The 71344-nt window shown below is 31.9% G+C and overlaps 7 protein-coding genes and 1 non-coding gene across 10 annotated transcripts in view; 5 read left to right on the top strand and 3 right to left on the bottom strand.

Moving 5' to 3' along the window:
• Positions 1–3100: 3100 nt before the first annotated feature.
• LOC118053715 (telomere repeat-binding protein 5) lies at positions 3101–9246 on the top strand. 2 transcript variants are annotated; one of them, XM_035065044.2, is made up of 10 exons: positions 3101–3408; positions 4743–4943; positions 5056–5911; positions 6014–6223; positions 6348–6383; positions 6516–6595; positions 6856–7097; positions 7596–7907; positions 8134–8197; positions 8829–9246. In XM_035065044.2, the coding sequence occupies exons 2-10, from the start codon at positions 4863–4865 to the stop codon at positions 9000–9002; spliced, it is 2055 nt and encodes a 684-aa protein (XP_034920935.1). In that variant the 5' UTR covers positions 3101–3408; positions 4743–4862; the 3' UTR covers positions 9003–9246. The 2 variants fall into 2 exon arrangements, with proteins under 2 accessions (XP_034920935.1, XP_034920936.1); XM_035065045.2 differs by lacking the exon at positions 6348–6383 and having other exon boundaries at positions 3102–3408.
• A 5782-nt stretch (positions 9247–15028) lies between these two features.
• On the top strand, positions 15029–18121 carry LOC118053716 (RHOMBOID-like protein 1). The gene is made up of 6 exons (XM_035065047.2): positions 15029–15627; positions 15719–15882; positions 16399–16562; positions 16671–16930; positions 17265–17391; positions 17850–18121. The coding sequence occupies exons 1-6, from the start codon at positions 15329–15331 to the stop codon at positions 17970–17972; spliced, it is 1137 nt and encodes a 378-aa protein (XP_034920938.1). The 5' UTR covers positions 15029–15328; the 3' UTR covers positions 17973–18121.
• Positions 18122–29676: 11555 nt separating this feature from the next.
• Positions 29677–32019, top strand: LOC118053717 (expansin-A4). Its single transcript, XM_035065048.2, has 3 exons — positions 29677–29943; positions 30161–30479; positions 31261–32019. Exons 1-3 carry the CDS (start codon positions 29784–29786, stop codon positions 31568–31570), a joined length of 789 nt encoding a protein of 262 aa, XP_034920939.1. The 5' UTR covers positions 29677–29783; the 3' UTR covers positions 31571–32019.
• Positions 32020–35924: 3905 nt separating this feature from the next.
• Positions 35925–35997, bottom strand: TRNAK-UUU (transfer RNA lysine (anticodon UUU)). The gene has a single exon. It is a non-coding gene; the product is annotated as a tRNA-Lys (tRNA).
• Positions 35998–40332: 4335 nt separating this feature from the next.
• LOC118053788 (flowering-promoting factor 1) lies at positions 40333–40713 on the top strand. Its single transcript, XM_035065166.1, has one exon. The coding sequence runs from the start codon at positions 40333–40335 to the stop codon at positions 40711–40713; it is 381 nt and encodes a 126-aa protein (XP_034921057.1).
• A 12759-nt stretch (positions 40714–53472) lies between these two features.
• LOC118053718 (serine/threonine-protein kinase PCRK1) lies at positions 53473–57840 on the top strand. Its single transcript, XM_073411333.1, has 4 exons — positions 53473–54201; positions 54341–54612; positions 54955–55077; positions 55615–57840. Exons 1-4 carry the CDS (start codon positions 53808–53810, stop codon positions 56176–56178), a joined length of 1353 nt encoding a protein of 450 aa, XP_073267434.1. The 5' UTR covers positions 53473–53807; the 3' UTR covers positions 56179–57840.
• On the bottom strand, positions 57682–61177 carry LOC118053719 (probable serine/threonine-protein kinase PBL9). 2 transcript variants are annotated; one of them, XM_035065052.2, is made up of 7 exons: positions 60883–61177; positions 60595–60699; positions 59650–59975; positions 59273–59408; positions 59035–59177; positions 58790–58913; positions 57682–58664 (listed from the first exon to the last, which is right to left on the bottom strand). In XM_035065052.2, exons 2-7 carry the CDS (start codon positions 60644–60646, stop codon positions 58228–58230), a joined length of 1218 nt encoding a protein of 405 aa, XP_034920943.1. In that variant the 5' UTR covers positions 60647–60699; positions 60883–61177; the 3' UTR covers positions 57682–58227. The 2 variants fall into 2 exon arrangements, with proteins under 2 accessions (XP_034920943.1, XP_034920942.1); XM_035065051.2 differs by having other exon boundaries at positions 60965–61177.
• Positions 61178–69058: 7881 nt separating this feature from the next.
• LOC118053720 (triosephosphate isomerase, cytosolic) overlaps positions 69059–71344 on the bottom strand; it is a 4937-nt gene continuing 2651 nt past the window's right edge. The window contains exons 7-9 of the mRNA XM_035065053.2: positions 70822–70900; positions 69459–69541; positions 69059–69363 (exon numbers count right to left, since the gene is read on the bottom strand). Of these exons, the coding sequence (XP_034920944.1) occupies positions 69313–69363; positions 69459–69541; positions 70822–70900 (213 nt within the window). The 3' untranslated portion in view covers positions 69059–69312. The remainder of the gene's footprint in view (positions 69364–69458; positions 69542–70821; positions 70901–71344) is intronic.

The following is a 71344-nucleotide window of genomic DNA, read 5'->3' as shown; positions in this document are numbered from 1 at the left end:
TTTTTGGTTATTACTAGTTATTCGAAATTGTTGTTAGTGCAGCACGTGTCTTTGGTGGTGGTTTGGTTTGTCATCATTGAGTTTTTCTTCTTTTTTTTTTTTCCTTTATTTTTCTTTCTCATCTCTAAAATTACAGCTTGATATTCTTAGTTGTTGATATTTCAACTTCATTTCTTATTTTTTTGATTTTTTTTTTGTCTTGGCTCTTTTGTAGAATTTTTATTTGTTTTCAATTTTATCTTTCAATCCTAATTTACCAAATATTATATTCTCCAGCTTGGTCATCATTCTTTAAATTTTTAATTTTTTACCTTAACCTTTTTGTATAAGTTTTAATGAATTTTTAATTTCATCATTCAATTCAAATTGATGGTATTATATTTTGCCAATCTGGTTCTTATTGTTTTGATTTTTAAATTTTTTCTTAGTCATTTTATAAAAGTTATTATTCTTTTTAATTTTATCCTTCAACCAAAACGTTGTTTTGAATTTTTATGTCAATTTTGATCAAATTTTTTTTATCCTTTTACTAAATTAAATTTTCTTTTCAATCTTACACTTCAATTAAATGTAAAATTTTTTTTTTTTGTATTTTAATTTTTATTTTGATTTTTTTAATTACTATTTTTTATTCTTTTGTATAATTGAAATTCTTTTTTGAATTTCAGTCATTTAATATTTGATTGATTGTAAATTAAACTTTATGGTTTATCATATTTGGTGTTTCGAGTCTAATAACTCCAGTCACGAATTTAAAAGTTAAAATGGTTTTTTTTAAAAGTTTAGAATTTTTTTTATTTTTTTAATTAGATTATTTTAATCTCATAATTTAAATTAGGAGCTCAATAGGATATCTTCGACCAGCTTACCTCTGATTACGCTGATAAGAAGTTTATCATAATTGATTTTTTAGTCTTTTATATTTTATTCTATTTCGACATTTTAACATTACTTTTTACAGAAAAAAGTAATCAACCTGCGAAAAAACGCAGACACCAAGTCTAGTTTATCTTATATTTGCTATCGTAAGACTAGATTATCACTAATTCCACGGTTCGGCAGTGGGAGGAAGGTACATGTCTGTAATTATCCTCTCATATCTCACCAACCATATCCACCAAATGTACTCAACTACCCCTTCAAACTAAATAATCGGCACGATAATAGAAATTTTGTAGCGTGGAGCCATTCCTGATCTTCCACGTGTCATGATTATCCTCCCGTCTCTTGTCCTAAACTGACATTAAACACCATCAACTGCGAATTAAACCCAGCCAAACACCTAAACCCCGAACTAAGCACCATAGATCATCTCTCTTGGCAACCCGCCCTTCTCTCATGCACGTGTCGGTTTCCCATCAAAGAATTGACACTTTTTTTTTTTCGATAAAAAATTAATGTCTTTTAGGACCAAAATTTGGACAGAAACACTTTTTAATAAATCTTCCATTTAATGGGGCCTACCACCTCTCTCGGTCCCACCGAAATCCCCACACCCCTTATCCCCGAGCACAACGCCGTTACCTATCGTGGCTCTCAACCTTCCACGCAACCCCTCCATCAACGTTATCTCTTACGGAGATTCCCCCTCTCGCCGTTACTTGTTGATAGTGCCCAGCCCACCACAGCAATATTTTTCAAAATACTTTTATTAATTTAATTTAATCCCTCCTCAGATAATACTGACCAAAAAGTGACCAATAGGGACCTCCTCTTTCGCCACGTACGAAACTAAAGCTTTTCTTTTAGATTCTTATTATCTACGTGGCACCACAAGTTTTTGTTTCTTTCGAAGAAAAAGAAGTGAAAAAGAGCGTAACATGCTTGTCGGGATAACTGCTTGAATACACACAACAACTTACGAAACGTCTACGTTTTCGAATAATGACCCATATGCCCTTGACGGTCCGTTTCAAATTTAGATCTGTGATTCAGGTCCTCTGCCATCTGATTGGATAATGAAGTCAGAAAAAAACAGTGTATGGATCTGTAGACACGTGTGTGAAATGACTGAAGCAAGTTATTCAGACTGTATCTTACGTGTTATCTCCAAACCAAAACGTGCGGCGGTAAGAAAACTTGGGTGAACAAATCAGAACAGTTCTCTCGCGTGTCTAGGAAATAGGAATGTGTTTGGTAATATGGTTTAATTTAATTTTTTACTTTAAAAATTATTAATTTAGTTTTTTTAATTGTTTTTTTTTATGGTTTCAATGTATGATATTATAAATAAAAATTTTAAAAAAATATTGTTTCAATTAATTTTGAATTAAAAACGCATTGCATCGTATTATAAAAAACACTCTTTAGACTTGTAATTCAAATTTTCTAAAAAAAAAAAGGAAGAAACTTTTTGCTATTTTTTCCATTGTTATTAACGATGGATTAAGAAAATGAGAGCCGAGTATAAAACCCGTGCGACTTTCTTGATTATTCTTTCAACTATACCGGAAAAGAATTTGATAAGCTCACAAAATTCCTAATTAAATTGCATAACTAAATTGTTATTTATTCAGCCTGACAAGATTACATCTGATTTGGAGATTTATTTTTGATGGACGAGTTAGATTTCATAGATGAAAGGAAAAAAGATTTAGAATCGACGAGTTTTCTTTCATGGTGCACGATAACGAACGAGAGTCCATGAATGAAGAATCATTAACCTGGAATCTTTCTATAAATTTGAGCAGAGTAAGCGTATTGGATTTCATTTGATGATAAATTGTTTGGATTTAGCCATATTTAGAGGATAATTTTTTTAGTAAGTTTCCCTTAACAAACAATTATTTGTATGATGCAAATAAGAAATTTACGTGGAGGCAGACAACTTTAGCATTTCCTATATATGGAAACAAAATACAAATGGACGAGTCAATTTGTGGCACCACCAGAAAAATTCGAAAAAAAAAACAAAAGGAGAGAGAAGCAACCCAATGTTTTTCTCCATCCTGTGGACGATAGGATGCCAAAGAGGGGTAACCCAATCACGAAGAACAGGTCTTTAGGTAAGTTGCCATTACTGGCTATAGTAAGTCACCTGGAAGCGCTAACCGATAGGTCCGGTGGCCAAGAGTCAATGGTATAAGAACTGGGGTTTAAGAAAAGTGTTGGGTGGTTTTAGGGGGTTTTTCCATCACAGAGAGAGAGAGAGAGATAAAATAAAATTGGGTAGCGTTCAAAAGAACAACGTTTTCTTGGTGAAGGGAAAAACATGGGATAGAAAATTAGAGAAACAGAGAGAAAGAAAGTGCCGTGTAAGGGACAAGACATTTGTGTTTTCTTCTATGATCTTTGCATCTTCTTCTAAATTCCCTCTCAGAATTTCCCTCTCTACGTGAAGGAAAAAAAATAATAAAGGGGTGAACTTCGAACCAGAAAAGGAAGAGAATTTTGGCTTTTTAATAGAAGGTGAGTGACAATTTGATTTCTCTTGTGGGTTTTACTTCGCCAATTGTGTCAAATTTGGTGTTTTTAATGGGGGTTTTGACGATTTGACGAGAGTTTTTTTTTATGACACTGTGCTTTGTTTGGTTTGGTTGATGTAAAATGGGATTTAAAGGCAAATTCGATGCCTGAATTGTGCATACATGAATCGAAGTTTTGAACTTTTTATCTCATTTTCCTTTGTTTAATCTGAAACTTCAAGTGGGTTTCTTTTGTTGTCTCTAATTCGTGTCCCTCTCTTACTTTTTGTTCTTTCATAGAGATTCTTCAAGGATTTACTTTTCAATCCACAATTCTGTTTTCAACGGATTCGATCTGAGATCTCTTGAGTGATTTACTGTTAAAAAGATATTTTTTGCTTCAAAAATACAAAATTTCTCCTTTAAACTTAAGAGGCGATGATAAAATTTAATTTTAACTAGTGTTTTGGTTTCTTAAAGGTTGATCCTTGTTGGAGGGTTTTAGATCCTTGGAATTCATTTGGTCTGAACTGCCCTGAATTTCCTTCTTAAGTGTCTGAATTTCAGTTTTCGGGATTTTGGTACTTGGATCCTTTATATCAGGGTTTTTTTTGCGGTTTTAGTTTTTTCTATGGTGGTTTAATTATACACTTTTCAAGTAAAACTGAAAATTTTGATGTCCCAAATATGACATCAAGTCTCGATTTTATTTTATTTTGTCGTTTTCATTTGTAAATTTGGTTTTAGTTTATCGATCCCTGAGGATTTTTCACGCTTTTCCTTGTAACAATTTTCATCAAATATGTTTTTTTCCCTGGTATATCTGGCTATTTTTGTTATGCACTTGCTGATTTTTGGTTAGATCATGAGGATATGATTAGGTATTTTTTCTAAGTATTGTGCTTGCGTGTGGGGGATTCTGTATGGGTTGAGATGGGTTGCAAGGGATATGGCCTACTGGCCTCAAAATCATGATCAGATGCCGAAATGCTGATGCAAGTTTGCAATTTACAAATTCATAGTGTTTATTCGTACCAGAAGAAACAATTCTGATTATTGGTACCAAGCAAATGAATGCAGTGGTTTTTTTTTTTTTTTTATTAATATCTGGCATGCAGGGTTTTAAGGATTGATCTTTGTTTGATGCTAGCATATGGGTTTTCTTTTTCCTTTCTAAACTCCTTTTATTCTGGTCTTTTTTTCACCTCTTTCTTTTTCAAGTTTATGTTCTTGTGTTGAGCTTTGCGTCATGGATTTTGGCTTTGTACCTAATTATAAGTTTTACATTCTATTCGTTGAATAAGTCATACCTTGATGATTACGTTCATTTGTTGCCAGGGTTTTATTGTTGGGATTATAAAGCTTGAGTAACTGGGAAAATTGTGCATTTTCAAAAATTGGAACCACAAATGCTATTACTCTGTACGTGATGTGTCCTTCTTGGTATGATCTCTGAGTATGGTGTTGCAGAAGAGATTAGATTACGGATTCAATGGCTATCAGGTTCCTCCCATGCCCCGAGCTACTAGATCAGCTAGGGTAATGTATTCTACTCTCTTGGGATGCCAGATGTTCTGATTATAATTTTCTTTCCTTTTATTTTTCCTCAGTTGCCAATACTCATGGTCTTTGTTTGTTGTGTTTTGTTTAGAGGAGGGGTTCCTTTAAGAAGAAACATGAAGGGAATCAGATGTGTGCATTTGACTTATTAGCCATTGTAGCAGGAAAGTTATTGCTTGATAAAGAAAGTGCTCCCAGTTCTAGTGATACATCAGCGGACGAAGATCAGCGTGCAGTTATTAATAGTGCTGTAAAAAATGAATGGCAGGATGAAGAAAAATCTTTGAAAGTAGAAGCTTGCAATCAGGGAAGTGCTGACAAGAACATCTATGTTTCTGATCTATCACACGTTCATCAACAAGGTTGCAGTTCCAAAGAATCTCTGGTCACCCAGAATGACCTCAATTTAGGATTAGCTTCTGCACTAACAAAGCCTGATTGTGCAGAGAGGTCCAATGCTGAGAGGTTTGGGAATGGCCAAAGCAAGTGTGAAATAGGAACTCTTGCCAGCAAAGTAGAGGGAGGTTCCTCTGAGTACATAGAATTTGGTGACTGTAAATTAGAGGCTGAAACTAAAAGAGCAGTGAAAGATGAGCCTCATAAGTCTGGGATGGTGCAAAGTAGCACTGTGGCCAATATATGCAATTTAGAGGACCCCGTGGTCCTGGATGCAAAACCTCCTGCACTAGTCAGTTCAGATAGTAGTGCCAAGGTGCCTCTGTGTGGGAACCATATTCCCAATAGTTCTTATCCCACAAATCAGGATGATGTAAATGTAGTTATTAGAGATGATGACGAAAACTCCTCTGGGTGTACTCACCCTATCACCACAAAAAAGTTCTTTAGGCCAGCACCACGGATTGGGGATCGAAGAATAAGGAAAATTTTGGCTTCTAAATATTGGAAAGTAGCTCCAAGGTTGAAGGATGCTACAGTTTCCAACTCTGGTAAGTGGTTTTACATACCTGCTTATTTATGTTCCTTGTTTGCGTTATGATCCAAGATAAATTGTTGGTTGTTTTTAAATGGAAATTTTCTGATTCATCTAGATAGGGATTTGAAGCCTGTTTTCCGCAAGAGGCAGAACTGTTACAGGCATCAAAGGTCTGAAAGGATATATCCTTTCAAAAAGAGGAAGCACTTTGCCTATAGTTCACCATCAAATTCTGATGGAGGAATGGGTTGTGAGTTTGTTTCTGATTCATCTCAAAAGGGCAGCAATGAAGATGCTTCTGTCTCCTGTTCAAGAATGCGTGGAGGTCTCTTTACTTGATTTTTTGTTTTAATATTTATATTAGATTCTGGGATTTATTACCCTCTGTAAGCATTTGCTAAATAATCCTAATTCTTAAGCTGCCACTGGGACATCATCTTCTTTTGCAGGTCAACACACTTCATTCCTACCTAGGGATTCTCATGGTATGAGAACCATTAATGGAGTGGTTGATTTTTTTAATAAACAATGGAGTGATTGTTATGTACTCTTTTGACTTAATTGTTTTCTGACATTCAAAGAGTTTTTTACGAGAAGGTGTCTTTTCTTTTCCTCAGTGAAGCTCAGGATCAAGTCTATCAGTGTGCCAGAGCTTCTAATTGAGATTCCAGAAAGTTCAACTGTTGGTTCATTGAAGGTATCAATAATTGGTTATGATAATTTTGATTGATGCATTTTCCTTATCCTTCTGGGTTGATTATATAGGCATATGTATTGTCAAGACATTGCAACCCTATTGGCATGTATCTATTTCTATGTTCATGTATGTGTTTATCCATGCTCCATGCTACCTAATCCTTTGATGGGTTATGTGATAGCAATTTGCCATGTGAATGGTAGATCTCTTTCATCAATACTTGGTCTCTAGTGTGTATTCTAATGATAAGAGTTCTGTAGAGGACTGTCATGGAGGCTGTGACTGCTATACTTGGTAGTGGATTACGTGTTGGTGTACTTCTTCAAGGAAAGAAGGTTAGGGAGGACAATAAAACTTTACAGCAGACTGGGATTTCTCGCAATAACAAGTTGGATGCTTTGGGTTTTTGCTTGGAGCCTAATCCTTCACAAATGCCCCCTTCTCTGTGCCCTGGAGATTCTCCCTTTTTTCTTCAATGTGACACACCACAGCCTATACTCAGGTAATTGGAAGTTCTCTGCCTATTTAGAAATCAGCCTTTCAGGTTTTAAGTAGCATTTCTTTTCTTTGGTGGACAAACAAAAAGAAATGGAGACCAAAAAACCTTGGTCAATAAGCACCCAATTTTTTTTAGAATCTAGAATGCGAAAGGGACTTGCTGTCAGTGATGTCCTTCAGACCTAGGGAGTGGACTTCTTTAGTGCTTGCAAATGCTTTAATTGATGGCCTTCCTTGTGATTTTTGGCAGATTTGAGATAAAGTAAGTCGAATTGTAAAGAAATAGAGTCTGATGCTAGATAGAGTTAAAGGAAGATTTTTTTTTTTTTTTTATCTTACATGGTAATTATGAGTATAATTTATGTTTCTAATAGTTCTGAAATTTTGGATTAAGACATTGTAGCAGATTCTTGTGTGATTGAATATGGACTCTTTAGCTTCACTCAAATCTAAAGGATCAACTCAGTTGCTAATCAGCTGATGTTTTAATGCTCTTTACCAGGTATCCTCACACTACCGGTGTGGTACATCAGGGCATTTGTGCTGTTCCTGAGCCTCATGTGAACAATTTAGGGAATTATATTGAGAGTGACCATGACTCAGCACCCTCTCCTACTGACACTTCAATGGACAAAAGCACTAATTCAAAAGCGCTGGTTGCAGTACCAGCAATGAATGTAGAGGCGCTAGCTGTGATTCCGGCACATCGGAAATCCAAACGATCTGAGATGGCGCAGCGCCGAATTCGTCGACCTTTCTCTGTTACTGAAGTTGAAGCATTGGTTCAAGCAGTTGAGAAACTTGGAACGGGAAGGTATGTTTATTCTTTGATGCACAAAGCTAAGGAACATGAATCTTTTTGAGATAGAGCATTGTCTGAATATTGCATTAATGATGTTTCAATTGGCCAGGTACAGTGCTTGATCAAAATGCTATTTCCAGTTCTAGCAACTTAATGTGCTTGCAGTTAGAAGATGATTTTCGCTAATGCATTCCAATTCTGTATAAATGGAATTCTTAATGCTCTTGTTGACCTGCAGATGGCGTGATGTTAAACTGCGAGCCTTTGATAATGCAAAGCATCGGACATACGTGGATTTGAAGGTGGGTTTTTTTAATTTGTCGCCTTGATACAAATTTACTACTGTACAGTTGCCTTGGCCAAGTATTTACTCTTCCTGCATATTGTATGTTCTGTTTCCTTATTCAAACGGGTTTCCTATCAACTCTTTGGCTGCTACTTTATGATGGTTCTTTATTGTTCCCAGAGTGCAATATTTTAAGATATGTTTCAAAGTTCAAAAAGGTCAAGGCTTTATGGCCTGGGTCCACAATGGCACGTAGTTAGTTTAATCTCTTCAACAAACAGTTGCTTGTATAACAGGTAAATGCTTAGTTAGGCTTTTTACCTTTTTCAGGGTTGTGTCTCACAAGGAATCTTTTCAATTCCAATCTTACACGATGTCGCTTTGTACTCTTTTCTTCTAGTTGTCTCTCTCTCCTCTCCTCTCCTCTCCTCGTGAGTAACATGCCCTTTGCAAATTACAGAAACACTAAAGTTTCCCTTTTGTGTTACGCAAGTTTTCACGTTCTAGATGGCTCAATTGGCTCTTCCTGGAAATGAAAAGGGGCAATTTCAGAAGCTCCTTGTGTTGTTTTGGTAGATTGCTTAAAAAGTACCAGCTGCCATGTGCTTGTGGATTTTATTTCTGATGAGTGTCTTTTCATCACACAGGATAAATGGAAAACACTGGTGCACACGGCAAGAATATCTCCTCAGCAAAGGAGGGGAGAGCCTGTCCCCCAGGAGCTCTTAGACAGGGTCCTAGCTGCGCATGCTTACTGGTCCCAGCAGCAAGCCAAGCAACAGTTCAAACACCAGCAGGCAGGGACTTGCCTTCTCATCTGAGAGCTGGAAGCACGTGTTTGAACAAAACATAGACTAGTGGATTAAGTGACGGATTTCATTTTTTTTTATGTATTCTGTGGCCAGTCTGTAAAAAGTTGATAACAAGGGAGAAATAGAAGTGTTGAAGAAATCCATGTGATATTGTTGCGCTCGCCGCCATTCTTTTCCTGCGTGGTGAGGTTTGGCACTTGTAAATGGTCGATTGAATAAGAGCTTCCTAACAGAAATCATTTGGTAACAGAAATGTCTTCTCGTAATCTTTTTATTTTTGGTCCTTTCTGGGTTGAAGAATGGAATGGTGCTGCCTCGTGATCTCCTTCCATCTTGTTTATTCTAATGCTGCTAGAATCTAGCCCTTCACGGTCTTTTCTTGATTTGCTGTGATGGATTCTTGGGTATCATCTTTTTTCCTCCAACAGAATAAATTTTATGCCAGTAACCAAATCAATTGGGATGTTCTTTCTATTTTACTTATTGCGTTGGGTGGATTCACACGTATTGGCTCCTACAATGGCTGCAATATTTTTTGATGGGATCTGCTATCTTTCTCTCTCTCTCTTTTTTTTTTTTTTTTTTTTATGTTTTATCAGCTTGAGTATAATAAAATTTTCCAGAGTTTTACTAGTTTTTTTTATATATATATATATATATATATATATATATATATATATAGCAAAGGAACTCCATTAATAGACTCTTAATGGAATCACATGCACTTGTCACCTAACGTTTCGAGTGGGAATTTTCATAAATTTATGCGCGTTGGAAAATGGTGGCGTTCCATTTGGGTTTTTATGCGCAGTGCTATTCTGACAAAACATCCACGGATTTGGAATCTAGTTACTTATCCAAAACAATAATTATCACAATAATTATCAGTTGGGGTAAGAAAAAAAATTAAAAAATCAAAAAAATAAAATAAATAATTAAAAAAACTAAATCATGAAAAGAAACTAATTAAATTTTTTAAAAAATTAATTAGTTTGGTTCGATTTTATAAATCTAAAATAAAAAAAAAAAACTCAACTGGACCTAAAAAAAAATATGATAAAACCAAACTGAAAAAACCAAATTAAATTAATTTAAAATAATTTTATTCTAAAAAAAAAAACAACCTAAACCGATAATTTATCAGGCTGTATTTTTTAATTTTCCAGAGAATCGCAATTTCAAAAAAGTACAACTTTCTATTCAAATATCATACCTCTCCATCCAATTTTTTTTTTTTGGCGCTATCAGACGCTATTTTTTCAAGAACTAGTTTTTCACGCATTATCCACTTGTATATCCAATCCTGATGTTATTCGGAAATCATGGCATGGATAAATAAATTGAAAATTGTCTTTTTTATTTTTTTAAAAAAATATTTTATATTTATGACAATAATATTCCTTATCTTCTTGTTTACATGTTATCATTTCAAGAATTACGTGTCATCGTCATCCCTTTTCCCAATGTCATGTCGGCCTCACCATCTCTTTCATAAAAAAAGCATTATTTAATTTGTAAATGAGTAGAGTATATATATTTTAGTTGTCTTTCGTTTGTATATATATTTTTCTTATCGAGAACAGATTAGGACTATCCTCGAATGTAAGGCCATCAAGTTCCGAGGGCTTTTTTTTGCCGAAAAATAATTGAAAACGTTAATTTAGAAAGGAAAAAAAAATACGGTCACATTAATTTGCGGCTCAAGTTTTTATATTTCATGGAATATTTGCTTGTGGTTTCAAAAGATGTAGCGTGGTGATAAAAAATTTAAAATTTATATAAAAAGTCTTGAGTTTAAGTCAAAACGTACATCTCTTGTAAGAGCCTAAAATAGTTAAGATTTTACTCATTCATCTGGACCTATAAAATAAGCTTTTTGGAGGATAGAGTTTCCTCATATATATATAAAAAAAAAAAAAAAAAAATTGCTTGTGGATCAAATTTCATTGTAATCGAGCATATTAACAGTTGGGGATTTTCCGGTGAGGAGCCTAATTTCATAAAATACTTGATGCCAGGAAAGATCAATCTCAATAGAGAAACGTTAGAGAAACGGGAGAGCTCCATCAACAGATTTGTTAGCATGTTTTCCTTCTAGAGCCCATCTAACATTAATGCCCAAACCCATTTGCAATCTTGCAAGGCCATCAGAACCCAGCAAACCCCACCAGAACCGCCGCCGCCACCGACAACAACAGCCCCACCACTTGAAGAAATTCAGCCCTAGGGGTGGTGGAAGCCGAGCCAATCCTCTCTTATGGACCAGACCAAGAAAATGGGCTCAGAGTTATCAGAACCAACATCACTAAAAGTAAAAGGTGCTGGGCAGATCAAAGTCAAGCACAGGGAAAGTTCCTGCAAGAACTGGGAGGAGATTGAAAGGATTCACAACAGCAGGAAATGCACCAAAGAATCAGCCATTAGTCAAATCAATGAATCTGTCATCCAAGTGTTTAGATTCATTTTATTTTAATTTCCCCTCTTCCTTCTTCCTCAAAAATCAAGTAGTACATAACTAATAATGTTTTATTCTTCATTTTTAAATAGCAGGGTCCAACTTCAAATATAAAAAGAAATAATGACATTTATTTATCTGTAGAAGCAGGTCAGGAGTTTGGATCGATAGGTATCTTGTTTCATTTTATATTTTAAAAATTTTTTTAAAAAAAATTTAAATTTTTTATTTTATTTTTTTTGTTTTAAATTAATAATTTTTTTTGTATTTTCAGATCATTTTAATATATTGCTATTAAAAATAATTTTTTTAAAATAAAAATATTATTTTAATATATTTCCAAGTAAAATTTTTTTTAAAAATAACCATAAAAATAATTTCTTGCATAAAATAAAAAACAAAAAATCATAGAAAACGCAATAAGGGATGGGTTGCCACGTGTAAGGAGCCCATGAAGTGGGTGGAGGATGAGGCCTGCTAGAGCCGAACATCCATTTTTAGTGGGTTTTTAACTTTTTTTAGGTTTGATTTGCCTTTTTGGAGGATAACTTTTATTTAGAATAATTTTTTGGAGCCCATGGGATTATTTCTGTATAACTTTTATTGGATTATAATAATTTTTGCACACATTTGAACGAAGAAAGCGAGATAGAAGATGTGACTAATAGATAATAACAATCATGATTTTTTTATCTGATCATATATGAAATTTTACTAAAAGATTTTAGAAATTTATTTTATATACAATTAAAATTTTATAATGATTAGATTTTGGAAAGGTTTGGAATAAGACCTAGAAATTAATATGAGATTTATATTAATTTTCAAGTTAATTTATTATTTTTTATTTTATTAAAAATAATAATTATTTTTTAGTCTTATTTAGAATATTTTTACTTATTATTTAACTTGCATTTATATTTTCTTTACTGAATTTGGTTTCAAAATAATACTTGTATGTGAGAAAAACTCATATATTTTTTTTATTTTCCATTGAATTGTCTTTACTTATCAAAAACTTATTGTCTTCATGATTTGTTTTTTATATTTTTGATTTTTGATTTTTTATAATCATTGAATATAGGTTTCATTTTAATAATTTTGATATCTTAAATAATTATTATGTCAAGTTTTTATCTATCAAATTTAATTTTAATTTTTTTTTCTATGTGTATTCTATAATTTTTTACCCTTCAATTCGCATCACTAAATATGCATTATGATGAGTAGATGTTGATTCGTAGTCTAGTGACTAATCAAACAAACTATATGTGTGTTTTGTATTATGATAATTTTTGTAGTTGTGATTTGAAAAAAATTATTTTATAAAAATTAATTTTAGTTAAGGTTGGTCTGATATTTATATATATTTTAATTAAAACTATGGTTGAAATCAAGGATAAAAAAAAAATAGTTTAGACGCCGTTTGGTATTGTGGCGCGGATGAGGTTCGCCCGCAATCACAGTTTTTCTTAATCGGTTAAGTAAGAAACACAATTGTTTTTTTGTAGGACCCACCATTTATTAATGTTGTGCTCCAAGTTTATTAAAAGCTACATTTTGATGCTTCTCCACACAGTGGATAGTTTCACAATTTCACTCTCCATTGTTTCGGCTATTGTTTCGGCCGGACTGAGTCTAATTCAACATTAAATGCATTGAACTGGAGTCCGACTTGGTTAAAAAAAATTATTTTTATTTTTTTTAATCGTGTTTTATTCAAAAAATTAGAAGGAGATTGCTTGATTACGTAACATTTATAGAATTTAATCGCAATCTCAATTTTGTTCTTGCCGGGTCCGACCCAATTAAAAAAAATTCAGTTTTTGTTTTATTCTTAATTGTGTTTTATTTAGAAAATTAGAAGGAGATTGTTTGATGACGTAACATTTGCAGAATTTGATTGCAATCCCAATTTCATTCTTAATGATATTTTTACCTAATGTTGCTGCGCGTTTAAAAAACCATGAAAAATATAGTTATTGTTGGATAGATTTCGCACGTGATGAAATTGCACATAGTTTAATGGAATAATAAAAAAATATTTGATATCAATATTATTTATTTCATGATGTACTAATAATAGTTAAATCTATAATATTTAAATTAAAAACCATCAATATTCATATATATAACCTCAATTTGAAAAGTATTTTTTTTAACCAAACACATTAAACTACTTTTTGTTCAACCTCAATTTAAACCATAGTTTTAACCAATCATATATTTTTCCAAACTAATTTCAACTAAAAGTACTTTTTATAAAACAAGTTTTTTCAAATCACAACCGCAACAGCTACCATAATACCAAACACACCCACAAGTGTTTGGTTAAAAGAATGTTTTTCAAATTGAGGTTATATATATATTGATGATTTTTAATTTAAATATTGTAGATTTAACTACTGCTATTACATTATGAAATAAATAATATTTATATCAAATATTTTTTTTATTGTTCCATTAAATTATCTGCAATTTCATCACGTATAAAATCCATCCGATAAGGATTATATTTTTCTTGGTTTCTTAAGTGTGCAATAACATCAGGTAAAATATCATCAGGAACAAAATTGAGATTGCGATCAAATTCTGCAAATACTATGTTATCAAGCGATTTCCTTCTAATTTTTCAAATAAAACACAATTAAAAATTAAAATTAAAATTAAATTTTTTTTTAACTGAGTCAGACTCTTTTCAATGCATTTAGCTTTAGACCGGATCCGGTCTGACCGAAACAGTGGGCGGAATAGTGGAGAGTGACTCCACTGTTCACGTAAACAGTGGAGTTTCACTTTCCACCGTTTTCACTTAAGTGAATAATAGAGAGTGAAACTTTTCACTGTAGGCTTGTGAAAAGTAGCAAAGAGCTGTTTTCCACAAACATGCAGTTCATTCCAAATTTTATATGAATCCCATATGAATAATAAAATGCGTTTTAGCATAATTAAACATTTAGTTTGTATGGTTTATTTTAAAAATAAAAGCTATTACATAACCAAACAGTCACTTAACATTTTTAAGAACGTGTGTTAGGCAAGGTTTGGCTGCACCTAAAAAACAAAAAACAAACGGTCACTTAATCCATAACATGTCTTTTTTTTTAGGCATTTTGAAAGTAATTTAACTTGTTTGCTAAGATTTAATATGCAAGAAATTCTTGCTTGACCAATATTAATTCCGAAGAATTTAAGCAGCCGGACTTGCCTTAGAATCATACATTGAACATCACTATAGTAGTGTTGCTTTCCTAAATAAATCAAAATCTTATTTTGTGGTTCAAGATTTCCATCCACACGTCTTTTTCTTTTTATATATAATAAAATGTTTATTTTTAAGTTTTAAAAGTATTTTTTTATTTTTTATTTTATTTAGTTATATATTTTTCAAATTATTTTAATGTTCTAATATTTAAAAATAATTTTTTAAAAATAAAAAAATATTATTTTAATATATTTTTAAATAAAAAATACTTTAAATAATAATAATAATAGATTTCCAACCACCGTTATCCAATTGTTCGGACAAGTTTTCAGAAAGAGAAATATTTTGTCTGAATTTGGACGGATCTATTCCTTGTCATTCAATGAAAAAACAAAAACACAGCGAGGCAAATGCAAATCTGTCTGAAAACGTGTGGAATGAGTAACACAAAGATACTAATGAAAGCTGAAGCAAACCAATTATTATTACACACCCAATAAATTAACCAAATTAATTGTTTTCTCCTCTCTCACTGCCAAAAACAAAAAGCCGAATCCAAACCACAGAACCTTACCCACTCGGCCACCCTCGATCCCTCTCCATCTGTACCAACAATGTCAATCTTCTGCTGAAGGAAAACCCCAAATTCAACATTTTTTTTTTTTTTTTAGAAAGATGATGGGGAGAGGGGAAGCAGGGATCGACCGTGTGGAGATAAAGGTGCATCCAAGGCAGGCAAACACCCCGGCAGGCTCATCCCCGAACCCGAGCCAGTTCCAGAGCCAATCTGTTTTCAAGAATTGGGTGCCATGGCTTGTCCCTTTATTTGTGGTGGCTAACGTTGCTGTCTTTATTGCCGTAATGTATGTCAATGATTGCCCCTCCAATTCTAGCTCTTGTGTTGCTCGTTCTTTGGGCAGATTCTCCTTTCAGCCTCTCAAAGAAAATCCCCTTCTTGGCCCCTCCTCTTCCACGTGAGTCCCCTCTAAACATTAATCAGGATGTTTTCTTGGGTTTTTATTAAGATTTCGAATGGATTTGTTTAGTTCTTTCTTTTTTGTGCAGTTTGGAGAAAATGGGAGCTTTAGATGTGAACAGAGTGGTGCATAAACACCAGAGTTGGCGCCTCATTTCTTGCATATGGTTACATGCTGGAGTCTTCCATGTGCTTGCCAACATGCTGAGTCTTCTCTTCATTGGAATTCGTCTTGAGCAAGAATTTGGGTTCTGTATGTATTTTACCTCTGTTGTTAATTTTGTTCGAATCATATGTCTGCTTAAGTCAACAAGTTTCTACGAAGATCACAACTTTCACCACGGGACATGTGTTTGTAAATGTGCTCAAGACAGCATTGAAACGTAATCGGATTGAAATACTTATAAAAACATCTTAATTTTATGATGTTGCCTGGTTTGAGCAGAAGCTTTTAAAAACATCTCTGGAATGCCACTGATAATTCTATGTATTTACAGTGCGAAAAATCCAAAATGAATTCTTTCAATATTTAATTGCCTGATGAATGCAGTCATATGCTAGGAATTTTCTGTAGCAGTTGAATAGATTCTAATTGAAGATGTTCAATAAATGCGTGTAATGAATTTTATGGAGGATGCTAATCTAAAAGAAATAATAAGCAGTGGGGAAGAATCCCTAAGCTCACGAATGGAATTGCTTCATTTTGTTATTTAGTTATACTTTCATGATTCAAAATTATAATTTACCTTTTCAATTTCCATTATTACAGTGCGAGTTGGGTTGGTCTATGTCATATCTGGCTACGGCGGGAGTTTGTTGTCGGCTTTGTTTATTCAGACTGGTATCTCTGTTGGTGCGTCTGGTGCACTTTTTGGTTTGCTAGGAGGCATGCTTTCAGAGCTGATTACCAATTGGACCATATATGCAAATAAGGTACATTTGGCTGCCTTGAATAAAAAAGGGTTTCCTTGTAATATTTCAGTTTTGAGTTCGCTATATATGTAGCCCAATTGTCTTACGCTTGCAGATTTTTGTGTGCAGTTCGCAGCACTGTTGACTCTCCTTTGCATCATTGCAGTAAACCTAGCAGTTGGACTCCTCCCACATGTGGACAACTTTGCTCATATTGGAGGATTTCTTTCCGGGTTTTTTCTGGGTTTTGTATTCTTAATTCGCCCCCAGTTTAAGTGGATTAACCAAAAAACATGTCCTCCAGGATACATTGCACCCCCAGCTCAATCTAAACACCAGACATATCAATATGTACTGTGGGTTATATCTCTGATAGTACTCATCATTGGGTAAGTTACTTTTCGTTGTTTGGATTTTGAAATGTGCTTGTGTATATGTTGGTGGTTGCATCTCTATGATTAAAAGAGGTATTGTATTTTGGTGCATGCGCTCTATTTAGCTGAGTGAGACTGAAATAGTTGACTGGGAAGTTATTTGTTGCCTTTAATCTCCTCAATTATTACCATGCTTGGTCCCCAATTAAGTTACCAACAAAATGTGGAGAGAATGCATCTCTAGCTGTGTTGTTCACCATATGCAATGGGTTCATTTGAGTTTGCTTTTAGATGTAAAGCAAATTTTTATTTAGAAGTTTTCTTATCAAGCATAATGCAATTATTTCAGATTTACTCTTGGTCTGGTAGCACTGTTTCGAGGAGTTAATGTGAATAATAACTGTTCATGGTGTCATTATTTGAGCTGCGTCCCTACTTCGTTATGGAGCTGCAAATTACAGCAAGTTTATTGTCAGGTAACTATACCCCTTCCCACCACACTTCTTCCTTTTCTTGTATTCTCTTCATCAGTTTAGTTTTCTATTCGGATATGTTTCTTGATAGTGATAAGTGTCAAATTAAACTTCGGTGGATAAAGCTGTAGCTAAAAAAGTTTTTTTTTATATAAAAAAAATAGTTTAAAACCCTCCTACTGCTTGTGGCCATTTATAATATTGGAAACCAAACATATATTGGTATGAGAATTTAGGTATGGGCGCATAGCCTTTCAACAGAATAGCATGGAAGGCTCCTGCTTTGTGTTTTCATTAATGGCTTAAAAATTTTCAAACTGACAAAAATCATTTCTAAAGTGGATATTTATCTGACTGTGTATTGGTGTTTGTGTGTGTATCTATGTGGTGCATTGTGGAAAGATTACTGTTGTATCGTGCCTTTTAATTCCTGTGTGTTCATGTTTGTGTTGTTTTTCTAGTCGATGGAACTTGGAAGTCAATTGAAGTTGACGTGCTTGAGCAACGGGAAAAGCAACATGTATGATTTGTCTAATAATGACTCTTCCAAAGTTCAGCTGCTGTGCGCTCAACTTTGCAGTTGATCTGCATATGTACACAAGAGATGAACAAGATTGCTCGAACTATGTTGTTTAACAAATTTGTTAATATACATATGATTCATTTATGCTAATGTTAAAAAAAATCTATCTATGGTCGCCACTAACAGTATCAATCTCATTGATTTTCTATACTTTTGAGTAGTTCAAAAATTCTCTTTTTGATTCCTTGGATGACAAGAGTAGGCCTTGAAATCAGGACCTCATTTCCTCCTCTTCTTTAGAGGGCACCACCAAGTTAAACATCAGTGGTCGCAACCAAAAGAACCCTTTCCTTGTTTGATTTGAATGTCATACAGTTAGTGGCTTTTAACATGCCTCCACCAGTTACTACTGGTGGCGTGGTCGGTGCAGTGTCATGGGATGTGGTTCAGGTTGAGGTTGATTCATAGGTGAATTGAAAGAATTACCTTGTGCAAGTTCCCAACCCAGCTAAACTAAAAGTTTTGCAGCTGCAAACAATCTCCTCTCTCTCTGCTCGTTCCGTTGATTTTGAAGTTTGGCAGAAACCGGCGAGTCCTCTTTGTATATGTATTTATCACTACAATAATATTTAAGTTGCAATTTAAAAATTTGGAGATGATTAGATTCATAAGCTTTTTATTATTTCTTCATTTTTTTAGTTATTTTTTTGGCGATGTTCGATCATATAGTTTGATAAATTTCTTCCTCGTAGAAATTGCTGTCTTGTTGAAGAACAACTCTGTAAGCACTATTATATCATGCATTCATTCTCTTTCCCGAGCTGTTAGGACAGACCCAAGTTTCTTCTTCTTTTCTGGTTTGTGTTGAACTCTTGATTCCTAGTCTGAAATAAGTTGAAAAGCTTTATTTTTCTCATTTGCGACTCATTAAATAACCATTTCATCAAATCCATAACGTTTCTTTCATTTCTTACATCCTTGTTTGTTTTCCATAAGCGATGGATACATCTTATACTGCTCAATAGGTGAACAACTTGTGTGAACTTTCCCATGCTGCCAGCAAAAGATCCAAGGTGAAATGCTCGCACAGCAATTCCTGAGCAGAAACCCATTCATTTACAGGCAGAGAAGGGACTAGGAAGCAGCGTCGCAACGCATAACAACTTACACCCGGGGACATTAACAGGACTAGGAAGCGACATCGAGAATAAGAGAGGCACCGTGCTTTTTCCAGGGACAGGTTGTATATAGAAGCCTTATGAAAGGAAAGCATATGCATCTCCAGTGGCACCTCAAAGGTGACACCCACCTCCACTCCATCTATCGGCCCCCTCTGCTCCGTCGTCCATATGCTTATGAAGGGACCTTGGAAATGAAAGTTTATAGAAGGCATCCGTTTGTTGAGCAATTTCTTGATTTGGAGTTGAGGTGTCGAGTGCAGATTAAACATTGAAGGAACTCACTCCATCAGCGTTATCGACAGGAGATTGACCAGTGAGATCCCTATGTTTTGCAACGCGGCCGTCCTCTGTACCATGATATACCACACGCCACTGGCCTGCTTTATGATTACCGTCGTGCGTGCGGGATCATCACTTGATCCAACTACTGTGCACAGCCAGAGTATTGGCTTCTTGGACATGTATATCAGTATTAGATCCTGGTATCTTCTGACACAAAGTAAGAAGTATTGGAAGCATCCCAAATCTCTATTTCTTTATTCATATGATGAGATTGTGTCAATTGCCGCGGTAGAAACTACAGTCACCCCAACGAACGTTCAAAGCATCTAACAAATTGGGAAATGATGCCTGTAAAACATTTCCATCAGACACTAAAATTGTTCCGATTTGGAAATGTTTGATTAAAACTGGCATCTGCACTCCTCCTTTAATAGCATCACGTCCAATGTTTCTTTTCATTATTCTTTTGTTTTTAGGCGCCAGCATCTCCATGAATGGAAACGGAGTTTGAAATACTCGATGACCATGGGAGCTCTTCTTCTTCTTCTTCTTCTTCTTCTTTTTCAACATACCATGTAATGAAATTCGAAAAACCTCAAAATGAACCCAGACCTTTCCACAACTGTTGCAATGAGTTTCGAAGGATTTATTTTTTTAAAGTCACTCTGGGTCTATGGCTTATGAACTACTCCAAAAACAAGTTTTTTTAAACATCTTGCTGTCAATTTGTGAGATAGGGTAGATATCGTACAAGCAAAGTAGGCGCTCTATTGATATTTATGTGATGTTTTTTTTTATAATTAATATGAATATTTAAGTTGTGCACATCTCCATTAACTTTATAAGTTTAAAAGTTAACAATTATATAAATTTTTAATAATTATATTAATAATCATAGAGTTCGAACCTAAAACTACAAAAAAACAAATCTCTTATCTTCAAGCTCTTATTACTATATCATTTCCTAGATGATTTTATGCTATGTCTTTTATAGCTTATGAAATGAAGAATCAAGTAGACGCCATGTAATATTGGTAGGTTTTTGTTTGACTTTAGCAAGTGCGTGATAAATAGTCTCTTTTCCCCTTTCTTTTTCTTCTTTTGTTTACATGTTGTCTGATTAAGCTAATTTGAAGATTAAATTAAAGCGTTATTAAAAAATTGAATTAAAAAAAAATTAAAGAAATTGAGTTTGGCGCGTGGGAAAGGCCACAATCTTTGGACAGTGCTTGTGGCTTCTTCCAGCTTAATGACGCCCCGCTGCCTTATCTTTTTTTTCTCCTTTTTCTTTGTTTTCTTCTTGGTTAGCAGGCCTCTTTTATCTTTCTTTCCTTTTTCTCTGCTCGAACAGCTCGCAATCTTTCTCTAATGTTTGTTTGTCCGTTGAGCCTCTGGCACAAAAGCTTGACCGGACAACAATTGTCTGATTCGGGCCAGGTTTAAACCTGTCTTTTTTTGTCTGGGCCTGCCCTTTCGTCCCTGTCTCCATGCTAGATGTTTCTTTGGTAAGTTAAAACCAAAAAAGGAAAAGAGTACGAAGATGAGGAAGCAAGTAGTAGTTCTTTTTGGGTTTTCAAATTTGCCTTAGAGAATTGGTTGTATGTATGTCTCTGACGAGCACAACACATTGTCTTACGTCTTGTGATGGGGAATCCATGGAATGCCAGAGTTCTATTTAGGCGATTAATTCTTGAACAGTCATGAATTAGGCCAGCAAATTGTTAAAAATACTGTGTGTATTTTAAGAATTTTAACCCGGACTGAAAAGAATAAATATTTTCTCAGTTTGTCTCAAACAACTCCTTATTCCCTTTGGAAATAAGATTTCTAGTTCCAGAACTTAAAAAAAATGAAGAATAAAGACTACGATACTCCTCGAAGAGTGAAGCAAAGTGGTGGTAAAAAATGATTAAGAAAATGCACCACGAGACAAAAAAACAAATGTCAATAAAAATGTGGGTGGTATTATAATTCTGAATGCACCCACGACGGTGGGTGGTGGAGCCGTGGAGGAATAAGTTTTTGTTAAAAAACCAAGTTTTCCCTATGAAGAGGGCAAATGATGGCGGGTTGGACATAGTGTCTTTTGCATGCATGTGGCTGGTGACTCCTCATCATTGACAGCACCATCTCCTCTGCCTTGAATCCTTTCCTACTCCTCCCCATTTAGATTTTCCTTGTGGAGCTCCGAAGATCTTGCTCTTTTAAACATCATGATGGGTAGTTAAGTTGGTTGTTGCGAACTAATTGTGCTTGTCTTTTTCTTTTCTTTTTGAATTTAAGTGATTGATAAAGTGGACTCAAACTGAAACCTTGCCTTCCTTGTTTTGCCAAAGTGCAAACGAGTCTACAAGCCCGTTAATGGAGGTGACTCCTACAGTTCCTTCGCGTAATGATTGCTTCATTTTCCTTCTGCTCACATAATTCTAACTCGACAACGACAACGACAACAGTCTGCTTATAACTTCACATCTTGTCTTTGAGAACTCCCCAGCAGTTAAATCTTAGATTAATCTTTAGTTAGAGATCTCAGATTATGTGATGGGATCTAGGAATCGAGGAATAGTACACTTCATTGCGTGATTCAAGACATGTTAGGCTTGAACTCAAAGAAATGGAATTACTTTTGGGCTTCGGAAAAGAATAGATCAGTCGTAATGGAGGTGCTGGTGGCCACTTGGGGACAAATTATATATGCTCAGGAATGATGCCATTTTCTGCCTGCTTCAGAAACATAAAAGCTTGACATGGAGATGGAGTGTAGCTGAAACCAATCTCTCCAAGCATGCAGTGTTTCATCAAAACTAGAATGCATGATTAGTTTGTTTGGTCCCTACAATTCAACTAACCGAATGATAAAGACTAAGTAAATTGGGTTGGGCAAGGGTCTCTTCATCATAACATGCATGCTAACGTCAGTACACTTGCTATCCAAGATCTTTATTGTTTCAATTTGTAATTATTGTTTTGGATTCTAATTTTCTTCACATTTAGGAGGGAAAACTGGCATAAAAATGCTTCACATAGACGAAGATGTTGGGAAATCTGTTACAACATGATTAATAGGGCCTACTTAAAAGGGAAAATTGGCAAAATAAAGCTTCATTATATGAAGATGTTGGAAAATTTGTTAAAACATGATTAATGAGTATATTTGAGATCAAATTAAAATAAATTTCACTTAAATTTTTGTTAAAATTTAATCTTTAATATAAAACATTAACATGATTTAAACAAATTATGAGATCTAATTCATGAAGAATTATTTCTCTTAACTCATTGTTTGTTGCAAATTTGAATAATTTTTCACCTCAAAAAATTCAAATTTGTTGGCCACTATTTTCAAATTTATTTATTTTTTATTTATGTTGCTTAATCAAAAGTTGATGATAATAAGAATTAATTCTTAAACTTTTTAACTTTTAAAATCTATTATAAAAAAAAGGGGTGAAGGAAGAGTCCAACACAAGTTTTTTAATTTTTAGATTTTTACATACTCTTCCTTATTTTATTTTAATTTTTTATTTTTTATTTTATATATTAATTTCCTTTCAAATCTAGAGTTTAAATTTATATTGATCCAAATTAACTCCTAGAAGTTTAAAGATCCAGAATTGAAGTTGGAATTGCTATTGTTTTAAAGGGATAAGTTTAAAAAAGAATTATTATCAATTCACGTGCTAGGGACAATTTAAAGGACATAAATTTACTTCATTAAAAAAAAAAATCTGTCATGTTTCCTCAATTAAACATAATTCTATATTTTCTACATTTATTTTTTTACCCTAAAATACTAATCAAAATAATCTTACATCTTTCAATCAATTTATCCAAGATGTTTAATCGTGTGGACCCATAAACTGATCATAACACACTAATAAATAAATAAATAAACAAAACCCCATATCCAAATCTCACCAAATCAAATTCCCTTGTCTAGAATTAAGGAAATGATTGATGATTTAAAATTTGACGAACAGTTCAACATTGTTTTCCCTGGTCTCGAACTGTCTAAGCCACAATAATAATTTGAGCTGTAAAAAGAATCTAGTAATCATGATTCTGCCAAAACTTTGGAGTTGAGCCTGGCAGGCTGCAGATTAGTTTGGTGACCCCATTGGCCATGCCTTCTGGTTTTTGACCACAGAATGCAGAAGACAGCAGTTAGATTTTCAATGATAGATTTCATGTCTTCAATCTTTGAAGAATCAGTGCTCATCGACATTGCTGACACTCTTGTCTACCTCTTTAGCCAAGCTGGCTCTGTAAAGGAAGGAGCCATGTCCCTGTCCATATATTCTAATTAAAGTGCGAGGCTTTGCTCCAGAAAATCAGCTCGTCTGGTTCGCTTTGTAACCCAACAGGTCAACATCTGCATAATTTGTTCCAGTGCTTCACCAATACATCGCTGTGGGATTCTCTCAATCTTGCTAGGTGGATTCACACACTTTTGTACCGTTCAAGTATTCGTGTGTTTTTCTATAAGCATAAAGAAAGCAACATCTGTTCATACTAGAAAAGATCTTCACCATCCAATATGATCCAAATTGAAGGAAATTTCTTTTTTTTTTTTATATACAAATGAGGTCACAGCCCTCCACATTTCAGGATATGTATTCAATTATTTGTATTAGTTGTAGTGCAATATTTTAGAAGATCACATGGGAGTGAAGGTCGACCATGTGTATGTATAGATCATAGCTGAGGATTGTGAGGGCACATCTTCTTGTCAATATCCTCGCCAAGTTTTCTATGCCCAAATGCAATTAACCTTGCTGAGGCCGGGGATATCCTTTTCCTAACCCAGATTTGTGCTCTTTCTCTCTATGTGACACAGCATATGATATCATGTCTTAATTTGTAAAAAAGAAAAGAAAAGTTAAATTTTAAAGCTAAAAATAGTAAAACTTAATTAGTTTTGACCCCTCCTAGAAAAAAACGCATGTTGATGGAGAGGGGAGGGGACACATGATCATAAAGGAGCTTGAGAAATGAGACCACATTTGCAAGCAAGTTCAAGGCAAAAGTGATCGTCTTCAACAATCACGCCTAAACTGGTGGCTTCGTCTATGACAACGTTAACGCTCCCAATTTGATGACAATACTCAGATCTCATGTGAGATCGATGGTTTATGTGTGGAAGAGGGACTAGCAAGATTGGGCACGTTCAAAGTCCTCGTTAAGAAACTGCAAGTCGAAGTCAGAAGAAGGTGTCAATACCAAAAGCATTATTTTAAAAGTATTTTTAAAAATATTTTAAGTTTTTTTTTTATTTTTTTATTTTAATTTTTTTAATATTTTGATATTATAATATTAAAAATATTTTTTAAATAATAAAAAATATTATTTTGATATACTTTTCAAAAATAATCATTATTGTTATAACATAAAACACTATAAATGTAAATGATCCCTCTTGAAGTCAATAGGGTGTTGATCAATTAATCATACTTTGAGTTTACTTTCTAAAAATCACCAGTTCGAGTCCTATAAATCTTAGGACCACTGAAAATTTTCATGGTTATTAACTTTAGGGCCCATGAAATTAGTCGATGTACATGTAAACTGACTCGGACACTTACGTTAATAATAAAAAGCATTTGGACACCTGGAGACTTATTAGAACAAACATATATATATAACCATTTAGGTACAAATTAACGTCGCATGTTTAATCACGTATAGGAGAAGTCGACAATATCATAGTTGGTAGGTATCACAAGAAATTAAATAACCATTTTTATTTTATTTTATTCTAGCTTAATTTGGACCACGATAACATTAAGGCCGCATGTCGTCGTCGCATTCCATAATCTACTTGCTAATTACTTTTTTGTTTTCCTTTCTTCTAATTAAGATTCTTAATTATGTATTTACCTTATTTTATTGGAGTTGATTTTAACTTAGTGAACTAAAGCCACTTGATTTTAGAAATCCCGAATTGGCGAAGCTCATTCACTCTTAGAAATCCCAAATTGACAAGCTTTTCTAATAACAGTTGAAATTGAAAACATTTAGAAGATTTTGGTGCATAATGGAGAGGAGAATATTAAGTTAATGGTAGGTAGCACATATCATGCTAGTAAACTTCCAACTATATATTGATTTTGAAATCAATTTTTTAATAAAAAAATAACTATCAATTTTTAAAAATATTTAACCATCTCCTAACTAGCAACAACGGATTTTTAACCATATAAATGCAAATAAAAGGTTTTGAATTTCATGTTATTAGAAATTAGGGGTAGGTAAAAAAACCAAAAAACCGAGAAAAAATAACCAAAAAAACTGAATTGTGAAAAAAAACCGATTAAACCAATTAAAATTTAAAAAAACCGACCGGTTTGGTTTATAAGCCTCAAACCAAAAAAATCAAACCGAACTCAAACCGAAAAAAATAAAAAAAAAACTGAGTCAAACATGAAAAAATCGAGGCAAACCAAAAAAACCAAGCCAAAATGATTTGAACCAGTTTTTATCCTAAAAACCCGAATCAAAACCGGTCGATTTGAACCAGTTTTATTTTTTTTTAAATTCGGTTTAATTATTTTTTTTATAAAAATCAAACTAATCAAAAAAATAATCATTTCTATTATAAGTTCAAGGGAAGTTTAGTCCGAAAAGAATATATGAAATTGCAAAAGCACAATGAATCAAAAACTTAAAAAAACAAACAAATTAATGAGTTAAATGCAAATAACCCAAAAAGAAAAAGACAATAATAAAGATTATTAATTTGAAAGCATGATATCCAAAAAATGCGTCAACCTAATAACAACCAAATAGCAACATTCCAAGGAGATTCTCCTTTATATTACATGTAATGTGATTTAGGACAAAATATACCACCTTAGACAAAAACCAAATACTCCCATTGTTAATTAAATCATAGTTGTTTGCATAACAACATTAAAAAGATATCAATTATTGTTTACCTTGTTCTTTAAAGTATTGTTTATACTATTTATGTCCTGAATATATTATATTAATGTGTTTTTATGTATTTTTTTTTTTTTTATTTGTTGATATTAAAATTAATATATATATATATATATATATAATATTACCATATAACAATATAAAAAAACAAAAAAAACTAGCTGAGTTTGGTTTCGAGTATATAAACAAGTAAAAGATTGTCAAACGCTGAAGTAACGTACATTGAAGCTAAAAATTATTTCGAATGAAGAGATATGATCATTAAGGACTACACTTATCGCTCTTTTACTCAAAACCTAAGAATTATAAGTTTATATATATATATATATATATATATATATATTAGAGAATATATGAGAAGATGTTCACCCATAAGGAAGGAATTTATTTTAACACCTCGCAACTGCAAGTTTTAAGTCAAAGCATGGTCAAACACATATTTTATCTAATTAAATAATATACTATCTAAATTCAACTAATTTTGTAGGATTTGACTACATAAAAGTGTAGTTGAAGTTAGATATATAGATTGGACTTTCGGTTACAATTAGTTATCCTCTCTTATTTTTTCTAATATCAATCTTTTTTTTTTTGGAGATTAAACTTATAGTGTGTTTGTTTTTGAAGTAGAAAAATATTTTTGAATTTTATCTCAAATTAAAATTTTTTAAAAAATAAAAAATTATCTTAATATATTTTTAAATAAAAAATATTTTAAAAAACAAATTTAATTTAATTAATTAATTAAATCACTAGTCAATAAAGCCATTTTGTTTAGTTTAGGTGTTGACTAGGGTCAGGAGAGATTATGAATCAAGTAAAAATGATTGGAAATCACATGGGTGGGTGATGGTTGCGAAACAGGCACGCTTTAATCGCAGGCAATCATGGACCCAGTGTCAGGCTGGTCCGTGTGGATCAAACCGTACGTGCCCCTCTTACGTGGACCAGCGCAATTGGTCCATGTCCAAAACTTTTTTTAAAAAAATAAAAAAATTGCCAATTGATGGCACATAGGGGTGGTGGACTTGTGGAGCTTTACTAGATTCATAATTCTACATGACACGCTACACGGTAAATTGTTCGGCTCCTTTTTATATTTAAGAAAAGAAAGGAGAAAAACTCATTTAGCTACCATTTGACTAATTAGTAATATTTTATTAGTTATTTTTTATATTTAATTAAATAAATTAATATAACTAGAAGAGAAAATTCTTAAATGAAAATACTTTTATTATTTTTGATGGGTCTTGAATTTTTATTTTCTTTTATATTTATCTCTTTCTTCAAACTATGTTAAGAAATTAACTAATAGAAAAATACAAATTATTTTTATAGCACGTAAATTTTTCTCATTAAATTGGAGACCCCCTTACTCTCTCTATAAAAAAAGCTTTCGGGAAGCGCGAAGAGCAGCCACTAATATCATGGCGAAGGTTATACCTTAGAAAGTCAGCGACAAGAAAAAATTAGTATAAAAGAAAGTTTGATTACCCACATGTAATATTCTCATAAATTATTAATTTTATGGGAATTCAAAAATAAAAACCTTAAACTATCTATAAACTATATATTTAGATAGTGTTTGAAATTGTGATAACTGTTATTTTTTAAAGTGTTTTTTATTTAGAAGTGCATTCAAATAATTTTTAAATTTTTTTGACATCAGCATATTAAAATAATTTAAAATAAAAAAAATAAAAAATAAAAAATAATTTTTTTGAAAAATAATTTTTAGCCACAAAATTATTAATTGATTGATCTTAAAGTCAACTTTAACTCCACCTAATTTTTTTCCTTCTTTCCGCCAAATTTCAAATTATCGGAGATAATCTCCGCAGCTAATAATTAAAGGTAGTTTAGTGGGCACGTAAAATAGGCTTAAAGTTGATGAAATGACACAACTTAAAACAAGAGCATTGATGTAGATAGTGCGTTCTTAATATGACGTGTAATGTATTTTTAAAATTATTTTTTATTTTAAAATGTATTAAAATAATATTTTTATTTTCAATATAAATACTTGGCAATCATCGTAAAATATTTAAAAAAAATATATAAATCATTATTCCTGGAACTGGGATTAAATTATCCTTCATGTTCGCCTTTCTATATCTCTCTGTCTCTCACTGGACATGGAAATAAGAGATGAACACTGTGTTGCAGCTAGGTTTGAGCTTTTCTTAATGGGGTCCAGTAGCCTGGATCCATCGCCGACCCCATTAAATCTCTTACAGGCCTCCACTGGAAATCACAACCGCTGGTCACGCCTCAACTTCTGCTTGACGCAATGCTCTCTAACATGTGGTGTTTGATACCGTGTGAATAGTTGTTGTTTTTTTTATTTAAAATATATTAAAATAATATTTTTATTTTTAATATTAATAAATTCGAATAATTTAAAATAAAAAACTAATTTTTAAAAAATCATTTAAAAAAAAAACATGATGTGACCTTGCAAACAAGCAGTGCCTCCATTACTTTTATATAATGTACTGAATTTGTACCTTTTTAAGCTAATAATACTACTACTACTTTTTCCACGTACTATCCTTTTGATTTCTTCACTGATGTCACGTTAAGTCATTGGGATGACAATTTAGGAATGGATTAATTTTTTTATATGATGAATAATAAATAAAATATAAATATTGTTAAATTTATATACATTTTAAAATTATATATATATATATATATAATATTTATATTTTTTAAAATTCAATATAATATATACAATATTGACACACACACACATATATTATTTTAATATTTTATTGAATATTAAATAATAATCAAATAATAAATACTCAAAATTTGATAAATAATAAATAGAATATGCATATATAAAAAAAACCTCGGTCTGTGGATTCCAGTGACATCCCTATTAACTCAGCATAGAATATAGTAGCCATCAAGGGTATTTACGTATTATCGTGCACAAATAGAAGGACTAACATATATATTATCATCGAATGTAAATAATACAATGCTCACCAGCAAACCCCATTTTATTTTATTATTCATTGTTTTTTCCTGATTTTATACCGGTAAATAAAAAGAAATCACTAGTACTAGTTTTTTTTTTAAAAAAAGTTTAGCATTAAGAGCTTGTAAAATATAATTTCCAGTCAATTCGGTGATAGGCTTCCAAATTTAAGGACATATGCGTATAAGGTTTATAATTGGATAGAGTATTAGATACGTGCCAGAAAGAGGGATTGGAGGAGTTAATTTTGTTCTTTTCTTCCTCTCTTTTTTCACACACGAAGAAGTAGATTAATGATGGGTTTGTTGGAAAATTCCAAGTGGTGCCCTTTTAGCTTGCCTTGCCTCCTCTTTAAGTAGTGAAGCTCCCATGCTCTGAGCCCTTCACACCCTTCCATTATCTCTCTCCCTCTCCCTCTGTCTCCCCCTTTGTCTCTCTTTCTGACTAAAGTAGAAGGGTGTTTCTGTAGTAGTGAAGAGGGAAAATGGCAATGAGTAGTCTGCTTTGCTTTACAACTAGTCTACTGATAATGATGTCATTGATGTGGAAGGGTGAAGCTAGAATCCCTGGTGTTTACAGCGGGGGTGCTTGGCAAACTGCTCATGCTACCTTCTATGGTGGTGCTGACGCCTCTGGCACCATGGGTATGTATCTGTATCTGTATCTTACGACCCACATTAATTAAACCTGATCAATTGAGCTAGGTCTTAATCTCAATTGATTAGCTTTTAACAGTTTGTTTTGGACTTGAAATCTCATAATGTGGGATGCATCGGTCTGAAAATGAAGCTGCTACTTGCACGTACAATTTTAGCCACCAGTAGATGTTAATAAGAGTAATTAATCTGTATTTGTGTGCAGGAGGAGCTTGTGGATATGGAAATCTATATAGCCAAGGGTATGGAGTGAGCACTGCAGCTCTAAGCACCGCGCTGTTCAACAACGGGTTAAGTTGCGGTGCTTGCTTTGAAATAAAGTGCGCAGATGACCCACAATGGTGCCACTCAGGCAGTCCATCTATTTTAATTACCGCAACCAACTTTTGCCCACCAAATTATGCACTTCCTAGTGACAATGGAGGCTGGTGCAACCCTCCTCGCCCCCACTTCGACCTCGCCATGCCCATGTTCCTTAAGATCGCAGAGTATCATGCCGGTATCGTCCCTGTTGCCTACCGCCGGTCAGTGACTTTCTAAACTCTGTTTTTCTCTGTTCTTGCCCTGTTTACATATGGCTCTAGATTCGAACTCTTTCAGTTAACACTCGGAAAACAACACTACCACTTTCCTTTCTAACTTTACACTACATAGAGTTTTGGTTTTTTTTTTCTTGATGAACATCCGAACTTGGATACATTGGACTCTGTAAATATATACTAATTTCACCACTCCTTTTAGTCGTCGTCCCCTTTGCAACATCGTTTCTTCTCCATATATATGGATAAACAGGACTCCTAGCAAGAAAAACTTCCATGCCAAGATGTAATTTGGCCCAATAAACCCTAATGGTTCTACAGCAATAAAAATGTATTCAAAATGTTGGTAAAGGGAGATCCAGAATATGTGCGGAACCCACCCTTTTTTGGGTGGGACGTTACCGCTTTTGTCAACAAAGTTCTTATCTTTAAAGTCTTATTGTGACCCAAACAGGATAGGCTCAGGCTGGTGGTGTAATCACACAAATCCTGTTGGGTTTGTTAGACCTCAACAACTTGTGCTGTGTCTTTTTGCTTATTTTAGCCATGGGACAGTTTATGGTCACTTTCTGCGGTTTGTCTTGACACTCACAGATCATCTTTAATGTAAAAGTACCAATCCACCCTTGCCCATCACAGTTTGTGTTTACATGCTAAAATCACGCCCCGGGATACACGCCTATGCTTGAACTTTTTTATAATTTTATTGTTTTTATTTTTTGCAATTACGAAAATGTCCCGACGGTGCTGATGTCGTGCAATGCAGGGTGCCATGCCGGAAGAGAGGAGGCATAAGGTTCACAATAAACGGGTTCCGTTACTTCAACTTGGTATTGATCAGCAACGTGGCGGGTGCAGGGGATATCGTGCAGGTGAGCGTGAAAGGTTCGAAGACTGGTTGGATGAGCATGAGCCGTAACTGGGGTCAAAACTGGCAGTCAAACGCCGTTCTGGTTGGTCAGTCACTCTCTTTCAGGGTCAGGGCCAGTGACAGACGCTCTTCCACCTCATGGAACATTGTCCCTGCCCACTGGCAGTTTGGTCAGACTTTTACCGGCAAGAATTTCAGGGTCTAATTCTTTCTTACTTTATATTTAACTACCACCGTCTATCTCCACGGTCAAGAACCTAAGAATTCAAGTTTCCCGCCATAATTTCTTATTTCCGTTTTTACCCTTATCGGCTCTTTTTTTTTACCCGGTGGGTTGTTGTTGTTGGGGATGTGAAAGTAAAAGGTGAGGCTATAATTAGTAGGGACTTCAAAAATGGAAAGTGAAAATTGGGGGACTGTTTGTTTTTCTTTCTTTTTTTTACTATCTGATTGGTGTGTTTCTCGACTTTCAAGTTGCGGTGAGGCGGAGGCGGAGGCGGCTGCGCAAACGATGGTTAGCCCGCTGGTACTAATACTACATATATACGTATAGTAAGCAATGTATGATGATGGTATACGTTTTGAGAAGTGTATTGTAGTAATTTATAGTTGCTGATCAATTGCAAGGATATTTGGTTTGTTTTTCCATGTTAACCGTTCCTGTGTTCCTTGGTTTTTTTTTTTATTTATTGGCCCAAGTAAAAATTAAACAAATTACATTTCAAATAAAGTGAATAAGAATAAAGTATGAATGGGGCTTTGCGATGAGGCAATTTACAAAAGGAATAAAGGATGCATACGAAGGAACCATCATCTAAATGTTTGTTTTATATGTACATCTATTAGTACACAAGTGGTACCCCAGCATTAACATGGTCATTTAAAAAGAAATGAATATATATATATATATATATATATATAGAAACTATTTTATTTTTTTATTGAATAATAAATAATAGTTAAATAATTAATATTTATTTAAATATCCGAAACTCAACATATTATTTATAAATATTTAAATTTCTCACCAAGTAGGTAAGTTGTAAATATTAAAAAATCCAACATGTGAATACCCATCATCATTTCTAACTACAATTGATTATTGATTAAGAAACCACATGAATAATTGCAAAAGTTGAGGATTTCTATCCAAGGGGCGAATAACTTTAACCTTGATGAATAAAATATGATTTTACATAATAAAAGGAATGTGCTTTTATATTATTATACTATACTTTGAAAGGTAAGGTATGGGAAAAACAATATGAATATAATGTGAATATAGATTTATTGTACTATGGACTACAATTTAGATATAGAATATTTATATTGTGGACGATACTGTAGTATTATGAGAGCGTTATTTTATTGTTTTTTAATAAAAAATTGATGCTGAGTGTATTGTTTTTTTTGTTTCCTGTATCAAAAGCTGTTAGATTTTATTTGGCAATCAAACCCAATATTATTAGGTATAATTAGGTTTGGTTAAGTAGCCAGATCCAATGTTATTGGATGTGGCTTAGGCTTGAAAGCTAGACCAAAATCGTTTCTAAAAAAATATTGAGTCTGGCTTAGAAACTGAATCTAAATTGCTTGAACGCAAATATAAATGTTTATTTGCTAGTGGTATAGGTCCCAAAACTTTAAAATTTTTAAAAATAGTGATTGCAAGCCAAGCCTGTATAAAGAAGAGATAATGATTAATGAAGAACAGTGAAAAAAAATTATTGGGTCTGGCTCAACATCTTTAAAATACTATTATTATAATTTTAAAATATAAAATGGTCTATAACTTCCTATTCTTAAACTTACATTGATATGTTTTTTTTCTTTACAAGAGTAATTTTTAAGTTCAAAAAAACTAAAAAGTTAAAAACGATCATAATAAAATCAATGACATATAGGCATATCATTTCAATAAAATTCAATGATATAAATGTCTATGTGTACATAAAGATTTTGAACTTGAGTTACATAAAACATTACCATCTTCATCATGTGTAATTAAAAAATAATAACAGAAAAGCTTATCATTTAAATTTAAAAAACTCGAGCTAAACCATGTTATTACATAATCGCAGAGAACACGGGTAGGACAAATTAAGGCTTCCCAGATTTAAGAGAAAGTTCATAAATGTCTTTAATTTATTTATTTTTTAACCCTTTGCTGAGGAAATTGCGTTATGTCCTGTTGATGTCCATTCGAAGGACACAAGGGAAAAAGACAAGGAACGAAAGGGGGAACATTAGAAAGCACCAGTTCATTATTAAAAGATAATATAAATTAAAATTTTAAATTTTACTCAATAATTTAAACTATTGTTTTACTATGCTTCTAAGACTGAATTTCTGTAGGAACTGAGCTCGGCTATTTTGGAAGGGACGAGCTCATATCCAAGGGAATCTAGGTCTGATCATCACCTTCACCTTCACCAGGATCATAATCATCTTCCTCTGCAGGAACATAATCAATTAGCCCGCTAGTTACAGATAGCAGCAAACAGAAACATTTCAAAAATGTGAAATTGTACCCATTTAGCAGGAGAGGACAGAATCCCATTTCCTTCGAGGAACAAGTTCTTGACCAGCAAGTGCAGCAACATGTAAAGTCACATCACGGAAGGCTGAATACGCGTTTGCATTAAGCGAACCGCACTCGCACATGGCGTGGGGTTGGGTCTGTGAATGCTGTGTGTTACATGTGAGTAGAATCTTGTTGCTCTCTTGCGTCTTTTGTCCATTTTACGACGCAAAAGATAGACCTCCGGATCCCTACAGCCTGAAAAAAGGAAAAACAAACACCACTTTGGATGCCTTGCCTTGCACAAATTTCCTCCTCTTTTTGCACAGTTCGGCTGTGGGGCTCAAACGATCCCTCGTGATATGCGCTCATTATGTGCCTTCATGTGGTCACTTTCGTGCTAGAGTACTGATTCAAGAACAAGCCTATAGCAGCTAGAGTTTGTCCATGAATAAGTAACATGCTTCTTTATATATATATATATATATATAAACCTTGATTCTTGAACGGCGAATCACCTTGGACGAGCCACCTAGCCTTACTCCAAGAATGATATATTAACCTAGTGGTGGAAGAGGCTTGTTTCTTTTCACCTCATCAAGATTCAAACCTCACTGTGCACGTCTGTCACCCTCATGGTGCCTTACATGCTCACTGGATTTGCAGGATATTCAGTTGGCCGTGGGATTAGTCGTGGTGCGCGCAAGCTGGCCCGGACAACCACGTAAATAAAAAAAAAATAATGATATTTTGTCTTTGATTCCCTATCAGCAATGCTGTCAACCCATGTATAATCAGAAATCTGACAAAATAGATAACACTGCAGCAAAGACAGTTTTCTACCTTGAGCCTTTCTTCAGCAGAGCTTGGTCCGAGCCCACTGAGCCAATCTTCCTAAGGCATCCAAGAAATAAGAAATGGAGACTTGCTCTATCACGTTGCTTCTGTCCATCCTTGCACTACCCAAGCCTTATACTGGGACGAAGCCCGCCATTAATGTAATTGGTATGCAACTTCGACCCATGTCAAAATCAAGAAAAATAACATGAGCTACTACTGTATAATAAAATTACTTGTTACTCGATTAATTTTAGTGACAAACCAAAAGTTCAAATCTTTTTTTTTTTTTTTCAATTACGAGCACAATACTAAACAATCACTTCAAGTTGGGAATGCCTAACTTGGATATCTTGAATACATGCAAAACAAGTTATTTATTTGGCTTAAAAAATTCTTTGATACTTGATGTCAGTGATTGAGGAAATGAGCCTTTAAAATTGTATTGTGTTTGTTTATAGAATATAGTTTAGAGAGATAGATTTTTTTTCTCTTTCTAAAAAAGTTGATTCATTATCTTGGGTTTAAGGTTGTTTATAAAATCTTAAACTCACGAGGACGTGTTGATACAAATATAAAGTGAAAAATAAATTTGCCATTTATAATTTTGAATTACTTAAAAACACGGGTCTATAATGATAATTTGGTCATTATAAAATTTATCTAAGTTTAGTAAATTGTATATTATTGATCATAAAATCAATACTCAAGCAATATGTGATCATGAGATATACTTTAATTTAATGCATTTATGCTTTGTCATCATAATTTATAATAAGTAGATTAATTGACTTCAAGATATACCTTAAATTAATAAGTAGATTGATCTGAGGGTAATGATTGACTTCAAGATGTGTATACTCATCTAAAATTGAGTCTAGATAGGATTCCAATAAGTTTTTTTTATGAAGTTGTTGGCTTATTGGGTTTATAAATATTTATAATAAATCTATTCGTAAATTTTAATTTAATTTGATTGTAGAACCACAATTATTATTGGAATTCATCATTTGAAATTAATATATTTTATATCTAAAACATTGGGATTTAATTATTCAATCATTTAATAGTTGAGTTTTAATATTTGTCGACTTTTCTAAACGAAAATGGAAGAGTAACATTGAAAACTCTTAGTTAACGGCAAAATTGATATTTGCGATAAGGAAGAATTAAAAAATTAATCAACAAGGAAAGTCATAGTCGCCGTCTGTGGGAATCGAACCCACGACCACATGGTTAAAAGCCATGCGCTCTACCAGCTGAGCTAAGACGGCTTTTGCTTTGTTAGTGAATTGCATACTTAATATTTACATACATCCACGTACCCATTGGCAAATGCCGTCCATGCCAGTAGGGCCTGAGCTCATCCTCTTGTTTTTTTTTTCTCCCCTCTCAATCCTCAATAATCCACAGTTCATATTATAACGAGTGCATATAAGAGACCCGTTAAAAATTATTGAAATATATTTATTCTACTTCATCTATAGTTGAATTGTCATAAAAAATAAAAATTAAATATTTGAATGGGAATAAATGGTATTATTAAAAATATCAAATAGCTTGATAGTATTTTAAATTGTCAACAATAATTTTTATAGCCAAAAAGAAAAGTAAAAGTTGATTGGAGCACTAAATCTTAATAATTTTCCTAAGAAAACTCGTGTATAAAATAACTCCTTTTGTTTTCTTAAGTATCTCCAGAGAAAATGAAAAATAAGATTTTTTATTTAAACAATTTTTTTTCAAATTAGATAAATAGAAAACACGAATTTTCAATTCTCCAACTTATAATCATTCTCAATATATATATATATATATATATATATTCAGCTTCTCTCATTATTATTTTTTCATTTTTTTATATAGAAAACACGTGTTTTTATCTTTTTTTAGGTAAAAAAAAATATCTTTTATTGTTTATATAAATTTTTAAACTCATATTATATGTAGTTTTTATTAATACAAGAGCTTCTTTCCGTTTTTTAGGATTTTAAGAGATGTACAAGTCACATCAATCTTTTTTAAAATACATTTCCATTTTTTTTTTATTCTTCTGTTGATCATAAAAAAATAATTACAATATTATGAATCGTATCACTTGTTCATATATATAATAAAATATATTAAAATTAATTAGTATGATGTTATAAGAAAAAATCAATAAAATTTAAATAAGCTTTCATATATAAGTACAAAATTTATAAAATCTTGAATATTTTTTATTTGAACACAATATTATGAATCATATCACTCGCTCATATATATAATAAAATATATTAAAATTAATTAGTATGATGTTATAAGAAAAAATCAATAAAATTTAAATAAGCTTCCATATATAAGTACAAAATTTATAAAATCTTGACATTCTTGACAGATTTATTTCCTAGTTTGAAATTCTTTTTCAAAAAATATAATAGACATTAGCGTAATGAGATTCTTTAAACCTTTACTTTTTAAAATTCTCATGAAAAAAGATAATAAAATAATCACGTCATAATACATGAGTTATATTTACTAAGAAAAAAGGAAAACAAATCCTCAAATATCCAAAGAAAAAAAATAAAATAAGTTATTATATTTTGCAGGGAGTGTATCTAGAGTAGACACAACTGCATGTTCGTAATTTCCATAAAATTGAATTAAGTGGAAGAAAATAGAACTACATTGTGACTTTTGTTAAATTATAAGCAAGCTATCTAGAAATTATGCATAACGGTTAATGAGAAATGATTAAACTAACATCGTGAATGAGAGAAGTACTTGTCACAAGGGTAAAGTTTCAGCCAAAATTAATTGTTGGCAAGCTAGCACCCACTAATTAATACAATCTTTTTTTATTAATTCATTCGTGTTTATCATAACTAAGTGTTTTTCATGTCAACAAAGGTTCTCTAGACTCCCAAACATTGTAAATAAAATATAAAACCGAAATGTTCAATGAGAATAATTTCTCGCTATAAAATATAAGAATGAGAATAATTCTTAAAGATAATTGCTTAATAACAATTGCGCATAAAGCACATGGAGAAGCACATGGAGACCATTAGTAACGACAGGTGAAATGAAATAGATGACAATGTTATTGTTAATATACATTTAACACTAGTTGATGAATTATTATTATAGTAGAGGAAAAAACTGCGAGAAAGATATGAAATGTTCCAACAAAATTATATGAGTTCAAGTTTTTATATAATAAGTTTTTCTTGAAAAGAAAATTTTATACTCTTCGAATGGCAAAAACCACATCAACATAATAAAAATTTTATTTTCACAACTCACTATGTTGGGTCAGCGAATAAAGGAAAATAAATGTTCGGAGCTTCTACTTTAAAGTTTGCTTAATTCATATGATTAGCAACTTATTATAATCTTGAACAAATTATTATTTTCACAACTTACTATCTAGTCTTCAATGATGTTGTGGTTGTTATATTGGAAGAAAAAAAATAGGCTAAAAAACAAGGAATATAGAGTTAATAGTTCACACTAAGCAAATGTGTTATTGGTGTTATGAGGAAGATTAATCGAGCATGGTTCTAGTGGGAGTCAAAGACTAGAAAAGTTTAAATCAAGAAATAAAAATACTATATAATGTACAATATAATAGAAAATAGCAATTTAAAAAGGATTGTTGGTATAAAAAGGTTGTAGAGAACACCCTGAAGTTGTCAAAACCTCAAGGATGTATAGCATGAACTTCAAATTATAGAGATATTTTTTATATATAACAAAACATCAATAGTCTTTAATGATAGAAAAGAGCTTGTTAATATTTGTTTACTGAATTCATAACATGACACATGATTTCACATAAGAATTAGTTTGATCATATATATTAACCCATCTTTGAAGACTTAGTGTTAATGGTTATAATCATGCCTTAAAAATAGCTGGCATCAACATCATCAAATTAAAGATGTATGATGGTTGAATTCATACTATTTAAGAAATACAACATGTGAAAAGTTTTAAGAAGATTTTCAAACTTTTATCTTTGAGACAACTAGATAGTCTTGCTTTAAGATTTACTCTCCTATACAATAGCCTCCGTCCATATAAATGGATAGAAAATATAAGAAAAAAAATTAAATTACTTAAACAACCTTATCATATTGGGGTGTGTGTGTATTTTGTTACCTAATTGTTTGTATATTTTTAAGCAATTATTGAGATTTTGATTAGTCGATAGCTCTAAGCTAAAAAAAAATTCCTTAGATTTATAATAGGCACATCATGATCTACATTATCTAATTGAAGAACTCCTGAAAAACTTGCATTAATGATTATGATTAAAAAAAAATAAAGTGCATGATGAATAAGTTTTATTAAAAGCCTTGTAAGAATTATATTCTTTTCAATGTTGGTTGATGAATGCTGAACTTAAATATCACAAACACTTGCAAAACAATGCTAGGAGACCCTTTAATGCTTAAGCTGGTACTGGTGATGGAGGAAATAAACCTTTAAGGTTGTATTGTGTTTGTTTATAAAATAAAGATTTGAGAGAAATAAGATGTTATTTTCTTTTAAAGAGGTTGATTCCTTACCTTGGGTTTAAGGTTGTTTATAGAGCCTTGGTGTGTCTATACAAGAATATATTAGTCAATGTGTTTGTCACCTATAATTTTGGACTACTTAGAGACACAAGTCCTTAGAGACACAGGTCTATAGTGACAATTTATCCACTATAAAATCTATCCAAGTTTTATAGGATCTTAAAAGAGTCTTGTTTTGGAAGTCCAAGATTGAGTCTAGATGGGATCCTAAAAAGTTTTCTATTTAAAGTTGTTATTTAAAGTTGTTGTCTTATTGGGTATTATAAACACCTTAGATCCAATGAAGAGATTGGTGTTCTAAACTTGTTCTCTCTCAAATTTAGTTAAATATATAATGTGTCACATGACATGTCTATATATATAAAAGGGTGTAATCCATAATTAAATCTTGGATGTTTGGTTGAGTTTCATGATCCATTATAATTTTAATAGTGTTTTTTTTTTTTTTTATCCTACTCAAATTTTATAACTCTCAAATTATATAATAGGGATATAGATCACGTAACCATCAACCATCAATAAAGACGTCAATATTAAATAACTCGATTGAATAAATTTTATATATATATATAAAAAAAAAAACTTGAGAAACACTTTTATTAGATTTTTGCTTTGAATTTTGCAATATAATAACAGGAACTCAATAATATTATTCATTGATTCTGGATTGTGGAGTACTGGTGTAAAACTAGGCTAAATACGGCCGGTCAATCTGATAGCATCAGAGATTCGTACTAAAAATCTTTGATCAATTCCTAGTGCACTGAAAGAGGGCCTTGTAGTAATTGTACAGTACCATTCATTTCCCGCTTCCTAGGTCTGCATCTCTCTCTCTCTCCCTCTCTGTCTTTCAAGGATTCTAACTAATCTAAGCTTGGATTATCGTGGTCGTCTTAGAAAGAAACTAAATCACATTAGTCACATGCTCTCCTCCCACCTTCTTAGTATATGTTTATACATCACACACAGAACATGCACCCATCTTGCAATCTTGCTCTACGTCTCTAGCCATCTCCCTCCCTCCCCCCCTCCCTCTCTCAGCTCGCCATGTCCGGTGTTTGGATATTTGACAAGAACGGAGTGGCTCGCCTGATAACAAATCCTACAAGAGAGTCTTTCGAGCAGAAAGAGCCACCCCATCCAGGCACAGCCACGGCTCCTGGGGCTAGACCCAGGGTCCTTGTCTATCTCCCAGCAAACCATGCGATCCGTTCCTACACCGAACTCGAGCAGCGACTAGCAGAACTTGGCTGGACTCGCTACTATAACTCCAACCAGACCAACCTTCTGCAATTTCACAAGTCCGACGACTCGGCCCATCTCATTTCTCTTCCTCGAGATTTCGATAGCTTCAAACCTCTCCACATGTATGATATTGTCGTGAAGAATCGATCTTTCTTTGAAGTTCGAGATCCTGCAGCGAGTTAAGGTATCGGTATTGTCTTTCACCATAACAGTTTTTCAAATACAACAGAAAGGGTTATATAACTACTGTTTTAGTCTAGCGGCTGGTACGTAGCCATAACATGTAAATTAGGACTTTAATTTAGTATAAATAGCGATTTAATTTCATGGTTCCCTCTTTTTCCTCAGCAAAATGCTTGTTGTTTAGGGGATGGGAATTTCGAGAGAGTGCGCATGTTGTCTGGTTAATGTAATTTGTTCTGGTCTGCGTTAGTGTTCTTGAAACTCCCTCTTCCCTCTCTTTAATTCTTCTTCTTCCTGGTCATTCTGCTTCTTGTGTTATAGTTATAATTTTATTTTCTTATTTAATTTGTTGTGAATATATATTGTTAGCTGAAGACTGTATATTACATCTATAATTAAGATTGTGTAAAACACCTGCATCAAGCTTGAACGGCTCAAGGAGAGGATTCCTCGATTGCAATCCAACCATCAAAGGCAAGAAATTACAAACTCATATGTCTGTCATAGATACTCCTCAAGGAATTCTATCTAATAAAAAAGAAAAAGGTGAATTACTAGTTGCTTTTTTATTTATTTTTGTGAAGCTGAGGACCTAGAGGTCTACGAGTAGAAGGTGAAGTTTAATGCAGAGGCTGTTACATAATGTTCAATCAATGGAACAGATCCCGTGTTTGTACGTACACGGCTCTAAAGTCTGTACCCATAGCCATAGGTTCCAGGAGAGGATCGATCATGCATGATCTTCCTAACTTTGAACACTCACGTGCCCCTGAAATTTACAGTACGTTACTACGTACGTTGTGGGTGGGGACGACATTCTCCGTACGTAGTTCTGCGTTTTCACTCTTTCTTGTTACACCATGGTGGTTATGGACCTTGGGGTCATTGATTCGACCTCATAGATTAATAATACATTACACTAAAAATAAAGTATAGATTGAATTGAAATATCATAATTTAAAAAGATTTAATTAAAATGTTATAAACAAATCAAAGCTATATTTCATAACCAAACCTTTTCAGCTGCTCTCTTCGTAGTAGTATAGAAACTAATAAATGTTAAAAAATCATTGCCACTTTCATCTCTTCTTCTTCAACAAATCAAGGTGACCACTTTATCTCATTCTTAATTTTATGGATTTGGTTGTTATTTTGTGATTATTCTAGGGTTTAAGTTATTATTGTTCGGATTTATTTTGTTAGATTGAGTTTAGTTGAATTTAGATCGATTAGATATAAATTGATGCTATAACTTACATTAATTAGTTATAAATTAGATCAATTAGAGTTTTATAATGAATTTTATGACTATATGGAATAATATGAGAATTTTATCCAATTGAAGTAATAAGCAATGTTATCAAAAATACGTTTTGACGTGTAAAATCATATGACTTTACGAGTCAAAACATATAAAATATGTAAAATCAGGTTAAAAACTCAAAAATCAGTATAATCGATCAAACCCAGTCAAACTCGCTCAAAATCAGTCAGACTCGTAAAATCGAACCGATTTCACTGTGAAAATCAAATAAGTTGCTGAGTACATTTTAATTTATTGACTTTTTTTTCTTATTATTTTTTAGACTATCACATCCTCTAGAACAAAGAAAGGTGACTTGCTTGCTGTTGATGTCAATACTGGACTGGAAATAAAAATTAGTTTTATGATCTTTTTATATGAGAGAATTGAAGTGAGTTTTTAGAATTGACAATGAAGGATGCCAGTGTTTGGAACCCCCAACCTGTCTTGTTCCTCTTCCTGAAGGATATAAACACCCAATTGATTGGCCTGCAAGCAGGGAAAAGATATGTTCTATAAGTTTTTGCAAGTTCATTGAATGCCTATCATTTTCTTGTAGTGTTGGATTAATACTATGTGTTGTTGCAGATATGGTACCATAATGTTCCCCACACCAAGCTTGCATCAATTTAAGGGGCTTAAAAACTGGGTGAAAGTTACTAGTGAATTCCTCACTTCCATAGTGGTGAAACCCAGTTTAAGCATGGCGCTCTTCATTACATTGACTTTATAAATGAGGTGAACCGGGTTATATGTTATTTTAATGCCTTCTTTTGTGTGTGTTTTAATGTATGGTTGCTACTTTGCTACTCTCCTCCCTTTGGGTTGCAAGCATTCTGGAGTTGCTAATGTGATTATGCATACCTGACTGTGTGTTATCATTGCAAATATTGTTGTCTTTAGTTTTCTGAAAGTAAACTTAATTAAGATTGTGGTTGAGTAAAATTTAGATTGCAGTTAAGTGGTAAGCTGTTTTAAGATCTTTACCTCATGAATAATTTTGACCCCTCTATTGGTGGTTATTATAATCAATTATTAGTTAATGAAAAGTTGCTTAAATTATGTATGAATTTATATTTGAACAATGTATTTTAAAGTATTTGAACTATGCATGAATTTGTATTTGAACCGTACATTTTAAGGTGCTTGATTTTTTTATGAAAAAGAATTTTCTTACAATTTTACAATCCATTTTTACGATCCAAGTTTATTTTTTATTTTCCGTGCCATGTCAAAAATGTGTTTTTGATAACCTTGGTAATAAGGCATGAAGCAGAGCAATTAGGTATCAATCAAAGTAATTGATGTTATAAACCAGAGTAATTAGGTTTAAAATATATTAATCAAGGTTTTAAGTAGAATTGAAGCAAGTAGGTATCAAGTGAAGAAATTGATGTTATAAATTACATCAATTAGGTTTATATTAAATCAAATTATGATTTTAAGTAGAATTGTAGGACTACTAGGGATAATACAAGATATTTATCCAATTAAAACAATTAGGTATCAATCCAAGCAATTATTGATATAAATTTCATTAATTAGGTTTAAATTAGATCAATTATGCTTTTATGTTGAATTTGATGACTAATCAGGATATCTAAGGAACTTTATCCAATTGAAGCAATTAATGCATATGAATGCACTAGAAAACAAGTGGTACATGTATAGAAAGTAATAAAATTTTAGATTTGTTCAAGATTTCAGAGTTGACTAGTCCTCCAATATGTGTCAATGCATCCGTTAGAGAAAACCATTACTAGCTTGATTTAAAATTTATTGCATCAAAGGTTTCTATAATTGTGATAGTTAAATAAGATTAAACATTGTTGTCATCCAAACAATAATAAGTATGCAATATGGCAATATCTTATATTATAAGGTTCTCAAACACCTTTTTAATTCATAAGAAGAGTCATTTAAAATTCTACATAGAATTCCAATATAGTTGTTTAGTGGGATCATAATGGATATTTTGATGATCTTATAATAATATTTGAAGCTTTAATTGAAGGTTAAAGGTATTGTAGGCAACTGATAAATGTTGATGATATCTACCTATACAAAATCTTATCAGAAAGTTGTTGATTGTAGTTAGTTTTGAAGTGAATAATGGGATATTTCCTTTAGATTTTGTTCTAGTTGAAGAAAAAACCAGTTACAACTAGATATGGTTCTTAGATTATATTAAACAATACATTAAATGTGGTCATACTAGTATATGTATTAGTTTTGAAGTTGTTAAAAGTTGTTGATTGTAGTTAGTTTTGAAGTCATACTAGTATATTATTAGATGAATCTATGTTAATAAAAAAATGGTCCGAGCTAGTTGGATTTCAACGATATTATTTAGATCATTTTGTTAGCAATTCCAACATCAGTTTCAAAGATTTGACTTTGAAAATCATTTTGGGTATGATTTATTATGAAACATCAAAGTGGAATTTGATGCATGGTATGGTCAAATAATTGAGAAGAACCCATGAATTTTAAATTGTCTATAATGCGAACTAAAGAAAAAATACACATTTTCATATAACGAGGGCCATTGTTATGGCAATATGACAATAAATATATCAAAAAAAAATTAATAACATCTTAAAATATGGACGAGCATTTCTTGTTACCACTCTAGTCTAATTAACCTTTTATAGGTCAGATAAGAATTGTGTCCATCAAGTAGCCCATGCACAAGATTTCATTTCCTTTCATTTATTATAGCCTCCGCAAATACTTTGTGAAACAATAACAAATTCAAATAAATTGAGAAACCATTTAGAAAAAGAAAAAATCAACACTAAAATGAGATATTTTCACACCACTTAAACCTAGTGTTTGATAATAGATTCAACAAACTGTTGAAATACAGGAAGGATGAAAAATGTTGCATCCATCATGTTTACATCTTATTGCATATTTCACAACATATCGTATTGACCGTGCCTAATTTATAACATCAACAATTTTGAAATGTACTAAAACTCATATACTCTTGTATTCCATCCCTTAGCCAATGAACTATTATGGATTGAATATACTAGACTTAAAACCCTCATCATGAAGAACTAGTCTTGGTTAAAGGAGATATACTAGATTACATGATAAGACATATGCAACAGAGGGGCATAACTAAAATAAATGTAGCATATGCGATAAGCGAAGGTATAATAGAAAAACTTGTCAAGTTAAAAAATATATTATATTAGAATTTATTATTTAAATATTAGCAACTAATTAAGAGAAATTTACATCTTACAAATTCGCATTAAGATGATGTCATAAATAAAATGTGGTACTTCAAGTTCACAATAAGTCCACCAAAATGATAGATGCCATACTTGACATGCTGATGAGAGCAATTTTATAGTTGGTCTTATTTATAGGTTCGTTTCACATTTTTAGGATTGTTATAGATCAAAGGACATATGGATAAGATATATAAGTATTTTTTTATTATTATATTCAATCGTGTTCACAATATCATAATCATACTAACATTTATATTACTTAATTGATTTTTATGTTGAAGATAAGATCTACTATCAACACCATAAAATGATAGAATAGTGTAATGACAATTTTGTCCCTCCACAAAAAAAAACTTAATATTATCTATCAAGGCTATTAAATTATTTTCACTAGATCTATTTTTCATTATCAAATTGATTGAGAATAAATAAGTTTCTTTTCTCATTTCAATTACATAGTGAAACGACTAAAACATCATTAGAAGCAAAAATAAAACTAGACTCAATGAACATTTCTGTATTTGCATAATATTTTTTTTGTTATTATAATTTTAAGTGAGGAGAAATTTGATATTTGACTAAATATAAAAAATAATAAACAATAAAAAAGCATAGTGAACATACCAAAATACCCTTAAAAGAAAAAAAAATCTAAAATTAGAGCCAGGAGCTTTTTCATATTTTTACAATTTTTTTTTTTGTTATTATTAAGTCAGCTCATGGAAAACTTGGTGTTTGACTAAATAAATATATATAAAAAGAATAGGTGCATCTATGGTACCAAGAGGCACCCGCGCTTTTCGGGCGGCTTGTGTGATTCCTTTCGACATCTAAAAATGACATTGTATCATGTTGTTGAAAGTGTCACTTTATCATTTTTCTTGTGGAGTAGTGCATGTTGGCGTTGGTGGTCCGGTTTGTTTTCAATGGGCCTTTGTTTTCTCTCTCATCCCCAAAAACTTATAGCTAGACCCTCTGTATTATTGGTATTTTAATTTTAGTTCTTAATTTTTAGATTTTTAATTTTTTTTGGCCCTTATGTTGAAGTTTTTTTTTTTCATCATTCAATCTAAACTAATAGTATTATTTTTTTCAATTTGATCCTCATTATTTTGTTTTTTATTTTTATGTCTTGGCCCTTTTGAAAAGGTTATTATTCTTTTCAATTTCACATTTCAATCATAATTTTGTTTGTAATTTTTATGTTAGTTTTGATCCTAATTCTTTTAATTTGTTTTATCCTTTTCCTAAATTGATTTTTCTTTTCAATTTCAATCAAATATAAAATTTATTTGGTTTTAAAATTTTGATTCTCATTCTTTTAATTATTATTTTTTAAAATCTTTTTTTATAATTAAAATTATTTCCTCCCATTTTATCCTTCAATATTTGATTGATTGAGAATTGAACTTTATGGTTTTTCAATTATAGTGCTTTGGTTTGAAAAATCAACACCTTTTTTTTAAAAAAAAAAATTCTCTTTATTCTTTTACCGAGTTATTCCAATCTCATGATTTGGATCACGAGTTTGAATTAATATCATATGCTGGCTAAGCCCTAATTACCGAGGTTATAGATTTGTCATGCTAACTCAGATTAACCAGGACAAATTGATCCATCTACCTTTCAGATTATTGTTTTATAGGTTTCTTTCTTTTTAAAAACATGCTTGCGGTAGTTTGACATTATTTTCTACTAAAAACAATAATTTGACCCCATAGCAAAGTGCAAGCACTGAGTCTAGTTTTAAACTAAAAAGTCAATTAGAAAATTTATTCTTATTCTTCTAATATTCCTATTCTTCTAATAAATCCAACTTACATTTTATTTTTTTATGAGAATTTATACTTATGAATATAATCAAGTACTAACGACTAGCATTAAAAAGAACAACAATAATATTGCCTTTTTGCTCAAGTAAAGTTTGAGCAATGAATTGCATAGGTTAACTCATCTTAATTTAAAATAACATTGTTTTGAGTTTTTTTTTTAAGAAACATTAACTTGAGTTTTATTTGGGTCAATTGAATCATGGGTTAATTCATTGGATCAATTGAGTCACACCAAGTCAATTTTTATCCAATTTCATTTGAAACTTTGCTTGGATTAAAATCATGTTTGTTTTTGCGTTTGTAATTGTGTTTGGCTTGAAAATGCATCAAATTGATCCTTTTGTTTAGTATTTTCCAATGATTTTGATGTACTGATATCAAAAATAAAAATAAAATAAAACTTTATTTTGATGTATTTTAAAGCAAAAAACACTTTAAAAAAAATATCATGCATAATAATATTAAACATACATTAAGTCTAGATTAATAAATTACTAGATTGACCTATCAAGCTAGAAGTTAGAAGTTGGACAAAGTTTTAAAAGGAATTTTTTAAAAAAATAAGCAAAATAAATTAAATATTTTGGCAGAATAATATTTTTTGAAACGTGATATTTGTTAAATATTGTTATTCCTAAGCATGACAACTATGGAATCGATTGTTGGATACTAGACCAGAATAATGTCGCAAAAAAACCATAATTTTTTAATCAATTGTTGGATCGCATTCAATTTTTTATAGAAATTTTTGGAGACCGTTTTCCTAGAAGTAACCATGAAATCATTACTTCGACCTTTCAATTTTTAGATTTTAAAAGTCTTGTCCTAAAACAAAACTTTTGATAATTTTGTGATTTTCATTATGAACCGATTGACTAATTTTACAAACCAGTTGATCAATTAATCATGAGTTTAGATAATGTCATGGCTCCTAACTGTGACATCCAAAAATATATTATTTCATAAAAACTTTTTGCTTCCTATTTATTTACATTTTACATGCTAATTCCCCAACTTATCTGTTTAATAACACATGAAGGCAATTCTTGTTTTTGCAGTTAGATATGATGCTTTTTAAAAATCTTTGATTTTTTAAATTTAAATTATTTATTTTTTTATGTTGTTAGTTGGTTTTGATAGGTAGATATAAAAAAAAAAATATTTTAATTTATTTTAAAAAACCTTTATTTCAAAGACGCTGGAAGAGAAAGAGATGGCAGCGGCAGTGTACGAAAGAGAGAGAATATGCTTGGGTGGGATGGGTCCGAATCACAATTAACAAACAGTGTGACTAGACACAACAAGCGGGCGGATAAAGAGAGGGAGTCAGATCTCTGCAACGTCGTCGTACAGATGATGAGAGCCTCCGTGGTCAATCTTGACCTCTCCGTCTCCTTTTCCAACACTGACAGGCTAACATCACCATCCTCCCCTCCTACTTGCTTTCTTATCGTTTTATTCACCTACCTTTAATTCTAATATAATCTTCAGAATTTAGATGGTATTTAACTCTTATAAAATTTATTTATTTATTTATTTTTATCTCAAATAATATCCTCCGACCATCTATTTAATTGATCAAATAAAAAAAATAAACCATCCACTTAATTTTGGGTTTAAAGTTCTTGACTTGGTCACCATTTACTTGACATTTATGCCCTTCGATGAATGAACTGTTAAATTGATGTTTTCATAATTTAGCTAATTATTCCATGATCACGATAGTTACAAACAATTAAATATAATTTCAATAAATAAATTACCTAAAAGAAAAAAAAAATTAGCTGTAAAAAACCATCTTTGTGTGATTAACAAACTAATAAGCAGTTATATTTGTAGTATTATCTTATTATTACATAAACTTGAAGGGACTTTAATTATAATATCTTGAAGTAACTTTATGAACAATATGGGGACAAACCATACGGGCCCTATACTTTTGACATTTTCCTATCCTGGCCACTTTACATTTATTTTAATTTATATGATCTTCTCCGCTAAAAAAATCCTTCTAATATGGTCCTTTGTCAAGTTTCCATCCAATTTTAAAATTATTCCTTGCCGTGTGATCTGATGTGTTAGATAAAGTAGACTTTTGACAAAAAATACATTGACCAAAACTAATTCAATTTGTTATGTTTTAAGATAATTAAAAGAATCATTAATAGTTTATAATAAAATCTTAAAAATTATCAAAAGAAAAGGGAAATTTTCCTTTTTCCTCTGTATTTGCGTAAAAAAACATGAAAAAGAAACTACGCTTAGAATCAATCCAGCAATGAAAAGGAAATGCTAGAAATCATTGATCGTAAATTCGTAGTTATTACCCCCAATTCCCTCGTTTCATAGTTATTACCAAATTCAACAAATCTATTCAATAAAAAGAATGCAAGAAATCATAAATTGAAAATCTTCAGATATGCAAGGTTTATGTGGTTGAATAATAAGTTTATTGTTTAGTTTTTGCAATATGATTTATTTTTCTTAACCGAAAAGAGTGATAGCCTAACGTGGAAAGTCAAATACTTGTAAAAGATTTTTTTTATATAAATATTGGGACTCTCAAAAGTTTAAGTGATCATCTTTATAGAGAAAGTGTGTGTGCAATGATATTTTAAGAAGAAAGCCTCTGCAAAAATATATATGAAAAGAATGAAGAAATTGTGAACCTTTTATCTGAAAAATTCATGGAATACTTATAGCCTATAAATCTTATTTTTTTATGAAAAAATTGAAGAGTTGTTCCACTTTTAAAAAATAATTTTATTCTTTTATGGATGATTCATAGAATACGAAGCTCGGGTCATATAATTAAGCCTATTTGGCGCCCAAAATAGGCCAAGACACATTGACTGGGCTCATGGATGCTAGACTTGAACGTGGCTTCTAAGCCCATAGATAGCTAGGCCGAGGCAGGTTGCCTGGGCCTAAAGTTTCTTGTTTGTATGATAAAAAGGTGATTTTAAAAACTTTCTTGGTATTATTCTAATGCACTATACATGTGATTTTAGCATAAAAGGTCTTATAGCATCTATTATACCCTCTACCAATATTATTGCGATCTTCAAAAATGTTTTGGTTGGCTTTTAGACCTAGAACAAATTACGCACCTTCATATCCTATATACTAAAAAGGCCATGTTCCTTATGAGAGGGTAAGTTGATTTTTTCTTGTTTAACCATTTAATAATCAATAAAGCAAGACTAGGTTATATTGGAATCGACTTTTTCATGCATTGAGGTGTACATAGTCATCATGCAAAGGAAGTCCGGGATATATTGGGATCGACTTCTTCTTGTATTGAGGTTTACATGGTCATCATACAAATAAAGTCTTTCTCTTTCGATATTCAATGTAGAATGGTGATCTTCTTCTTCTTATTGCTTTTCTTTTCTTCATAAAATAGGTCAATACATCGTTGTAATTACTTCATTAGTCAATCGGGCCAATGATATATATAAGACTAAGGCTATGTTTGTCTAAGCTTTTTATATATATATATATATTGGATAAACGTTGCTAAACCAAGACAAATGCATCTATGTAACAATTCTTTTTTTATAAGGAGTGACACATAACGTTGTCATGTGTAGCTTCTACGACACAATTAATATTCTTGTAAGTTTGTATACAAACAAAGATAAAAATATAAAGTCTGAGAGCTATAACTCAATTAATCAGATTCTAAATTTGCTTCTTAGAAATCATAAGTTCGAGTTTTATAAATTTCAGGATCATTGAAAATTTATATTATTGTTAATTTTAGGATCCATAAAATTAGTCGAGTTATATGCAAACTAGTTCGGATATCAATATTAATAAAAAATAAAATATGAAACACAAGAGGATCAGATCAGCATACAGCAGCTTTTTAGATGGGAAGAAATTGGTCTAATAGGCAGTCATCTCCACTAAATGTTATGGTGCATGCGTTTCCTGAGACAAACCAATACGCAGACTTGCTTGTTAAGGGGGAAAAGTACTTCTTCATGCTTGCTTGCACACAAGTTTTGTTTTTCCAATTAATAACGATAATTGTTGCTTGTGTTGTTTTTCTTACCTGTAATAATTCACACTTTACAGTCACCATTATGTTTTTTTTATTATTATTATTTATACACTTTGATTTAGATCACTGCAGATTATTATGTCAATTTATGTTAATTATTTTTTAATAATAAATAATACTTTTTTATTTTTAAAAAAAATAATAGAGTTATTCAAGCAGTTCATACTTGAATTTGACTTAGTCAACTTAAATAATAGATCAACCCATTAAATTATATATATATATATATATATATATATATATATATATATATATATATATATAATTTACAACAACAACCACTGGCTCTTGAAATTGTCCTCCCAGTTAAGATTGTACGACTGCGCAAAATGGACTCGGTCTATATACAGGGATGATGCATTTTAGCCATCGAAAATCAAATAGAAAACATTATTATTATTATTATTATTATTATTATTGATTGGACAGTAAAGAAATTCCCATTCCAATTTGTACATCAATTAAGATTAAACTATGCATTCTTTATATTGACTAGTATTGTAAGAGAAATTTAAAAGATTTTCCTGAATACTGACCCTAAAATCTCTAAATATAAATTTAGCGTTTATTAATATATAAATTGATCTGAAGATATTTATTGAAAGAAATAAATATGGACCGTAAGATGGACCCTTTGGTAACCAATAATAGAGGTAGGTTATAAAATTAGTACTTTTTACTCATCTAAGCGAGGAATTAATATGCTGACCCGTTCAGGTGCTCAAAAAAGGTTACACCATTAATACAAAACTGCCCTAAGCTTCAAGGTTTTTTTTATCTAAAATTGTAAAACCTAACTCAAGATGGACATAAAAAAAAACTCGTTTTATTTATAGTTTTAACATCCAATGGTAGAGTCGACCTAGTATAAAGCCAGGAAGAATCGACCTCCAAATTTTTTTAATAAAAAATCAAAAGATGTTATTTTAATTAATTTTTTTTTAAAAAAATTAATGAGTTATAAGAAAATCTATAAAAATCTGTTTGGAAGTATGGATAATGTTGTTTTTAAAGTTCTTTTCATTTAAAAATGTATCAAAATAATATTTTTTATTATTTTTTTTTAAATAATATTTTATATTAATACGTTAAAATGTTTTAAAAACACTCAAAAAAATATTAATGTGAAGTAAAGAAAAAAATAAAAAAAAATTAATTCTTTTTGACAATACTTTTAAAATATAAAAATTTTAAAAATAAATAAGAAGTTAAGTCTAAAAAATTACAAACAGGTGCTCGACATTTGAATTTGGGAATAGAATTAATTTTATTACCTCTAATTGTGACACCGATTTCCATTAAAGTTAACACCCATCAATCAAATTTTATCAATAGTCATACTTAATAAAATCTTAACCAGTCATTTTTCCACACTTGAGCTCATAATTTTGACGTTGGAATTGGAGAGAGAGACCCATCTTGTTTCGAACTCAAAATATCAAAGATTTAACGTCTATTTAACATGAATTTTGACTTTAATTTATAATTTAAAAATTATTTTTATAAATATCTTGTGATAAAAATAAGTTAAAATTGTTAGGGTATGAATAAAAAGTTATCTCTTAAAATAAAAAAAATGTTGATTTGATATGCATGTTTTGTGTTTTGTAGAAACAACATCATCAAAATAAAATATGAATAACAATTCTAAAAACAATTTAAAGTGTTTCAATAAAAATGAATTTAATAAATTTAGAAATATATTTGATAAAAACCAACTTATTTTTTTTTAAAAATTAAATATGGTATAAATCATAACTTATAAATTAAAAGTTAAAAATCTTAACTTTTGATCAAAATTTATAACATAAAGAAAAACATTTTCTATAGAAAATACTTGTAACTATTTTTAATTAAAAAGGAGTAATTTAAATCAATTTATAAAATCCATAAAAAAATATAACTTTAATTGTCTATTTTAAAAGTATAGTAAATTCAAGATGGACCACTCCCATCAAAATCAATAAAAAAATAACTATTTAGTAGATGATTTAGTAATAAAAACTTGAATCAGGTTTGTTTTTCTATGATTTTAAGTTTGAATTTTGTGGTTATTAATATAATAGTTATTAGATGTTTATATGATTATTAACTTTAAAACTTATAAAATTAGTTGAAAAATATGCAAATTGATATGGATATTCAAATTAATAAAAAACATCAGGACTTTAGCATCACTTCTTTTATTTATTTTGTTTAAAAATTATTACTATTGATAATACAATATAATATAATATAAAAAACAAAGCATGATCCTTAAAATTTAAAAACAAAAACAAAAACAAAACAGCGGTTAGACCCCTCAACTAATAAAAGAGAAGAGAAGACACCAAACCTCAAAAATGGTTGGCCATATACAGAAATAGAAGAAGAAGACAGAACAACGACGACTCAGCAACCACTGATCTCTCTCTGTCTTCCTCCTGCGCTCTTTCTCGTGATCCACTTCCTCACTTTTTCCTAAGAATTTAAATGGGTCCGTCCCCATCTATCTCTCCTTCCATTCTAAAGCCTTGCCAAATTACTATTTTAGTCACTCCTCCTCTCACCCTCTCCTTTTGACCCCTTCCATCTCCCTCATTTCCTTAAAAACTTGTGTTTTTCTTCTTCTTCTTTTTTTTTTGTTTTTTGGATTCGGAATAATGAAGTGTTTTCATTTCTCGAACGGGGAAAGAAGGGAAGATGAAGACGCCCCGGTTTCGAAGGTATCCAGAGTATCCTGGGCCAGGTCCTTGAGCGTGGCGTCCAGCAGTCTTGATACAAGGCGGTCCGAGCTTGACTCAGACAGCTACTGCTACTCCTCTAGGGACTTGTCTGACTCGGTTGGGCTCTTCGAGTTACTGAGTCAGAGAAGAGCTAATGATTTGCGAGTCTTCGGTTTCTCCGAACTCAAATCTGCTACTAGGGGGTTCAGTAGAGGTTTGCTTATTGGGGAGGGAGGCTTTGGCTGCGTTTATAGAGGCGTCGTTAAAGTTCCAGCTGATCATGAATCAGGTTCCAAGATGGATGTTGCTATAAAACAGTTGAATCGTCACGGTTTCCAGGCATGCCTTCCTTGTTATAATTGAGTAATTAACAGTGTTTAATTTAGAGCTTCTAATAGTTCAATAAAAATGGGGTTTCTTTTTGCTAAATGATTAATGAAATTTGTGTGTTTTGGATAATTTTCTTCTAGTATTACAGGGGCATAGGGAATGGATTAATGAAGTGAATTTCTTGGGTGTGGTTAAGCATCCAAATCTTGTTAAATTAGTGGGGTATTGTGCTGAAGATGATGAAAGAGGGATTCAAAGGCTTTTGGTTTATGAGCTTATGCATAATAAAAGCTTAGAAGACCATTTATTAGCGAGGGTATTACCCATAACTCTTCCGTGGATGACAAGATTAAAAATTGCCCAAGATGCAGCTCGCGGGTTGGCTTACCTTCATGAAGAAATGGACTTTCAGGTATTATATATATAATGTTGTGTTGCTTTGGTTATAGAATCTTAGACCTTTCAAAGCCTTTTTCTTTTTCTTTTTTCTCTGTTTGCCATGCTCAAATTGCTGTCTATCCGTGAATTGAGTTTTTTTTGTTTTCACCTGTTGGTGTTTTTAGAAATTTACAATAGTGGGAATTCATGCTTTCTATAGATTTTCGTTATTTATGAAGTTTGGATGTGATACTTGCTAATTGACAATTCTAGAAATTTTCCCTCGAGTTCTGGCAAGTGTCTGCTGTGGTTTGTAATGTATTGCATTGTTTTCTCAGCTGTTTGTGTGCTTATGGTTTGCCATGCATTGGAACAGCTAATATTCCGAGATTTTAAAGCGTCTAATGTTCTACTAGACGAGGACTTCAATGCAAAGCTCTCGGACTTCGGACTAGCTAGACAGGGACCTCCTGAAGGACTCGGTCATGTTTCAACATCAGTAAGTAGTTCCTTCCTCTTCCCTGTTATCTTTTTGTAAAAAAGAAAAGAAAAAGAAAAAAACCTTGTTGAGTATTTAAGATGAATCAGTTCAAACAAGAAAGATAAATAAATAAGAGATTTTCAGATAGAAAGACATTGATTTTATGTAGATTTTGTTGATGAAACTTGATGATATGAGAATAATATCAAGAGCATCCCGGTCTTTCACTCTCTTTTCATGCCTGTTCTTGTTTGAAAGGTTTTGATCAAACATGGAGAAATACATTTGTAAATAGAAATATGCACAAGTCCCAGTGAGACAAACCATTGTACCTAGTTAATATCATACAAGTGGAAATTTTGTAATGTTGTTGGTGGTTATATCTTCAAGCAGATTTATACCTGCTCAAGTGCCATTGATACACTAGTTTATAGAATTTGAGTTGACCTCTACAAAAGCAGCGTGCCTCTTCTTCTTTTTTAACTAATCCTATAATTTTACTGTTAAGCAGAACTAATTACTCTCTAATTATGCATTATAATTACATTGTTAAAGGTTGTGGGCACAGTGGGTTATGCAGCCCCAGAGTATGTTCAGACTGGCAGGCTTACTGCTAAGAGTGATGTATGGAGCTTTGGGGTGGTTATGTATGAGCTTATAACAGGAAGGCGAGCAGTTGAGAGAAACCTACCTCGGGGTGAGCAAAAGCTCTTGGAATGGGTAAAACCATTTGTATCTGATTCAAAGAAGTTCCACCTTATTGTAGATCCCCGACTGGAAGGACAGTGTTGCATCAAATCAGCTCAGAAACTAGCAGCCTTGGCAAACAGATGTCTAGCAAAGCAGCCCAAGTCCCGCCCTAAAATGAGTGAGGCGGTAGAGATATTGGGAAACATAATCAGTGAGACTTCATCTCAAGATGAAGGGATCCCTGAACCTGTCTCTGAAATTGAAGAGGTTAAGGAAGAGGCCACTGGGGAGACAGGGGCCGGGTCTACCAAACCGGGAAACAGTTACCGGAAAAAAGTTTTCGACATCAGAGAAATGGTCAACTTGAGAAATAGAACCACTGGGAAATTAGATTGGAGAAACTGGACGCCACGATTGGTTAGAACTTAGAACTTCGGGATAAGATTTCGGTTTCTACCAGTAAATAGAAATGCACATCCTAGCTCCCTAGGAGAATATGGCAAATGAATGGGGGGTAAATAATAATGTGAATATTCACATGCAATCCAAACAATAGGAAGGGCAATGATCATCTTTTTATTTTTGCAAGATGGCTGTAAATATAGTTTTGTCGTGCCTTCAAAGCTGCGTGACATGCATGTGATATTGCAAGGCACAAATTCACATCTCCTCTGAAAGCTGTAGTTTTTCCCAAAGATGGACGGTGATATCTGATGCAATATGAGGTTTCTATTTTGAGTATTTTCCATTTCCTTGGCTTTCCTTGTCTTCGCGTGTGAGAACTGATCTGGGATCCTCTGGCAGAGCTACTCTTGCGTATTTTCTAGAGAAGCTCTAAATGTGACTGCACTCTGTTAAATACTATCTGGCTGAGTGGCCGGTTTCATTCCTCCCGCACCATCAAGCCCGCTTCTCCCCAGTCCCCAACCTGGTCCGCTACCATGTATAAAAAAACTTTTTCAAAATTGCAGATCATTGTTGCTTGTCTCTTCATTGTCGCGTCATGCATGACATTTTCATTTTATCTCCCCTGATAAGCACACATTTATATTATTTCCCGATAACTTGATCAAATGCTATAGCTTGAACCCACTCCCAACTACATTAGACAACTCCCTGATCTGGTGAGCATGTCTGGTCTGATCGTAGGAATTGACAAAAGACATGCAGCATGGTTTCCTCCATGAGCACATATAGCTGCCAATCATTTAGCTTGGTGTTTACTAGAGAAATAAATACTTAAACGTCAGATTTTCCGCTTCAGGAATGGGCAATTGCACAGTAGCACAGGTAACCTGGAAGGGGGACACAGAGCTACATTGATCTCACAGCATTTTGCGTAATATCGGGCGCAATCTAGCCATCCGTTGGTGCGCTTTGTTAGGGTGTCAAGAACATGGGTCCCGTGATCACATTAAAACAGATTTTCCACAACCTTAAGACTCAGTGCTGCTCATGCACCATCTGATATTGCCATGTTGGACTAACTGTTGCACAGCTCAAAAATCTAAAGCTTCATGGACTTTAACCACATAACAATAGTATCCACGTGTGCCCCCTCGTTTTTTCCCCCAACTTTCCCAGTGAAGTCTAAGGTGTGGTTGACAACTCGACATTATTATCTTCGACTTTCCATTCTCTCCTTTTTTCTTCACTTCTCCAAAGTATATTCTATAATGCTTGCCAAAATTCAGTTTTTTTTCCAAATTTTAGCCATACTTTGCACAGCTTGAGTGCATTAACTATGTGATTTGGTTATATGGCTACCGAATTCGATAATAATGTTATTATATGATCCGAGTGCTATATTACAGAATTAAATAATACGATTGAGTTTATTTTTCGCAGAACCAAGGGAAAATCTCGCACTGAATTCTGCAAAAAGCCGGAAAAAAAAGCAACGCTTTCCCTTTTCTGTAAAGGCATTGTACAAGTCACGAGAAATACAACGGTGCATTCATAGCTTTTGTACTGGCACATAATCACAGCTTTGATGAAGTGATCCACCGAACATTAAACATATCTTAGCTTCTCTGTTTTCTTTAAAAAAAAAAATACAAACGACCGACTGCAACACATCTAAAGGTATTGTTGACAGATCCATATGGAAAGGGGAAAAAGGAATACTAACATTAAATACATCAAGTACAACAAGCCAGGCTGGGATAAGGAAACGGGAGCTAACTATATATGGTCCCAAAGCTCTCGCCTCTCTCTGATTCTCAACTCCGAAGCCATTTCCAAGTGCTGCAATCTAAAAGACAAGCATCATCGAAAGCACTCCTCTTTCCAGGGCCGACCTGGAAATTTGTCAGCGGGACTTTGAATACATTAGCCAAAACAAGAAACTATACAATCAGTGGATGAATATACGTGAACTGGTGCCAAGGTCCCCACTCCCCATGTGAGTTGCAAAACTGCCAGCACTGTATTAAGAAATGAAAAGATGCAGCTGTAGTCAAGTTCCATGATTCTATTTCACGCATAAAGCGGGGATGCAGAGGGCCGAGGATATGCAGCAGTACTCCCTCCACCAGTTGCATCATTGGCACTTCGTCTACGTATTCGGGGCTTGTTGCCCACATGGCCAATGGCAGTACCAGTTTCTTTGGAATCCTGGAGCTGCTCCAATGCTGTCACAACCTCATCCATAGTTGGTCGAATCTTGGTTTCTATGGATAGGCAACGAAGCGCAAGGGTAGAGACCTTATAGGCAACATCCATTGAATACTGACCTTCAAGACGATTATCTAGGATGCGAAAGATCTTGCGTTTGTTTGCTAGATAGGGTTTAGCCCATTCGACAAGATTGTGCTCTCCAGATGGGCGATTTTTATCAACTGCTCTCCTGCCAGATAACATTTCTAGCAAAACAACTCCAAAGCTATAGACATCACTCTTGGAAGTTAGATGCCCTAGTTAGGAAAGAACAGTGGCCATCAGAAATGAGTAAAAAACAATGGCCTAAAATGACAGAAAAGTATTAGACAGGACAATTATAATTAAGCTCTGGGAAAATGCATCTGAATTTGATTAATACCTGTAGCTAGATATTCTGGAGCAGCATAACCGTAGGTCCCCATAACCCTGGTAGATACATGACTCTTGTCACCAGTCGGCCCATCTTTGGCCAGCCCAAAATCAGAAAGTTTTGCATTGTATTTCTGAAATAATAATGCAAAAGAAATTCTTAGAAGCACTGATAGAACGTGAAAAGATTTTCTGAAATCGTCAAATAAAACCATATCATGGAGTATGAAAATCTGCTTCACCCATCACCCATACCGAATCAAGCAGAATGTTAGAAGTCTTGAAGTCCCTATATATTACTTTCGTTTCAGCACTATGAAGAAATGCAAGCCCCTTTGCAGCACCGAGAGCGACCTTCATTCGGAGGTTCCAAGAAAGTGGTTGGAAATAAGAACCTCCTGGGACAGCAACAGTTTAAAGGTGTAAATTTCAAATTATTGGTAACATGCATTTTGGCTTAAAAATTTCAAGAGATAAAACAAGAATAACTCACTTCTAAATAAATGATTTTCCAAACTGCCTCGAGGCATAAATTCATACACCAAGAGTCGGTGTTCATCCTCTAAGCAATAGCCAATCAGCTTCACAAGGTGAGGATTATAGAGCTGCCCCAGATAATTTACTTCCGCCTACAGTAAAAGCACGGGATAAGTGAGCCTCTAAACCCGAAACTAGAATAAACTTGGCTTAATTATGTGCCCTAAATAGGAAAGAAAGTCAGCAATAGGAAATAACTAGCTGAAATTTGGAGTTACCAGCATAATGGATTTTATTGATATCCAACTCTACAGTCATAATTTTAATTGTTTCTGACTCCAGAAAATATCTCCGCTTAATACGGAAGTGAAAGGAAGGAGAAAATGAACTCACCAGCCATTCCTTGTGACCTTGGAAACCATCTTGGTTAAGCCTTTTCACAGCAATAACCATTCCAGTTCCAGGCTTGGCAGCAGCAAATGTTTGCTCATCAATCCATCCCTTGAAAACTGAACCAAAACCACCTTCTCCTAGGACACTATCAGGACGGAAATTCCTGGTGGCCATCTTGAGATCAGAAAAACTGAAGCTCTTCAGATTAGAGGATTGCAAGATCTCACCCTCACTCCGAGGAGTGGGTGGCACTGAAAGAGATGAGACCTTGCTACTCGTACTGCTCAGATCAGTCCCATCTGTGCTAACATTCTTTGAACTCAACCCTGCGTCTCAAGTAAAAATATAAACTCTACATAAATTGATTGCCGCCACCATATCACTAAGCAATTTCCAGTGCTACTTTTAGTAAAACAACAAGTGACATTACTTATGTAAGATAAAGCCTTGATTGAGCTGATCATTTTGCCTATACTGAAGCGAACCTGAAAAGCCTTTAAGATTCGATCTCCATTTATTTTCATGTTACTTGCCAGCAACCCAAAAAGACCCCATTGACTAATCGGGAACATAAAACTTGTCCAATTTCACAGAATTAAAGTTCTCAACAAAACTATACCAACCCAAAAATAGTGAAAACCTAGTTATCCAAAAAAATAAAAAATCAACTCCACTTCCAAGCGAACATACCACATTTGGATTCAAAACCCACACTTCATTTTAGCTCAAACCAACTCACCTTTCAGAAAATAATCAATTATATTCAGAACCTGATCAGGTAATGAATGGAAAACCAACAATAACCAAATCAGGTGGAAAAAAAAAGGGTGCACAAAAATATTCAGGGAAATCAAACTTAAAAAAGAAACAGCCATAACCACTGAAGCAAGGTACATATATGTTCGTGGGGTTCAATAGAAAAACAGTAAGAATTAGAGAGAATACCTGCGCTGCATGGGCTCTCAGCTTTAATTTGGGCACTCAAGCAAATCCCCATCAAAATTAAATCAAGAACCAAGCTAGCTACCCTTGTGAAACTTCTCTGCCTTCCTACAGATCAATCAAATCAAAGACTTGAGATTTAGAAACATTGAAAGGAACGATGTTTCAAAAGTACAGCAAAAGGAGTAGATCTAGGTGTGAAAACAAAACACACAAAAAATACTCCTTTTTTTCCAACAAAAGACCCTTTTTTTTGCGAAAAAGAAAGAAAAATCAGAGAAAGAAAGGCACCAATCAAAGAGCAACTTTTGTTTCTAAATAAGAAGCTAAACGCAAGCCCATAAACCAGAACATAGAGAGCAAAACAGCCCACCTCTTGTTCTCTCAACTCAACAACTTGTTTTAGTGGAGAAAAGAGGGAGAGGGAGAGGGAGAGGGAGAGGGTGAGTTGACCAGGTCGGAGCTAAGCTCTTTAGTGTTTGATTGGTAGGAGGCAATAAGAAAGGATAGATGAATACAGGGATATCATAAATGGCGGGCTGGTCCCGCTTTTAAGCACAACGTTATGTTAAGTTTGTGTTGCCATCTTCTTCACGCATTCATGGGGAAAAATTACAGGTTCGTTATATATAAAAGTTTTAAAAAATCAATAATACTGTAATTATATAATTATAGTAAGATATTTAAAATATTCCATTTCTATTCATTTAAATTCCTAACTATCAAAAAAAACTATAATAATATTTATATTAAAAAATTAAAAATAAAAATAAACTAGAAAAACTATGGTAAAAAAAACTAAAATAGTATAATAATACAGAATTTAAAAACATAAAATTAACTAGAAAATACTTTTTTTTCTAAAAATACTTACCAAAATACATTTTATTCTTCTTTTTTATTTATTTATTTCTCTAACTCCAGGAGTGCGATTCTCTTGAAGATCTGTTTGGAAGTGTAATAGCTATTATTTTTTAAAAATGTTTTTTTTGGAAATATATCAAAATAATATTTTTTATTTTTTAAAATTATTTTTAAGATTCGTATATTAAAATAATTTAAAAATATAAAAAATTATTAATTTAAAATAAAAAATATAAAAAAAATATTTTTTCTAAAAATATTTTTTAAAACAAAACAAAAACTTATAAGATAAGAAGAGGCTTTAAAGGGAGGCTGCTCCCTACCAATACCATTAAAGGAGCAACTCTCAGCCATCGGATTCTGTTTCTCTGACTGAATCCTACAGTCCACAGACAGCTAAGCTTGTGTTGCTTAGTGTAGCTGGCTTGGCTTGGCTTTGTATACATGCAGCGGCTTCGGAATTCAGCAGCAGCCGCTCACTGTATCAGTCAGCGGCACTTTCACTGGCTACTCGCCTCTTTCTTCCTTTGGATTTTTTATTTTATTTTATTAGTAATGGAATGGAACCGTACAATATCTAGTCAATATTTAACAAGTGCAGGATATCAGAGGAGATCATGGATTAATCAGCATATAATCAAGCCAACAATTAAAATTAATTCTCTGTTAAGTTGCATCTTAATTTATGTAACCCCTATAGTCAATTATTAATGCAACTCTCTTTTCTACATAAACTCTTGTCGTTCCAGCAATCATTAGCTATATTTTTTTAAATAGTGTTTAATTATTATTTTAAAACCGAGAAGATATGAATAGAAATAATTTTGATAAAAAAATAAATCTTTTTTTAAAAAAAATTATTTTAAAATAATATAAATTCACTCTAAATTAAAACAAGTATTTATATTTATTTATTTTTAAAGATATAGTTTCATAATATGATTTATATTATTTTTATAACACATTTCTCCAAGTAAAAACCCTTTTGAACTTGAAACTTGTACGAGTTTACATTACCTTATACTTAATTTTTTATTAAATAAATAGGAATGATGATTTGAATTCGTAACTATTTAGTTATTAAGATTTTAATAGCATGTCAAAGAATCATATTAATTTAATAACTTAAACTGTTAGATAAAAATTAAAAATATAATTTATAATATTTTCCAATAATAATCACAATGATTCATTTTGCATTGTGTTGTGCATATTCTATAATATTAATAAAATATATTAGCACATTTATTCATAAATTTTATACGATTTGGCTTTTAGAGGGAAGAAAAGGAAAAGAAAATTTAGAGGTTCTGGTTTATGAAAGAAGGCACGATGATGGTTCCTTGGTCACGTGCAAGGCACCCCGTGACGATATGGGTGAAATGCAAGTTGCGCACCAAGACAAGCGTCCACAGCGCAAGTTGGTTCCTTTGCTTCTTTCTTTTATGTCCGCCATGTGATGTTAATGCTGCACAGTTTTGCATGGACCATATCTAACATTGATGATATTTTATTGTTTTTGTGTTATACAATTGGATTTTTTTAATTTTTGATTAAATTTAATTATTTTTTGATATTTTTAAATCATACATTAATGTTAAAAATAATTTTTATAAAATAAAAAAAATATTATTTTAAACAGTAATTATTACTGTAACACTAAATGAGGTCTACGAGTAGCTCCTTACTTTTTCTTTTTTATTTTTCTTTCCTTTTTAAAATCACTGTATCCAACATTTTAAGCAATGACATGGATACAGATATTTTGACATTTTAAATTTTTTTTTTAAAAAAAAAAAAGAAATAAAGAAAGAAAAATTCGGAAAGTAGTTGAATCTGGTATGGGTATCTTATGGTGATCACTCGGTGTTGGGTGTAGATTCCAGATCAGATAAACATAGAAATTTCCGAGTTATGTACACTACATTTTTCTTCTTCTTATTGAAAATAACAAAAAACTAAAGAGGAAAGAGTTTTTAGTCTATTCCTCCTCTCTCGTATAACACTGTTAAATGGAATTGTTTTTTTTTTTTCCTTTTCTTTTTTTCAATCTATTTTTTTTTTTAATTTTAACTACCTCCTCCAATATTAGATTAATATTTTTCAAATTACTTTATAAAATTATTATATACTCATGATCCATATCACGAGTTTAATAAGTTAATTTGTTTAATTCAAATTTTTTTTTTAATTGATTTTTTTATCTTATCCTTTAACATTGAGTTAATTGATAATTATTATATTCTCACAGGTTTGAAAAATTAACATTGGTTGATTCGAGTTTTTTTTTGTGTGTTTTTTAAATTTTTTTTTCAATTTTCATCTTTTAACATCAAGTTGATTAATAATTGAGTTTCATAACTTGTTTTAACATGTTTTTTGTTGGGTTATTATGGTCTCATGACTTGGATCGCAAGTTTGGAAAATTAACCTAAGTTGATTCAAGTTATTTTCTTTGATCCTTTCGTAATTATTTCTTTCCGATTTCATCTATCAATAATGAGTTCATGAAAAATTGAGTTTCGTAATTTATTTTGATTTATCTTTTATGAATTTATCATCATGAATTGGTATATAAATTGACTGAAATCAATCTAATATATTGTTGTTTTAATATTTATTAAAAAAATATCATCTTAAATATTTATTTTAAATTAAAATATATTTTTATTAGTTATTTAATTTATCTTTGATCATGTCAACTTGATTGAATCACATTAAATTAAATTTGTTTTCTAATAAAGAAATATTTTTTATTTTAAAAAAATATATTGGATAAAACTCGTGACAAATGATGGCGAAAGATCTAGTACAATCTATATCAAGGAATAATCTCACGTACACGGCGCTCCTTATCACTTTAATTAATATGTTGACCACGTAATTTTAGCTAGCCGAGAGTCACATTTCCGTCGTTCTTTCAGAACCACAGGAAGGGGTGTTGTATATAATAAAATAAAGTTAGTAGATTCACACGTGTTGCGGACGGTTTTTAAATACAATCCTTCAAAAAAGATTTAATATCATATAAAAGTATATCAAATAAAAAAAAAAAAAATTTATGAGATGGTCCTTACATTTTTTTTATAGTGAGATTACTTACAATAATTATTCATATCTGTAATTATATTTAAAAAATTGTCATTGGTGATTGCTTAAACGTTATTAACTTATAATATGGTCTTAGATTGTAAAAAATTGTTGTTGCATCCATTATAAATGGTAATATTTTTTTTTTTTTTTTGAATAGTAAAAAATATATAATTTCTTAAATATTTTTATTTATAGGTGAAAAGCTCTTAGAATGAAATTTAAATAAATTACATATTATACATTTTGTGGAGAAGTTACAGTTTATTTTATTCAATGAATTGTGTTTTATTACAAAAAATAAAATTAATTTATCTTTATTAAAAAATAAACACATGTTTGCTGAGAAAATCATGAAAGAATTTATTAAAAAAAAAACACATATATATTGATTGAAAATGTACCTGTTTTTTTAATTTATAAGAGAAAGTTCTCAAACTTGCATAAATCTTATAATTTAAATATTATATGAATTGTACAAAACCTTAAAAAGGCAAGCTGAGAATGGTAAAGAAGTGCTTCTTTCTGTTTTTGTTTTTTTTTTTTATTATTATTATTATTATTATTATTTGGATGTTTGGTTAGTTTACACGAATTAATCTTAAGGACTTTAAAGTTAATAATTATATAAATATCCAATAATTTTAAAATTTATAAAATTCAAATTGATAATTTCTAAAAAATAAATTTAAAAACTAACCTCTTAAATTAATTTAACCGGGAACCCCCCCCTTTATGACGCAATTATAAACTTACGCTCTACCTCACACGTGCTGTGCTGAGATGAAATAGTGCACGCAAGAACTATACAGAGCCATTTATGGTTTAGAGGACGTATTTCCAAGGTTGTGATTAAGACCATCTTTCATGAAAATTTCCACCTTTTGAAGATGGCAATGGGTATACATATTTTGCCTTTATATACTAGTCATGCGCCAGCTTCTTCACGAGTCAACTTAATTTTATTTTTGGTCAATGCTAAAAAAATATATATATATATATATATATATTGTCAATGCATTCAATACCATTAAAAAAACTTATGTTGACTATATATATATATATATATATATATATATATATATCTGAAAATACAAAAAAAAAAAAAAAAACATTTTAGAGACCTAGATGAAGTGATTATTGAGCTTAAATTAACAAAAATCAATTAAAAATAAAAAACTAAATTAAAAAAATCTTTTTGGATCTTGATTTATTTTTTCTAGCAAGATGAATACTATAAAATACACCCATATAACTCTTATAGTATGAAAAAACGGTTCACATCAAAATATAATTTTTTTGTTGTTATAATTGTACTAACTAATAACTTTTTTTTTCCCTGTAATTTGACGACTTCCTCCCATCTTTTTCAAACTTATATTAAAATAAACAAAATGAATTTTTGAAATATGTTAAGAAGTTATTAGGAATCGCGGTTCAAACAATATTTCTAGGAAAATGAATTTTTTTCTTACTAAAATTAATGTTTTTTATTATTTTAATATGATGGTGTTTAAAATAATTTTTTAAAAATAATAATAAAATATTATTTTAATATATTTTTAAATAAATATTTTTTAAAAAATAATCGATATTATATCTTTAAAAACCCCAATTTATATAATCGTTATTGTAATTTCAAAAAACCTGAGACTTGAGCGTCTATTTCAAGCCTAAAAGCATCCTGCAGTAACAATCACTTCATAAATGTATTGTGACCACGTGAATTGTCAAGGCATGGCATTGTCTTTTTAAAAAATCTTTTCGAGTCTCTATATATTTTCTCTAACAAGATGAATATTATAATATACCCCAATGTAACTCCTATAGTTTGAAGAAACATGTTGACATCAAGATATATTTTCTTGTTGTTATAATTGTACTAACGGATAACTTTCTTTTTTTTTTTTTTTTCCTGTAATCGAACAATTTCCTCCCATTTCTTTCAAACTTATACTAAAAATCAATAAAATAAAGTTTTGAAACATATCAAAAGATTGTTCGGAATTATGTTACAAATAACATTCCTAAAAAATAATTTTTTTTGCTCAAAATTAATATCTTTGATGTTTTTTAATTGTTTTAATACATTAATGTCAAGAATATTTTTTTTAAAAATAAAAAATATTTTTAAAAATAGCTATTATTGTATTCTGAAATGCCCCCTTAGATTTTATTTGCATGGGATTTGTTTTTATATTAGGGAGTTTTCATGCATTGAAATCAACTCTGAATACAACAAAAATACGAGATTCTGAATTTTTTTGTTTTAAAAATATAAATATAAATAAATTATCATATAAAAATAAATTATCTATAATGTCACAATTTTTTAATTGGAAAAACTTTGGGGGTGAATCTTTTAATAATTTATCTGGAACCAAATGCTGGTGAGTGGTGACGTGCCTAAGGAGGGACTTTGTGGGTGTAATCCAAAACTTCACTTTTGCAAACAAAAATTAGTGACGTGTGAGTTGATGTATGGCTTGCGTTGCGTACGTTAAGTATACGGTCAACGACAGGCCCTGGACCATGGTCAGTGTTGTAGCCTCCATGACCACTAAAATAAAAAATAAAAATAAAAATAAAGAAAGAAAGAATGAATGACGTGTAGAAGCTTCCCATGAAATAATTTTATAAACAAGTAGGCTACTAACTACTTTTAAAACAGGTTGCTAAGGTAATTAAGACAGCAACAATATATATAATAATACAAAGCTTAGTTGTCATTATCCAATTTATTTGACTTTTCAGCCGAAAAGTCTTGCTAAATAACAGGACTCATTTCCAAACCATGACTTAGATTATAGACCTAATGATGCTTAATAATCATGTTTTTGTAATTCATTTTTATAAAAATAAAAATTTGCAAGAAAAACAATGAGATTTTTGAAAAAAAAAAACATAAAAAAGTGTTTGGCTCTAAGGCTAAAAGGATAGGGCTGGCGCGTCTCACGAACAGAAACAAGGCCACCACTTGGCTAGTTTTCTAATTTTTCTCAAAGTGAGGAGAAAATGTCATCTATGTTTTTTTTTATTTTTTTTTAAAATAAAACAAATAATACACCATTTACTAGCATAGATTTCTGCCACCGCAATGACAAAAAATCCAAGTTGGGTTTTTTAAACTAAAAAAACATTTTAAATCTATTTTTATTTAAAAACACTTCACAAGCATTTTTAAAACATCACCAAATCAATTTCTCAACTCAAAATTCCAAACAACATTTGTAAGTTCTGAACTAAATAAAATTAGCTAAAATGCAATTTCAAATAACAAATAATTTTTTTTTTTCGAGACTTGTAATAAGAATATCATGATCATATATTTTTTTAATTTTCTTCAGCAATAATCAATACGTTTGGTCCTTGTATTTTATACCATACAAATAACTTAGTTTGATATTGTAAAATTAAAATACGGAAAAACTATTAAAAAGTAATAAACAAAGAACAATTGAAATTGTGCCAATAGATATGAACGATTTTCAAAGCATCTGGATATATTTATTTATTGGTCTGAATACATATGAAAAGTATCCAATACATATCTAGAACACCGGATTAAAGTATCTACACTTCATGATTATTTAGAGATTGGAATTAATAATAATAATAATAATAATGTGGACTAAAACTTCAAAAGATGGAGAAGCTTCTTCTCTCCCAGGATTTCAAACCCTAAAGACATATGTGGAATCTAGGGCTTGAGTCTAGAGACAGGTGATCATAAGAAAGAGACAAGATATGTGGAATTTATTGGTTTGATTATTTTATCCACAGACAGAACGAGTAAGAGATTAGTCAAAAGAGTGGCAGTTCTGTGACTGGGCTTCGAAACGATATGGACGGGCACTATAAATACTTTTAGGATTTTTTTTTAACCCTTCTATTTCTCCATTTAATTTACATTTAATTTATTAAAAACTAAATTTCATATTGATCAAATATATTAACATTTTAATATTTATAAAAAAATAATATCATCTTAAATATTTATCATGTTAAATTATATTTTTACTGGCTATCAAGATTAATTTTAAATCCATTAAATTAATTAGATCATATCAGATGAATTCCCATATAATTTTAAATTAATTTTCCACTAAAAAAAAAACATTAACATTTATATTTTTTTCATGTTTATGATGCAGCCCGTTCATTGTGCAGACCAATAGTCTAGAAGCTTGCTAAAACCCAAAGCCAACAACGTGGGAGTTCGATTAGCATTACAGCATTCAAACTGATGCCCAACGACTATAATAGCTAACATCTCGAGTTCTAACATTGGACTGATATTACCTTTACAACTGGACTGATGATCTCACCTCCAGGATAACCAGGACAACGTATAAAAGTAAGTTTCTATGATTTCAAATCCTATATGTTGCCCCGGAATATATATTTATAGTCAAGATGCAAATAATCAATGCCACGCAAATCAGCAGGTATGCTTTTTGCGTAACATGGCTGTAGGATAAAGATTTACTGCGGAATAAAAAACTGCAATGAATAACTCAAGATAATACTAGAACCATAACCAAAAAAATCCAAGAAAAACAAGAATCAGAATCAAAACCACATAACGCTGCAAATCCTCAGCAGTACAGACCGCGATCTGGCAACAGATTTGATTTATTATGTTTTGGAACCATAATGGCAAAGGTATCTATCTGTTCCAGAGTGGTCAGAGCACAGAAATGCTAGTTGCACTAAGGGCATCGCAGGAGAAAAACCAAGCAGGACAGTTCTACCAATTTATCTTCTTCACGGTTGACTCTTCACTGTTGCAGATTTGATGATATCAATGAACTCCGGCTGGCAAAAATGAAAAGATGGGTAAAGAGCCGAACAACAGAGCATTAAAATAAGAAAGAATGGTGATGCTATAAGAAAACAAGCGAGCAAGTCACCTTGAGAGAAGCTCCACCAACTAAAAATCCATCGACATCTGGTTGTCCTGCCAACTCTTTGCAGTTTGCTCCATTTACAGAACCTACAAACATGTGCAGATGATGCATGAATCAGTTGCAGCAAGAATTTAATCGTCTCAAGTTTACCAATCTAAATAGAGAGTAAAAAATATGATTTTTCAGTTTCCAGATCGAAGTTGTTCAGGGTTGTAATATTTCAAATACAAAACTTAACTAAATACTTGCTATATAAAACATGATAATGGCGAGGACCAGTCTCATTCAAATGTTAAAGTTCAGTTCAGACCTCCTTTTTAGACCTTTGCCTCGCCATTATTTAAAGAAGTGTTGAGAGAATGACAATTAACAACCAGAAGTTCAGAATGGACCAAGCATGCACAGGAACACAATTATGCAATTCAAGCAAAGAATGGACAAGAGGGTGGGCTTAGCAAGATAATTTAGTCCTGGGAGATTGGAGGAAGGGGCAACTTTCTCTAGACAGTGAATGAAAACAGCTTGTTTTGAATTATTATTTGATATTGGAACTTTTGACGAGCAAGCAATATTTATTTGGAGAGTTATTTGCTGTCTCCAATAAGAGCCCTTATTGCCATTTTATAATTTTATTGTTACATTAATAATAATACCAACATTACTGTATATACAAGAGCTTGATAGTTTTCAATCGTGACTTTACCATCTGTCCTTTCTCTACTCAGCTTCCCTTTCTTTTTTATTCCCTTGAAAGCATTTTGAGCTTTGGACTTTGATAATTTTTTTAAGCTTTAAAGCATCTTGGATTTGATTTTGGCTTGTTTTGGGATTCTTATTTTTTATTTTCTGGGTTTTGAAATTGAAAATAACTTAATATACATTTATCTTTTTAAATGAACTTAAAAATAAAATATAACAAGAAAAATAATAGCAAATTTTTAAGATCTTTGTTTCAAAATTGATAAATTTAAAGACTCCAATGGATATTTCAAATTAAGACCAATTTATTTTAAAAGATAGTCATTAATCAAAGTTGAACCAAACAAGATTAGGTTTTGAAAATTCCAAAGCCTATTAATTTCAAGCATCAATATATATATATATATATATATATATTCAATAAAAACCAAGGATGATTAGCCGCACTTAAAGCTACCATATGATAAGTATTAATTTTCCCATTGATGATGTCTTGTGTGAATTTTACCATAAAATTCTCAAGAATACATAGTTTGAGCAATAGTTGTCTAAAGGACTTTGGCCAAACATCCACAACAATGCATGGGAAACTTTCTAGTTAGTAGCCAATAGCACATCTAACAACAGCAAAAGTTCTCATTAATGAGTGAAAAATAGACAAAGTTACCTCCATAGATAATTCTAGTTGACGCAGCAACTTCAGCACCAACATTGTCATGGAGCCATTTTCTCAATTCAAGATGGACCTGGCATATCCAATGAATAATGTAAACAATATGAAAAATGATTCAGATTGATTATTTTAGCAATGAAATGGACAAAACAAATGGTATGGGTGGGTTAGTAAAATAATTTATGGAACAATTTTTTTTTTTGTGCGCGCGCTGGCAGCGGCTTTAGACTTGACAAGAATTTGGGCACATGTCACCTAGCCTATTTAGTTTAAGCTGCTCGACTTTGTTCCAAAAGACTAGGGAAATTGAGAGAGGGAAGGAGTTACGGACACATGCATGTCAAGAAGTATTAAGCTGTTTATCATCATTCAACCAGAGTCCATCATATAGACTGCTTAGATGAAGATCACATAGCTAGGAAAGCATTACAAAAACATGTATAATATTTCAGCTATCACAGTGTCGATCTCACAAAATAGTTGATATAAATAACAGCTCTGGCCAATAGACTGAAGA

This window comes from Populus alba, chromosome 9, assembly GCF_005239225.2.
Source record: "Populus alba chromosome 9, ASM523922v2, whole genome shotgun sequence".
NCBI lineage: Eukaryota > Viridiplantae > Streptophyta > Magnoliopsida > Malpighiales > Salicaceae > Populus > Populus alba.
This window is presented reverse-complemented; position numbering and strand designations above follow the sequence as displayed.

Excerpts from the sequence above, each read along its gene's own strand:
- LOC118053715 (XM_035065044.2), top strand. The coding sequence starts at position 4,863 with ATGGTGTTGCAGAAGAGATTAGATTACGGATTCAATGGCTATCAGGTT. Across the intron at positions 6,384-6,515 it reads CCTACCTAGGGATTCTCATG|TGAAGCTCAGGATCAAGTCT; the intron begins GTATGAGAACCA and ends TCTTTTCCTCAG. Across the intron at positions 8,198-8,828 it reads GGACATACGTGGATTTGAAG|GATAAATGGAAAACACTGGT; the intron begins GTGGGTTTTTTT and ends TTCATCACACAG.
- LOC118053716 (XM_035065047.2), top strand. The coding sequence starts at position 15,329 with ATGATGGGGAGAGGGGAAGCAGGGATCGACCGTGTGGAGATAAAGGTG. Across the intron at positions 15,883-16,398 it reads TGAGCAAGAATTTGGGTTCT|TGCGAGTTGGGTTGGTCTAT; the intron begins GTATGTATTTTA and ends CCATTATTACAG. Across the intron at positions 16,931-17,264 it reads CTGATAGTACTCATCATTGG|ATTTACTCTTGGTCTGGTAG; the intron begins GTAAGTTACTTT and ends CAATTATTTCAG.
- LOC118053717 (XM_035065048.2), top strand. The coding sequence starts at position 29,784 with ATGGCAATGAGTAGTCTGCTTTGCTTTACAACTAGTCTACTGATAATG. Across the intron at positions 29,944-30,160 it reads TGACGCCTCTGGCACCATGG|GAGGAGCTTGTGGATATGGA; the intron begins GTATGTATCTGT and ends ATTTGTGTGCAG. Across the intron at positions 30,480-31,260 it reads GTCCCTGTTGCCTACCGCCG|GGTGCCATGCCGGAAGAGAG; the intron begins GTCAGTGACTTT and ends CGTGCAATGCAG.
- LOC118053788 (XM_035065166.1), top strand. The coding sequence starts at position 40,333 with ATGTCCGGTGTTTGGATATTTGACAAGAACGGAGTGGCTCGCCTGATA.
- LOC118053718 (XM_073411333.1), top strand. The coding sequence starts at position 53,808 with ATGAAGTGTTTTCATTTCTCGAACGGGGAAAGAAGGGAAGATGAAGAC. Across the intron at positions 54,613-54,954 it reads ATGAAGAAATGGACTTTCAG|CTAATATTCCGAGATTTTAA; the intron begins GTATTATATATA and ends GCATTGGAACAG. Across the intron at positions 55,078-55,614 it reads TCGGTCATGTTTCAACATCA|GTTGTGGGCACAGTGGGTTA; the intron begins GTAAGTAGTTCC and ends ACATTGTTAAAG.
- LOC118053719 (XM_035065052.2), bottom strand. The coding sequence starts at position 60,646 with ATGGGGATTTGCTTGAGTGCCCAAATTAAAGCTGAGAGCCCATGCAGC. Across the intron at positions 59,976-60,594 it reads TGAGAGCCCATGCAGCGCAG|GGTTGAGTTCAAAGAATGTT; the intron begins GTATTCTCTCTA and ends CTTGAGACGCAG. Across the intron at positions 58,914-59,034 it reads CTAACATTCTGCTTGATTCG|AAATACAATGCAAAACTTTC; the intron begins GTATGGGTGATG and ends TTATTATTTCAG.